Source organism: Apium graveolens, chromosome 4, assembly GCF_009905375.1.
Source record: "Apium graveolens cultivar Ventura chromosome 4, ASM990537v1, whole genome shotgun sequence".
Classification (NCBI taxonomy): Eukaryota; Viridiplantae; Streptophyta; class Magnoliopsida; order Apiales; family Apiaceae; genus Apium; species Apium graveolens.
The window spans coordinates 53,583,953-53,656,041 of NC_133650.1; positions in this window are offsets into that span (position 1 = coordinate 53,583,953).

Here is a 72,089-nt window from a genome sequence, read left to right on the forward strand (position 1 = left end):
TGAATTTGGATTTATCCACCATATTTCTATTTGGCTTGGTTTCTCCAAACTTCTTTTTGAATTTGAGCTTGGAAAACCTTCTTGATAGAAAGACTAGATATTCATCTATATCTTTAATTTCATCCTGACTGAGATGATCTTCATGCTCATCCACTAGCCCTTTTCTTTTTCCTTCACAAACCCTAAAGTTTGGTGCAAATTTCATAACTTCAATCTTCATCTCTTTCACTCTCTCTTGTTCAGCCACCAGAGCTATAGATCCTCCCTTCTTCCTTCCTTTCTCTATCTGCTCATCTTGTTTCATCTCAAGCTCATAAGTTTTTAGAATGCCATACGGTCTCTCCAAAGTAAATTCCTTCTAATCTTGAGAATTTATGAGAGAAACACTCATAGGCTTCCACTCTCTTGGTAGAGATCTAAGGAATTTTAGGTTTGAATCTTTTGTTTGATAGACTATTCCATGCAGTTTTAGTGCATTTAGTAGTTTTTAAAATCTACTAAAGATGTCACTCAGAGATTCACTGTCTTCACAATAAAAGTGTTCGTACTGTTGGATTAGAAGTTGCATCTTGTTTTCCCTCACTTGTTCAGTTCCATCGCATATGATTTGAATTATATCCTAAATATCTTTGGCAGTTTTGAAGTTGATGACATTGTCAAACATATCTCCATCAAGACAATTGAACAAAATGTTCATAACCTTTTTGTCTTTGTGCACTTGCTCAATATCTTCATCTGTCCATTCTGATTATGGCTTTGGAATACTTTTGTTAGGTCCCAATTTGTTTGTAGAAGGGGGGGTTGAATGCAAACAATACCGTTTCGTCGAATAAAATGCGGAATAAAATTGTGAAACAAAATTCAAGTTAAATAAAACTTTTATTAAACTTGAAAGGTGTTACAACTACGGTATCGATTACAAGGGATTAATCTCAAATCAATTATTACAAATTTAGAATAAATTCGACATGAACTTTTTCTATTTTTGTAATTAAAAGATCAAATGCTAAAAAGCGATTTGAGATTAAGTTCTAGGGATTTTAATCCGCTAGATTGATATACAAGAACAAGATAAGTATTTCTAGTTGATTAGATTTAACATTACAATCTAGAAAATTATGATCTTGAATAAACAGAAGAAGGATGAAATATTTTCTCTTTTGTTCTGCTATGTTTTTCTTGTTCTGTATTAGCTGCTCTATTTCTTTTTCTGAATGAGTTCTTGTTGATATTGTCTTCTGCTTCTTTTAAACAATCACAGCCGAAGTTGTTGAACTGGTGTGACAATCTATTTGAGCTTGAATGACTTTCGGTGAGACAATCTGTTAGAGCTAGGAAGACAATTAAAATGAACTAGCAAGACTTTCGGTATGACTATTGATTGTCATACCGATTGTCATTGTAGTACAATTGAAATTGTTTTTCTGAATACTTAATTGATTTTAATCTAATTGAAAATTCTATTAAAACAATCAACTGAATTTGCAAGACATTCGGTATGACTATCAATTGTCATACCGATTGTCATACTAGTACAATCAGTTGTCTTTTCAGAATTATCACAGAATTTAATCAATTAATATTCTGAAAATCCTTGAAATTAATTCTAAATTAATTAATCAATTTAATTCAATTAATCAATAAATTAATCCTTGCAGAGTTAATTTATTTTATTAATTAAATTATATGACTTAATTAATTAATAGAGAATTAATACTAACTCTGAGCAGCATCCATTCTTCAGACAATCTTCGAGACTTATGAATCAATTCCGTCACTTCAATGCTGACACTCGATGTACTGTCTGGTTCATGAGTGACTAACTTTCGTGACGTTTCTTCATGTCTTAACTTAGTTGTTCTGATTGAATCCTTGTACTAAATGATACCTTGACGAGATCTCTGTCACTTGATTAAATCCACGATCTTGATTTATATCACTGAGGCATGATCAAATTCTTGAACTTCTTCCAGTGAATCTTCAAGTCTGCAGATGAACAATGTTTCTTTATCCTTTGACAGATGTTACTTTGTGAGATCTCTCTGATGCTTGATCCACTATTTACTTATTACATTCTTATTTGAGTTGAGTTAAATACTCGAATAAACGAGTAGGCTATGACATATGCCTTTCAATCTCCCCCTATTTGCTTGTTAGACAATAACAACAAATACCTAGAGGATAACTCAACTAACAAATAAGAAAAAGATATGAACAGTAATGTAAAGTAAATAGCAGAAAAGTTCTGGATTATATTTAACATTTTCCAGATTCCAAATGAAATTTACAAGTGAATACAAGATAGATGTTCCTCTAGCCTGAACATATAACTACATTAGACTATCTTGATTCATAACGCTCTAATCATATTACATTGAGTTTTGAGCTAATTGACTTTAGTTGTCTTCTCTTCTGACTTCACCTTCTTCTAAATCTTGAAGCAATTCCTTGTCAAAAACACGATCCTTTTCTGAAGTGAAGCTTGCAGGTCTGACTGGTTGAACTCCAACTGTCTTCAACTTATTCTTGAGTTGATTGTACCTTTTAACATTCTTCTCACAATAAGCTTGAATCAAGTCAGCAGCTTGAGTCTTCAACATGGATGAATATCCAGCTGTTCTCAAATGATGTTCCATCCAGACCAGATGCTTAGCTGAGTAGTCTTTAAGAGATTGTACATCTAGCTGACAAATTTGAAGACAATCAGACTTAAAGAATCTCACTTGATGAGGATTGTTGACCACTTGAGGACTAGCTTTGCTGGCAAACTCTTTAAGCCTTTCCCGAAGAACTTCATTCAACTCTGAGCTTCTTTTCACTTTGTTTAAAAGAACCCAAATCTCTGACAACGAACGATTCTCGAATAGATGAAGTGACACCTTGAATGATCCTTCACTCTGACAATATACAAAAATGCTCATCTCATTTAGGGATCTATCAAAAGCAGCTGTGATCCTTGAGATTTCAGTCTTGATAGCATTCATGTACATGTCATTGTTAGGATTTGATATTTCCAGCTTGTCCAGAAGATGTAAGAACTGCCTATCATTGTTAGTGCATAGCTGAGGCATATCGAGTACTCTCCTAGCTTCATCCCACTTTACACCCATCTTCAGTCTGACATCTCTTCTCCTTTCTTGAGCTTTAATGTCATGAAGACGTTGCTTTTGAAGAGTTTCTGTCCTTTGTATGTCTTTTCTCCTATCAATGATCTGTGAGACCTTCTTGAGTTCAGCTTCTTTTCTTTGCATTTCTGACTGTTCTTTCTGAAATTCTTTCTCAAACCTAGGATCCACTGAATCTTCTTCTTCCCAATCTTCAAAATCACTTTCTTCTTCAGCTTCAAATAACCCATCTTTATCTTCCTGAACTGGTTCAGTGGGGATGTCAAAAATATCGAAGTCATCCTGTTCTCCACTGTAGTAGGCATCATCAGCCTTTCCTTTATCTCCAGCAGAAGTATCTTTTTCTTTCCCTTTGGAACTACTCCCTTTCTTCTCCCCCTTAGTTGAGGGATCCTCTACAGACTTTCCTTTGAAACCTCCACCACTTCCAGAGCCTGATCCTCCACCAGACGGTCCTTCAAAATAAGCTCTTTGTTCTTCATTAGGGCAGTGAGAATTCTTGATCATGTAATATAAGTGCTTCATGCCTTCATTTAGATGTTCCATGCCCGTCTCGATCTTTAGAAATCTTGAGTTGTCTAGTGAATGATTCATCTCAACGAGGTCTTCAAGAGACGTCATCCTTGTATGTAGGGAGCAGAAGTTGGATATGTCATCAGCTGATAAGTTTGGAGTGTCCTGAATAGAATTGAGCTTTGGTATTACAGTAGTCTTTAAATCTGAGATGTCATTCCTTATGATTGCAAGCTGATTATCGACAGAGGTGGAAGAAGAAGACCGTTCAACCACTTGTGCTTTGAATGCTTGAGATTCAGCTTGACTTTTAGCAAGTTCTTCTTTCAGGGCAGCAATCTGAGCTAACAGGTTGACAGTATCAGTGTCTGTGTGTGCTCTCACCTGAAGTTCACTCGTGTTTGGTTCACTCATCTCACGTGCATGTGTTTCTCTCAATATGATTGCTCGTGAGGAGTCTTCCAATTGCTGTTCTTGTGTACCTGCATTAAAAATCACCCTAGCCTCTTCAAGAGAGGTCAGTGGTGGTGCAATGGGAATTCGCGAGTCCCGATCCTCAGTCAATGCTATAAAATCTTTTGGAATAGATGTCTGAATTGCTTCAGGGATAGATTGACCGAGTTGCCCTCCACTTTCTCCAAATAAATCTGCGAGTGGAGAATCCCATAAGGGAGCCAGAGTTGTTGGATCTGGGAGGGGAGAAAATGACTCTATTAAAGATGGCGGAGAGTCAGATTTTCCCTCTGAAGCATGTGAATGCTCTTCTGCCGTAACTATGGCAGGCACTGTAACCGACTCGACGTGCACTCCTCGCTGGGTGTCCTGAGTATTATCTGGGGAAGTGTATGGTTCCATTGTGAGTAATGGAATTGTGCTTGACTCAGTACCGGATGCCATGGCCCGATGGCGAATTTCAATAGATGCATCCTGTTGAGAGAATGCCTCTAGAAACTGTTCATTGGCCATTTCAAAGTCCATGTCCTGTTGGGAGGACAAGGATGGGCTTTCAGATGCCTCAGAATAGGTTTTTCTTTTCTTAGGAGGAGGCAGAGCTGAGGGTTCACTCAAATTTGACATTGTACTACTTCCTAATAATCTTCTGGGTAACATTTTTGACAGTGGGGGAGAGGGTGAGATAGAATGAGACTCTGTGTTTGGCTCTATAACCTGGGATTGAAGCTGTGGTTCTACAACTTCATGGTCAGCCCTATCAACCACTGAGGGTCTGTTAACAGAAGTAGGAAGAGAGTGAGAGTGAGGAGTTACTACCTGTAATGGAAGAGCCTGGGTGGCTTGTACCACTGGAGGTTGAGGTTGCTGTTCATGGCCGGGTAGATTAAAAATAGGTAATGGAATATAATTGGCCATGAAAGCAGATACAAGTACTGGTACTTGCATAAATTTGAAGGTTGTGTCTTGGCGAGTGTAAATCTTTTTGCTAACTGTTGGGGGTTCAGTTACAGCAGAGTTAGCAAAAAGTGATTTGTGTTCAGGGGTGAGTAGATGATCTGCTATGAGCATAAGAAAACGAGCATAGTAACATGATACCCTACGATTTGTAGAATGATCACGTAAAGCAGAAGTTAGACGTCTCAGGAGAATGGGAAAAAGTAGTTTGCCAAAATTGATCCTTTGATTGAAAACAACCGCAAGACCAATATACTGCAGGGTGGAAGTAATGTTATGAAAATTAGATTTTGTGCAGTTGGCAAACACTTTGGAAAGTGTATCGAAGAATATATCCCATTCAGACACCAAATTTGATTTAGAAAGTTTGGTTAAATTGATCACCCCCTGATAGTGAATGGCATAGAAAAAATTTGTGATATCATTTTCAGAGGGTAAATTACAGAAATTGTCTAGTGGAAAATTTAAAGCACGATTGACGACTGTTTCATCAACTACATACTGTGTGTTTGCGATGGTGAATGAAAAAGATTTTGAATCATCGGCCACAGTAGAAGTTGTGCAAATCAGTCTAAGAAGATCGATGTTTAAAATCACATTTGATTTAATAGCAGAGCTAACAATCGAATGATCATTTAAAAATCTAATCCACGGCTTAAATTTTTCAACATCACATTTTTCCGGATTAAAATAACCAACTTGATTATGCGCGACAATTTGGAAATTGAGAGCCATTTATTAAAGAAAAATAATAAGACACAAGCTTTTCAGAATTTTAAGAATAATATTAAGAAAATTCGAATTAATTAAATTAATTTAATAATTCGAATTAAATTAATTATAATCGAAAAATTTAGACCGAAATGTATCTCGTTAAAATTCTTAACTCACAAGCACAATTTTGATACACCAAAAGACACAAGTAAGAAATTAAAATAAAAAAAATTTGAAGGGGCAATAAGAAAATTTCAGCAGCACTTCTTTATGTATATACTTGTATGTATATATCACAAAGTGATGATTAAGTGTGCTGAGTAAAAACTCGAGCAAAGAAATGAATCAGATTTTTGGTTTTTGATTTGGTTTGTCTTGTTCGAGGAGAGAGAAGAGAGTAAAAGAGGAGAGAAAACTGTTAGAATTTTTAAGAAATGAACTGCTAGGTTGAAAGTGATTCAAAACAATACAGCAATACCCTTATATAACAGCTGGTATGACAATTCGGGATTGTCATACCGATTGTCATACCAGGCAAAAGAAGAAAAATAAAACAAATAAAAAGAGTATTAAAAATATAACTGGTATGACAATCTGATAGTCATACCGATTGTCATACCAGTACAAAATAATTCTGATATTAATTTTATTACTGGCATGACAATCAATAGTCCTACCGATTGTCTTGCCAGTTATAAAATTAATCTGATATTTTAAAATAAGCAATCATTATATACTAAAATGATTTTCAGCAAGACAATTTCAATTGTCTTGCCGATAGTCTTTCTAGTATTAATATAAAATAACTATTAACAAATTTATATTTACATAAATACTGAAATGATTTTCAGCAAGACAATTTTAATTGTCTTGCCGATAGTCTTTGCAGTATTAAAACAAAATGAATATGCAAGTAACAGACTACTATTAATGTACTGCAACTTTATTTCAAAATAGTAAAACTGAAATAAAAACTTATAATTTTTACAGAACCAAAGACAATATTTCAGAATTAATTATTTTAATTCCAAAAATAGATTTCTGTTGAATTTTAGCAAATAAAATTCATAGAAAAATATCTTTAGAAGAAATAAAATATTCTGAGATATTTTTTTAAATTAACAAGTAGGGAAAATAAAAATAGATAAGATAATATATATTACATAGAAATAAGCAAGAACAATGATAAAATGATAAAATAAATTTGCAAATGAATTTATCATTTATGAAAAATTCATTTGTAAATTCATTCAAGAACAGATTCCAGATATTAATTAATTTAATCACAAAAACTATTTAACATGCCCAATTTACCAACTAATCTGGTAAATGTGGATTCGTCAAGTGGTTTAGTGAAAATATCTGCTATTTGATCTTCTGTTGGAACAAAAAATAGTTCAACAGTACCATTCATGACGTGCTCTCTAATAAAATGATACCTTATGTCAATGTGCTTTGTCCTCGAGTGCTGCACAGGGTTGTTGGTGATGGCTATTGCACTTGTGTTGTCACATAAAATAGGAATCTTGTTCAATACAGAGCCATAGTCTCGTAGTTGGTTCCTAATCCACAAGATCTGAGCACAGCAGCTTCCAGCAACAATATATTCAGCCTCGGCCGTTGAGTTGGAAACTGTTTGCTGTTTCTTGCTGTACCATGAGACTAGCCTGCTTCCTAAGAATTGACAACTTCCTGAGGTGCTTTTCCTATCAACAACACTTCCTGCATAATCTGAATCTGTATATCCGACAAGGTTAAAACCAGATTCTTTAGGGTACCAAATACCTAGATTTGGTGTTCCCTTAAGATATCTTAAGATTCGTTTAACAGCAACGAGATGAATATCTCTAGGATCCGCTTGGAACCTTGCACATAGGCATGTAGCATACATAATATCTGGTCTACTTGCAGTAAGATAGAGTAACGAGCCAATCATACCTCTGTAGCTTGTGACATCTACCTTAATGGAGTTTTCACATGGTCCAAGCTTGACAGCTGTAGTTGATGGAGTCCTTGCTGATGCAGAATCCTCTAGATTGTACTTTTTGAGGAGTTCCTTGAGATACTTGGATTGACAAATAAATGTTCCATCTAACCTTTGATTTACTTGTAATCCAAGAAAGAACTTCAGCTCTCCCATCATGCTCATTTCAAACTTGCTGTGCATTAACTTAGCAAATCTCTTACAGAGATTATCATTAGTAGACCCAAATATTATATCATCCACATAGACTTGGACTAATATAGTATCATTCTTATGTTTCTTAGAAAAGAGAGTTTTGTCTATGACACCTCTAATAAAGCTATTTTCAATAAGAAATTCAGAGAGAGTGTCATACCATTTTCTTGGTGACTGTTTTAGCCCATAGATAGCCTTGAAAAGAAAGAAGACAAAATCCATATGATCTGGATCTTCAAAACCAGGAGGTTGCTCTACATATACCTCTTCATCCAACTTTCCATTCAGAAAGGCGCTCTTGACATCCATTTGATAAACTTTAAAGTTTGAAAATGCTGCGAATGCCAGAAATATCCTTATGGCCTCAAGTCTAGCCACTGGAGCATAGGTTTCATCATAATCAATACCTTCAGCTTGAGAATACCCTTTAGCTACCAGTCTTGCCTTGTTTCTTGTAACCACACCATCTTCATCTAGTTTATTCCTGAATACCCACCTTGTACCAACAGCTTTCTTGTGTACAGGCCTAGGTACCAGTTTCCAGACTTGTTGACTTTCAAACTGATTGAGTTCATCTTGCATAGCAATCACCCAATCTGGATCAGTTAGTGCTTCTTCAATTTTCTTAGGTTCTATCTCAGAAAGAAATCCTGAGAACAGACACTCATTTTGAGTAGCACGTCTAGTTCTGACTCCAACATCTGGATCACCAATAATCAACTCAAAAGGGTGAGCTTTATTCCAGACTGTCTGTCTTGGAAGATTTGATCTTGATGATTCGCCTTGAAATTCATTGTGATGTTGTGTCCTACTAGATGATCCTTCAGCATCTCCCCCTGAGTTGTTGCCATGTTGACTTGAAGATTCTCCGTCAGTAGCAGTGGTATCTCCATTGTTTCCAGAGTTTCCATCACTATTACCTTGAGTATTATCAGGATTAACAGGTTCTTCAACAGCAACAACCTCAGGTTCTTGACCAGGTTCTGATTCTGAATCTGACGTATCATCAAACTTCAGTTTCTCAGAAGGATCTTCAGTTTGGATACTAGGGAGTTTAGTGTCATCAAAAGTAACATTGACACTTTCAGTTACTTTGTGTTGATCAATGATATACACTCTATATGATCTTCTTCCATATCCAACAAAAATACCCTCATATGCCTTTGCCTCGAACTTACCACGACGATCATCTCCATCCTTGAGCACGAAGCATCTGGCACCAAATACATGAAAGTATTTGATAGAAGGTTTTTGTTCATTCAAAATCTCATAAGGAGTTTTCATGAAGTCTTTGTTGATTAGAGTTCGATTCTGAGTATAACATGCAGTATTGACAGCTTCAGCCCAAAAGTACATTGGAAGACCTGATTCATTTAACATCGTTCTTGCAGCTTCAATCAATGTACGATTCTTCCTTTCTACCACTCCATTTTGCTGAGGGGTTCTAGGAGCTGAAAATTGTCTGGTAATCCCTTTGTCTGTACAGAATCCATTTAGAAGTGCATTCTTGAATTCTGTTCCATTATCTGACCTTATTGCTCTAACAGGGACGTTAGAATCTAACTCAATCATCTTGATATGATCAATCACAACTTGTGGTGTTTCATCCTTAGAGTGAAGAAATAAAACCCACGTATACTTGGAATAGTCATCAACTATCACAAGACAGTAACACTTCTTTGACATAGAAAGGATATTAACTGGTCCAAATAAATCCATGTGCAATAATTGCAGAACACCAGTTATGGAAGATGTGTCAGTGCCTTTGTGACTTGCTTTCTTTGACTTTCCTTTCTGGCAAGCCTCACATAGTCCTTCTGGAGAGAATTCCAGCTGAGGCAGACCTCTTACCAATTCTCTTTTGACAAGAGAATTCATTGTCTTGAAATTGAGATGGGAAAGTCTCTTGTGCCATAGCCAACTTTCATTTGACGATGCTTTTGCATAGAAGCAATTGACTTCAAGATTGCTTCCAGAGTTCATGTCGGCCACGAACAGATTTCCTTTCCGTATTCCCATTAAAGAGGGTTTTTCACTTTTCTTGTGCAGAATCTGACACTTCAGCTTGTCGAATAAAACATTGTAGCCGTTGTCACAGAACTGACTAATACTAAGCAGATTGTGTTCAAGTCCTTGCACAAGATATACATTTTCAATGATAACATTTCCGGCTTGCAAACAGCCATATCCCTCCGTTAAACCTTTGCTGTTATCTCCAAAGGTAACCACTGGGCCAGCTTTCTCAACCACATTTGATAGCAGGGCTCTATCTCCGGTCATATGTCTTGACGATCCACTGTCAAGAATCCACACTACCGGTTGTACCTGTTTAATGCCCTGCAATACAAATGGATTAGAACTTCTTCGGAACCCAAGCTTGGCTGGGTCCGGCATACTTGTAAAATTGGCCTTTATCAGGCAAAACAACATTCTTAATTTCACTATTCTCAACATTCTCAATGACTGAACATTTGACCTTTAAAACAGCCTTTTCAGATTTATGTTTAGGCTTAGGCACAAATGTCTCCTTTCTAACTTTAGGAGGACTAGCAGTCTTAGACCTATCATGCTTTCTATTATTCACATGCTGACGAGGAGTAGTCTTATCATTAGAAGCATGCTTACCATTAAAATAAGCAAACAACAGATTAAAAGCACAAGACATACAATCAGGAACACCACATGCTTTATGAGAAGGATTAACAATAGGCAACTTATGCATGGTAGACATGGCATTTGTGCTATCCAACTCATGTGTGTCTGAGTTAGTCTCAGTTGCTTTCACAACCTTGACTGGAACTTTTGACACACTTGACTTGGAGACAGTTTTCCCATTAGCATTATCTTCAGCACGAATTTCTTCTTGAATAATAAAAGAGGTCTCATCAAATGGTTCAGCAATTGATTCCTTATAGAGGGGTTCATCAACACCCTTAAGCACATGTGGTACTTCCCTGCCTTTAGCACATACATGAGGAGGGGAGTTTATGCCTAATTTTCCAATAGCAGCATTGTAATCATAACCTATTCCATGTGTTTGATTAACAGCTTGCTTATTGTAAAACTCTTTGGACTTCGAACAAGAATTAAAGTAAGCTTTAACCTTAGCCTCAAGACCGGTGATCTTGTCTTTGAGAATAGTTTCGAGTTGTCTATAACAGTCAACTCTATTCTCTAGAAAAGATACTTGGTCTTTAAGTTTATCTTGATTAATGTGCACAAGTCTTAATTCATTGACCTCTTTCTCAAGGTCTTTGATTTGTTGATTTAACAATTCATTATCACGACGAGCACAATCTAAGTTACCTCTTAGATGATAAACCATTTCAGCATCAGAAAGTTTTACCTCTTTTCTTGACGATGAGGTGCTTGCATCACTAGCCATGAGAGCAAGATTCCCAACTTCTTCATCTTCACTGTCAGTATCATCCCAACTTCTTCCCTTTGCCAGGTACGCCCTTTCAGATTTACTCTTCTGATTAGAATCATAAGAGTTCTTCCTTGCCTGTTTTGGCTTTCTGCATTCTGTGGCAAAGTGTCCCAACTCATTACAGTTGAAGCATCGGATGGTGCTTCGATCAACCATCCCTGTTTTATACCCACCACTGCTGGTGTTAGAGGATGAAGATCCACCTTTCTGGAATCTGTTGTAGTTGGACTTGTACTTGAACTTGGGATTCCTTTTGAATCTGACATTTGAGAATCTCTTGACAATCAGGGCCATTGACTCATCCTCCAATTGCTCCAGTTCTTCCAAGGAATAATAATCATCTCCTGATTGATTGGTAGTAGGAGAATCAAATTCTGCTACTATAACATTGTCTTCAACCTTGGAAGACTGTACCATTCTGTCTGACTGTTGAGATTGTTGTTGATATAGTGGTTGTTGTTGTAGTTGTTCATCAGCTACCAGAGCAGTAGACGTGCTGACCACCCTTCCTTTCCCGTAAACCTCCTTCTGCTGAATCTGCTCCAACTCATAAGTCTTTAACACACCATAGAGCCTTTCCAAAGAAATCTCACTCAGATCTCTTGCTTCTCTTATGGCAGTGATTCTATGTTCAAGATGAGTTGGCAGTGTCAAAAGGAACTTTTTGTTGACCTCCCTGATGGAATAGTATTTACCATTAATATTCAGGTTATTGATCAATGCATTGTACCTCTCAAACACTTCAGTGATTCCTTCTCCTGGATTGGATTTAAAGTATTCATACTCAGAGGTTAGGATTTCTAGTTTGTTCTCCCTAACTTCCTCTGTGCCTTCATTAATAATCTCAATAGTTTCCCAGATATGTTTAGAATCTTTACAATTCATCACATGTCTGTTCATTAGGGGATTAAGGGAATCTACTAAGATTAATTGAAGGCTAGCATCCAGGGAAGCTTCTTCTATTTCAGCAGGAGAGAAGTCCTCAGGATCCTTCACATAAGTTCTCGCTTTGGTGATCACCACATCATTCTCTATTACCTCTGGTTCAATAACCATAGGAATCTTTGGACCCTTCTTCAACACTTGCAAATATTTGGGATTAGCAACCTGTAAAAACAGTAGCATCTTCTTCTTCCACATCACATAATTTTCTTTATCGAAAAGTGGAATTTTAACGGTTCCAACTTTTTGTGTAGTCATTATGAATTTTTGAGTGAATAAAAATTCAAGAAGTGAAAGAAACACAAAAGTCTAGGATCTTGATTTGTACGTTAATCAGAAGGCTCTGATACCAATTGTTAGGTCCCAATTTATTTGTAGAAGGGGGGGTTGAATGCAAACAATACCGTTTCGTCGAATAAAATGCGGAATAAAATTGTGAAACAAAATTCAAGTTAAATAAAACTTTTATTAAACTTGAAAGGTGTTACAACTACGGTATCGATTACAAGGGATTAATCTCAAATCAATTATTACAAATTTAGAATAAATTCGACATGAACTTTTTCTATTTTTGTAATTAAAAGATCAAATGCTAAAAAGCGATTTGAGATTAAGTTCTAGGGATTTTAATCCGCTAGATTGATATACAAGAACAAGATAAGTATTTCTAGTTGATTAGATTTAACATTACAATCTAGAAAATTATGATCTTGAATAAACAGAAGAAGGATGAAATATTTTCTCTTTTGTTCTGCTATGTTTTTCTTGTTCTGTATTAGCTGCTCTATTTCTTTTTCTGAATGAGTTCTTGTTGATATTGTCTTCTGCTTCTTTTAAACAATCACAGCCGAAGTTGTTGAACTGGTGTGACAATCTATTTGAGCTTGAATGACTTTCGGTGAGACAATCTGTTAGAGCTAGGAAGACAATTAAAATGAACTAGCAAGACTTTCGGTATGACTATTGATTGTCATACCGATTGTCATTGTAGTACAATTGAAATTGTTTTTCTGAATACTTAATTGATTTTAATCTAATTGAAAATTCTATTAAAACAATCAACTGAATTTGCAAGACATTCGGTATGACTATCAATTGTCATACCGATTGTCATACTAGTACAATCAGTTGTCTTTTCAGAATTATCACAGATTTTAATCAATTAATATTCTGAAAATCCTTGAAATTAATTCTAAATTAATTAATCAATTTAATTCAATTAATCAATAAATTAATCCTTGCAGAGTTAATTTATTTTATTAATTAAATTATATGACTTAATTAATTAATAGAGAATTAATACTAACTCTGAGCAGCATCCATTCTTCAGACAATCTTCGAGACTTATGAATCAATTCCGTCACTTCAATGCTGACACTCGATGTACTGTCTGGTTCATGAGTGACTAACTTTCGTGACGTTTCTTCATGTCTTGACTTGGTTGTTCTGATTGAATCCTTGTACTAAATGATACCTTGACGAGATCTCTGTCACTTGATTAAATCCACGATCTTGATTTATATCACTGAGGCATGATCAAATTCTTGAACTTCTTCCAGTGAATCTTCAAGTCTGCAGATGAACAATGTTTCTTTATCCTTTGACAGATGTTACTTTGTGAGATCTCTCTGATGCTTGATCCACTATTTACTTATTACATTCTTATTTGAGTTGAGTTAAATACTCGAATAAACGAGTAGGCTATGACATATGCCTTTCAACTTTGCTCATTGCCTACAGCTCCTTCAGTGTCTGTAGCAGATCTTCGAGGAACATGAGGGCCTTTCTCAATGCAATCTACATATCTTTCATCTTGAGAGAGAAGATGCAGGTGCATTTTCACCTTCTAATGGTGATAGTTGTCTTTATCCATGAACGTGATCTTCACTCCAACATCCTTCTTGCTCATGTTATCAATTATTTTGATCTTTAAACTCTTAGTGTGTCGAGCTTGCTCTGATACCAATTTTTATTCCCAAACAATCTAACAAGTAGAATTACAGAAGGGTGAGGTTGAATGTAATTCTTCGTTTCTTCAAATCTTTAAAACTTCTTACAAATATAAATATAAATGTGTATGAATATGCTAAGTGCGGATAAGAAATATTCAAGTATTCAAACAAAAAGTAAATAAACAAGGATGTTTAAAAACTTTCTTATGGATTGTTGTTTCCACCATATATATATATAAATGTAGAAGATCTCTGTGATGCAAAAAACACACAACTGCTTATAAAAGAATTTACAAAGACAGAACTAAGAATTCTTAACAGATTATGCCTTATCTATTTCTCAGTTTTTTCCATCGATATTTTTCTACTTGCTACTCTTGATTAATATATGACCAAGTTACATGTGAAAAAGACAAACTAATAAAACAAACATGTCTAAGTCTAATCACATGTTTCTTTATTTCTCCATCCAACATCTTCGTATTTCTTCAAGTTAGCATTGAAATGGAAATGCTTCTTGATCTTCATAATCCTGATTACAGGCTGCCAGATTCCTTTTGTGTATAATCCACCCATGTGACTGTCAAGTCACTATCAATTCCTATTTATATTTGTTATCCGTCGAGACTCTGTTGGATCATCCGTCGAGACGATGTTGAATCATCCGTCGAGGCTCTGTTTGATCATCTGTCGAATGTGACTTGGGTCATCCGGCCAAGCCTTGTAGAAATATCCGTTGAAAGTATTTCCATAGCAGTTAATTCAATTTCACTTATACAAAATTACAAGGCATCTAATATATACAATTATCCAACCTATTTTGCATATCATTCTTACAGTCAACATGACTTAGAATATCCTACAACTTCTAAATCTCTAAGACATTACTGTACAAAGGAATGTGCTACAAATACTTACTTAAACATAATCTACTCTTTCAACGGATGATAGAGAATATTATCCATTGAAAGCTACAAAATCACTCAATTAAATCTACTAAGGTATTTTGGCAAATTATCATCAAGCCTATAACATATTCCTAACATTAGATTTAAATATTGGTTCTTCAGTAGATATAACTAATTACAGATGTATGGTTGGCTCACTCCTATATTTGGCTGCTAGTAGACCTGATGTCATATATCTTATATGTCTCTGTGCAAGGTTCCAAGCTGATCTAAGGGAACCTCATCTATTAGTTGTGAAAAGAATTTTTAAATATTTTAAAGGCACCATGAATCTTGGATTATGGTATCCTAGAGATTTAGATTTTAATCCAATTGGATATTCATATGCTGATTTTGCAGGATGCAAAATAGACAGGAAACACACTTCTGGAAGCTTCCAATTTCTTGGTGGTAGATTGGTTTCTTCATATTACAAGAAATAAAAGTCAATTTCTACATTAACTGCAGAAGCTGAATATATTGCTACAGAAAGCTGTTGTGCTTAGATTCTATGGATGAAGAATCAGTTACTAGATTATGGGTTAGACTATTTTGCTATTCCTATATATTGTGATAATCAAAGTGCAATTAAAATGACAGGAAATCCAGTACAACATTCAATGACTAAACATATCAGCATCAGGTACCATTTCATATAGGAACATGTAGAAGAAGGTACAGTGGAATTGGTCTCTATTCCAACAGATCAGCAATTAGTAGATATATTCACCAAGCCTATCTGTGAAGCTACTTTCACAAGATTGGTGAATGATATCAGGACAATTCTTAAACTCTGATAATTAAGAAATAACTACAAATAGTTAGAGTCTGGTATCTTATCATTATGTGTCAATACTTGCTAGTTATTGATAATTATTTTTAAATTCTGATGCCATGCAAGCATGCAATTAAATTCATTCAGTATATGCATATTAAACTCTGATTATGTCTATAAGCTCTAATATTGGTCAAACCTATTTTGACTAATAGATCCTGACAGTAGTTGTTAAATTATGATATTGGTTAAACTAGTGTTGACTGATAAATTCTGATAGTCGTGATTAAATATTGATAATGGTCAAACTTTGATTGACTATTTTTTGAAGATATTCAAATATTGCATTAGTCAGTATTGTAATTACAAGTTTGAAGTTAGCTGCAAGTGGGTAATTTTTCATGGTTACAGATGTTTACACGTTGACGTGAGGATATGAAACACGTTCATTTAATGCAAAACTTTATTCTTGGGAACTGTGCATGCAGTAACACGCATTTACATGATTACTTTTACAGTTAATCGTATATTGCCACGTGTCCCATTAAACTAAATTGTGTCTAAATTAATGGAGTGATGTGTTATATAAAATCAATTTATTTGATTTCAGATAATACTTTACTTATTTCTATTATTTTCTCTCTTCTACCTTACCATTCTCAAGCCGTAAACTCTAAAACCCTAAATTCAATTCAAAATTTTTTCTTGAAAATTAACCATGACTTCACCTACCGCTTTTAAATTATTTGATTATGGTGGTGCAAAGTTTGTGACTAACAACTATTCTGCTATCTTGAAGAACAACAGTGTGAATGTTGATTTTCTTATTTTTCAGGACTTTCTAAGATCCAGTGAGATTGGGTTTGCTCTCACAGCTCCACCCACAATCTATGGTGACCATGTGCTTTCTATCTAGAAGACTAGAGTCTATGATGATTGAGGAGCTAATGGGTCTCCAATCCTTGTAATTGAATTTGATAATAAGACAAGGATTGTAACTCCTCAAACTGTAAGGAATGCATTGCAGTTGCCTACTCATACCTCCTATACTAGATTCATGGGAGATACTGAAATGAAGAGATTCTTCACTGAGATAGGCTATGACAAGGATTTAAAGAACCTTGGTCAATTAAAAAGGAATGGGCTCAGGAAGGAATGAAATTTCTTTTTCGACTGCATCACAAAGGCCTTTAACAACAAATCTTCTAATTTGATGCCATGCCCATCATGACACAACATATAGGGTACTCTCCAATTCATGGTTCACATTATGGTTATGGTAGAGTAATCTTGTCTTTTATAGGTGATAGGATAAATGCTGATAGAAATATAGTATATTACAGTTGATTTTCAATGTTTGTTTTCCTACTACCCCTATCCCCTCTAATCAAATATTTTCAGTGTTTAAATTGACAAAAAAGGCTTTTTCTGACTTAATTTCACAAGATGAAAAGCGGTTGAATTTAGATCCTTTGAGGTTACCACTAGGAACTTGCTCTTAGAAAGGCTCCCTGAAAATTATGGTTTACTTAACAGCCAAAGTGCTAAGCTGCAGGAAATGACCATTACAAACCCCCCTTAGCTCACCCAGCACAACAACCCACACACAAACCCAAACACAAACTCAACTATCATAAAAATCTTAAACAGAAGCCACCTCAGGAGTCTCCTAAAATACACTTATTGTAAAAAGATAGAAAGATTTGGCTACGAGATCTACAAATCCTGCTGTAGCTAAGTCAAAAGATGAAGCAACTCAAGTTCCTCATTCTTCTAAACCTTTAGAATTTGTCAAGAGGAAACTTGTACTTGCTGGATTAGAATCAGATTCATGTGAGGACAATGCTACCTTATCTTCCAGATTTCCAAACCTTTCATCTGGTTCTTCTTCAAGACCAGTTGTACTACCAACTGAAGAGGGCACAACTCCTAATGCTGGTACAAGCCCAATGCCAAAGAAAAAGACTGGTCAAAGCATATTACAATCAACATTTTCTCGATAATAAAAAGGAAATCACTGAGGAGACACAGAGTGCATCTAATCCAAATCCTAAGTTCTAGACAACTGCTGAGGAACCTATAGAACTATCTGATTCTCCAATAAGCAATATTGCAAGAGAGCAAGAGAAGTCTCTCATGAGCAAGTTGAAGCTAGTGTAAAGAGGCTGCAAGGGAAAGGTCTCTTCCCTGGATCAAGCACACAAGAACCTGTATCTCAAAAGGATATAACAACTATATCTTCTGATCCAATCCCGCAAGAACTTGCACCTAAAAGTGGTGCAACAGATATTGAAGGACAAGAGCCTCTGACTGAAAAGTCCATTCAACAATGGCATGATGAAGAGCCTGCTCATGAGTCTATTATTACAATAATGGAGAAGAGTACACAAGAACCTGGTTGTCAAAGTCATTCAGCAACTCCTGATTCTCCAGCTACATAAGAACCATTACAACAAAGTTGCAATAAAGGCTTTACTCCTGCCGCAATTACTCTAATTATAGATGCTGATGACATAATTCATCCATCTCTACTGTCTACTAATGTTTTATCAGTACCACCACTGAATGTCTGCAGAGAAGCTGTATCTTCAGATTTACAAGGTATAAATATTGTCTTTACTTTATCAACATTTATTCTAAATATTGATTTGGTATTTTCAACATTTATTTTTCATGTTATAAATCTTGTTGGCATGATTATTTCTAGACCTTATTCAAGGACTACCTCTAGTTGTATGACCACAGATCACCCTTCTTTAGCCACCTCTTATTTCTGTAGGACAGATTATCTGAGCTTTTCTGTGAGTTGTGTGAAAAGATTTAGAGAAAAAAAACAGAATTAAAGAGAGGCAGGATCTTTCCTGGAAAAAGGAGAGGTAGATGAGAAATAAAATTTAGTAATCCTTGTGAGGAAACTCTGACTATTAAAAGTCATGAGCTGTGTGGTGTGAGAAGTAGTGAGACTACGTTAAAAGAATATAGAGATTAAGTGATAATTATTATATTTTATAGGTGCACAAAGTAGACAAGAAAGAGCTGCAGAACAACAGTATGTTGACACTTTGATAAACTCTGATGTACCAACTCTTGCTAATTTCCCTGCAGGTCTAAGTATTGATACTTTCTTGAAGTCCATTCAATCTACTGTTCCACCACATATAGCAATCCCTGTTTTTACTGAAAAATAGTCCATACACTCTACTATTCCGTCACCTGAAGTAATCCATGTTGTTGCTGAAGATGTAGTAACACAACAGCCCATCCATAAAGTTTCATCCGTTACAGGGTCACCACAGCACTCTACAGGAACTGAAGTTCTGGAAGTAAATTTAGAATCTTTAGTTCATTTATCTACAATTCATGAAGATGTGGAGTTAACTGATGATGGTATTGAAGCTTCTGAAGCTGCTAGATCACACACTGATCCATTTGTAGGAGATGCTTTGATTTTAAGAAAGCATGCAAATTTGACCGAAATTGGAGACAATGTGATGCTTGAAGACTTACAAAAGATCATATCAGTGCAAATTGTTATTGATCTTATTGGAGAGAATATGATTTATTTTCTGGAGTCTGGGAGAAACTTAAGGTTGACTCAAGAACAGTTAAGAGACAAACCATGGTAGGAATTGGAACTTATTGTTATAATTCTCAAGGTAACTAATTCTGTAACTGCCATATGGTCTGCATTCATAAAGAACCTGATATAGTTAAAGCATAACGGAATGCCTTACAAATCTAACTTATAACACCCTCCAAATCCGGGGTATAGATTTGGGGCATTATTAACAACAATTACCAACTATACCTGCACAAGCGGAATATTAATATAATAATTACCCCGAACTATCACTACTCAGGATCTTTTAAGGGTTGAGTTTGGAAACAAGAATCATGCACTACACTTTATTACAAACCCAACTAAATAAAACCTGTCTCAAGAACTCTCTTTATTACAAAACTTTATTCTATCTACAGTTTCACTACGCAATCCTTTATTCAAACTACACAGAACTTTTATTCAACCCAACATTACTACTTATCCTGCTACACCTGATCTGGCAATTCAAAGCTCTCTTCGGGAATAGGAAGGAACACTCTTGGTATAAGAGGGTCCCGCTGCTTGACTCGCTTCTTGACTATGCGGGTCCTGATGGGTTTCATTCTCTACCTTAACTGTAAAACAATAGGAGTGACAATAAAAGAAATGAGCCAAAATTGCTCAACAAGCCTGCAACAATATATATATATATATTATAAAGAGAGAGAAATAAATGAACCAATAAGCTGCTGGTTTGAACAACCATCTGTATCTGTATATGATAATAATTTGCCAATGATGACGAGTGCCAAATGAACAAGACTGGAAACAAGAACCAACATATGCACTATAATCTGCTGATCAGTCAGAATATAGTGCGGATCTATACCCAACTGCATAGACCCAACCAACATAAGGAGTACTCAGGCAACTATGGCCTATTAATTAATGGTCTGGGAAAAACCCAGCCTTTATAGTAACCATCCAGTCCAAGGCTGAGCATCCGGAACAATCGGTATGCTATTGATATATCCCAATACCAGGATATACCAGAATATATGTAGGGTAAAAGAATTGAAATATAAACAGGGAATTCAATAAATTGGGTAAATCAAGAATTGAAATGAAACTGGAACAAGTAATAATAAATGGACAACAGTGCATATGAACAATGATTATCAAAGAGAATTGATATGATAGAAAAGAAATATAATTCAATATTCTGAATTTAGAATAGGGGAAAAACTTGCCTTGTGCGTACTTAACCTGGTTTAATTCACTGCCTTCTGACCCTAGCTTGCTCTGCCTTGTTAACACTGAACAAATCATGGAAATATAGGTGTTTAGATAACTTACTATATACGTGTATCTTGAATTGATATCACGCAACCTTATCAGTCTACCCATGCGTTTCTATCTGACTCGCATATATATACATATATTTACACAACACATTTATGCACATAATCACATATAACACGTAACACGTAAAGCACACAATTAATTTCTAGATTTATAATTATTTTTAGAATCAATTCTGGGCTTATACCTGCATTACTAGTCTTATCTGATTTTATTATAATTTTTCGGGATTTATTCAGCTCAATTATATCCCTACTAGGACCTACGAACTATCAGTTATCACCAAACCACTTTTTTTTCAGAATAAATTATAACTTACAACTATTTTTATTGGATTCGTCTCATTTTTCTGAGTCTAGGGGTCTTCGTTTCACTTAAATCGGACTAACGGTTGAATTGTTATGAATTAAACACTGATAATTCAATTTATTATTCAATATAGATAATTATTACAACCTTTTAAATCCTAAAATAATTTTTAACTAATTATTTAATAAAAATCAAATGCAAAAATAATTTTTTTATAATTTTTGGAGTTAAAACGAAGAAGTTACGATTTATTGAAAATTATGTGATTAATTATTGAAATAATTAATCACTTAATAAATAAATAACTAATAAATAATTAATAGATAATTATTTACTAATTTAAAATAATTAATCCCTAATTATTAGGATTAATCACAATTTATTACAAATATTTACAACTCATCGTTATTTATTTGATTAGATCGATTATTTACAAATAATCAATCAACTTAATTAACCGATACGTTATTTATCGAATAACTACGAATTACTCAAATTATAAACCAACTCAACGATTAATCACTCGTATAAATACGAGCTACACACTATTCTCGAATATTGCCGAACTAATATATTATTATTGGAATTTAAACGATTCGTTAATCAATTAATTATCAGTATTTAATTATATGATACGAACAATTACTGTAATATTATTCGAATAACTAACGCTCGAATAATAATTCTCATTATCGAATCACTACTCGTAATATTAACTAATTATCAAATTATTAATCAGTTTAATCCTTATTTATTAATTAATTACCTAATTATTAATTAATTACCTAATTATTAATTAATTAGATAACTAATAAATAATTAGATAAATAATTAAATAATTAAATAATTAAATTAGAATTTATAAATTAATAAAATAATTTAGAAATTAATAATACTATTTTTCAGAATTTAAAACTAATTTTTATTTACTTTTTAGAATTACTAAAAACTGATTTTAATATACTAAAATATAAATAATTAATTAATTAACTAAAAACACAAAAATATCAACAGGGTTTGGGTTATTAGGATTAAACCCGGGTCGAAACCGGGTTAGAAACCGGGTCGTCCCCAACCCAATCGGGTCGGGAAGAACAGCCGGCCGTTGCCCAGATTCCGGCCCGGCGGAAACTTCCGACGAAGCAAAAACGGCAATCAATCGGCCTCATTTCTTCTGCTGCTTCGTTCCCTTTCGTTCCCAGGCCTCCCCTGTCATGTTCCTCCTTCGTTTTATCCGTCCCCGCCGCCTAAACCACCGATAACAGCGGCGGCGGCGCCGCTTTTCCGGCGAGACAAAACCCGAAGCCAAACTCGACAAAACCGGTGTCAATCGACTCCAAAATCGACGATCTAAACATCTATACTAACATAATCATCAAACAATTACCAGAACTTCAAACCCGAATTCGAGAAATTAATCCGAAAATTACGAAACACAAATTAATACCTCGGTTGATGATTTTGACGTGATAATCTGATAGAACAGACTTTGGGCTTCAAATCGGTTACTCACACTTCAATTTCTGTCACCGGAATCACCTTCAAAAGTCCGATTGATTCTGCTGCTGTTCTTCACAAAACCCTAACCCTAATCCCCTTTCTTTTTCTTTTTATTTTTTTTTCTTCTGATTTTTAATTATAATTAACTGATTTAATTAATAGTAATTCAGGTATTTATATTTATGAAAATAATACCCCTAAGTAAAATTAAGGGTCTAATTACACTCCTAATAAAAATATTTGGCCCCAATTTTTATAATTTTTGGGTATTAATAATGAATTTTTAAATATCCAATAAATACAAAATAAATACTAAAAATTCCCAAAAATTGTGAAAAATACAAAAATACAAAGAAAAATGATATATGATAATTTCATAATCATATAAAAATAAAAATGTGATTTTTGTGGGGTTTTTGGTACCCGAAGGGGTCCGGAAAAAGTCGTTTTTCGCGAAAAAGGTCAATTGGTAAAACGTCTAGGGGTTCAGAATAGCGATACGGTATAGGGCATTTTTGGCAAAATAGGGCCAATGATTTTGTTTGAAATACGGGCTTTTAAAACATAGTTTTGAGCTGTACAGGTTTTGATATAATATATATAACTGACGATAGAACGCTCAATAAATATCCAAAACACGTTTGGATCAAAACAACCAACATATAACACATAGCAGTTAGGGTTCAACGACTTAACACATTTAATCACATAATAATACTCATAATTATTATTATTATAATATAATACAAGCGTAATTCCTCGGTCGTTACATTCTCCCCCCCTTAACAAGATTCTGTCCTCAGAATCTAATTATGCAAATAACTGAGGATAATTTTCTAGCATTTCACTTTCAAGCTCCCAGGTTGATTCTTCAACCACTGGGTTTCTCCATAAAACTCTCACTAATGACACAGACTTATTTCTTAATACCCTTTCTTGCCTATCTAGAATTCTTATTGGTTGTTCTACATATGACAAATCTGCCTGAAGTTCTACTGGTTCATACTCTATTACGTGCCTTGTATCAGGATTATACTTCTTAAGCATAAATACATGAAATACGTTGTGAATGTGCTGCATATGGGGTGGTAGAGCTAATTCGTACGCAACCTTCCCAATTTTCTTCAAAATCTCAAATGGTCCAACGTATCGTGGCTTCAATTTCCCTTTATTGCCAAATCTGGTCAATCCTTTCCATGGCGATATTTTGAGCAATACGTGTTCTCCTTCCTGATAGTCCATATCCTTCCTGTCTTGGTTTGCATATCTGCTTTGTCTGTTTTGTGCGGCCTCGATTCGTTTTCGAATAAGATTAATCTTTTCTTTTGTCTGCTGAATTAATTCTGGACCCAAAATCTTGCGTTCTCCAACTTCATCCCAATGCACGGGTGATCTGCATTTCCTCCCATATAATGCTTCATACGGTGGCATTCCAATACTGGCGTGATAGCTATTATTATAAGAAAATTCCACTAGGGATAAATGTTCATCCCAACTGCCTTCAAAATTGATCGCACAAACTCGTAGCATGTCTTCAATCGTTTGAATTGTCCTTTCACTTTGGCCGTCAGTTTGCGGATGATAAGCTGTACTCATATTCAACTTCGTTCCTAGACATTCTTGGAATTGTCTCCAAAATCTTGAATTGAAACGAGGATCTCGATCCGATACAATTGATACTGGTACTCCATGACGCATCACAATTTCTTTGAGATACATGTGCACTAATTTGTCGAGCGAAAATCTTTCATTAATTGGTAGAAAATGTGCCGACTTCGTAAGTCTGTCAATGATTACCCATATCGCATCATGATTTGCCCTAGTCCTCGGTAGTCCTACCACAAAATCCATCGCTAGATGTTCCCATTTCCATTCTGGAATGTCTAATGGTTGCAATAACCCACTCGGATGTTGGTGTTCTGCTTTAACTCGCTGGCATGTGTAGCATTTACTCACCCATTCTGCTATCTCCTTCTTCATATTCGGCCACCAAAAGTTTTCCTTCAAATCGCGATACATTTTCGTGCTTCCTGGATGAATGGAATACTTCGAATTGTGCGCATCTCGCATAATTTCTTCTTTTAATTCTGCCACGTTAGGGATCCAGATTCTTGACGCAAAACGTAAAATTCCTTCATTATCTTTCTGAGTTGTAATCTCTTCTCCTGTTAAGTTGTCGTCTTGACTCATCACTTCTTCTTGACAACGGCGAATCTTTTCCAGCAATTCTGGTTGGAAAGTCATAGCGTAGATAGTTTCTGCAGATTCATTGGGAATACGAATTTCGATTTCCAATTTTTCGAATTCCCTGGCCAATTCTTCGCATGAAGTCAACCGATTCAATCTTTCTTTTCTGCTTAGCGCATCTGCTACAACATTTGCTTTTCCTGGATGATAATTGATTGTAACATCGTAATCTTTAATCAATTCCAGCCATCACCGTTGTTGCATGTTTAGTTCCTTTTGCGTGAAGATATACTTCAGACTTTTATGATCCATGTAGATTTCATATTTCTCACCGTACAGATAATGTCTCCACAGCTTCAATGCAAATACAATTGCTGCCAATTCCAGATCATGCGTAGGATATTTCTGTTCATGAGGTTTAAGTTGTCTCGACGCATATGCAATGACGTTACCATGTTGCATCAACACACATCCTAAACCACGATATGAAGCGTCACTGTAGATAACAAAATTTCCTTGCTCGTCTGGCAATACTAATACTGGTGCCGTCACCAACCGATTCTTCAACTCTTGAAAACTTTCTTCACACTTACTATTCCATTCGAACTTTTCACTTTGTCGAGTTAACTTGGTCAGCGGTGTAGCTATCTTCGCAAAATCTTTGACAAATCTTCGATAATATCCTGCCAAACCTAAGAAACTTCGAACCTCTGTCGGCGTCTTTGGTCTTTCCCAATTCAACACAGCTTCAATCTTTGCTGGATCAACTTGAATGCCTTCTCTGCTGATGATGTGCCCTAAAAACTGCACTTCTTTCAACCAAAATTCGTATTTGCAAAATTTTGCATAAAGCTGCTCCTTCCGTAATATTTCGAATGTCGTTCTTAAATGCGCTGCATGCTCTTCTTCCGTCTTTGAATAGATCAAAATGTCATCAATAAATATAATGATAAACTTATCCAAATACTTCTTGAATATTCGATTCATCAAATCCATAAACGTTGCAGGTGCATTCGTCAATCCAAAAGCCATTACAAGAAATTCATAGTGTTCGTACCTTGTTCTAAACGTTGTCTTTGGAATATCTTCGGCCTTGATCTTTAACTGATGATAGCCTGATCGTAAGTCAATTTTCGAAAACCATGCTGCTCCTTTTAATTGATCAAATAAATCATCAATGCGAGGTAAAGGATATTTATTCTTGATAGTTAACTTGTTCAGCTCATGATAATTAATACACAGTCGCATACTACCATCCTTCTTTTTCACGAACAATACTGGCGCACCCCATGGGGATACACTTGGCCTTATAATTCCTTTGTCAAGAAGTTCTTGCAACTGCTTTGCTAATTCCCTCATTTCAACAGGTGCCATTCGATATGGAGCTTTCGAAATTGGTTCAGTCCCTGGCGTCAAGTCAATAGTGAATTCGATTTCTCGATCTGGTGGAAGTCCTGGTAATTCGTCCGGAAAAACATCAAGAAATTCACAAACTACAGGAATATCTTCAATCTTCAAATTTCCCTTATCAACATCCCGTACATAGGCTAAATAAGCTTGACATCCTTGACGTAGCAATCTTCTCGTCTGTATTATTGATAGGAATTTCTGCTTTTGCTTCTCACCTTTAAATATTACCGTTTCATTTTTTTCAGTTTGCAATTTCACTCTCTTATTCGCACAGTCAATTTAAGCATTATTACTAGACAGCCAATCCATTCCTAAAATAATATCAAACTCCCCTAACCTAAAAGGTATCAAATCAACTGAAAAATGACATCTCCCTATCTCAATATCACAGCTCGGACATACTCGATCTACTGCAACCTGATCATTATTCGCTAATTTTATAACTAACACTTCATCCAACCACTGAATCTCACAATCTATCTTAGAGATAAAGGCTTCAGAAATAAAAGATCTAGTAGCTCCTGAATCAATCAATACTAAAGCATTTATGGAATTTACAGGGAGTGTACCTGCAACCACATTCGGACTCTGTACCGCTTCCTTCATTGACATGTTGAAAGTTCTTGCTTTGGGCTGATTTTGCTGTGGTAGTGGAGGTGGAGGTAATGCTAAAATTCTTGGAATACTGGCAGCCATTGCAATTCCTCTACAGTCTTTGGCGATATGTCCTTTTCTCCCACATTGGAAACAAGTAACTTCTGCTTTTCCCAATGGACATTCTCCAGAATAGTGTCCCCTTTGCTTGCACTTGAAACACGTAACATTTAGCTTGTTGCAAACTCCTGTATGCTTTCTACCACACGTTCTGCAATCAGGTATAGGCGGTCGAATAAGCCTTTGCTGAGTTGGGGCAGGTAGTCGATTACCCATCCTCTGGTTGTTTTGTTCTGGTCTCCTAAAGTTTACTTTTCCTCGAGCTTGAAATCCCGGCCTTTTGTTGAAACGATTCTGAAAATTCCCTGGTCCTTTCTCTTTCTGAGCTGCTTCGCTTTCTCCTTCAATAATCATAGCCTTCTGAACAACAGCCGTATAAGTTGTCAATTCAAACACAGCTACCCTGCTACGAATCCATGGTTTTAGTCCTTGCTGAAATCTCTTGGCCCGCTTCTCGTCCGTATCCACCTGCTCTGGAACAAACCTTGCCAATTCAGTAAACTTAGTCTCATAATCCGCAACCGATAAGTTGTCTTGTTTCAGCTCCAGGAACTTGATCTCCATCTGGTTCTTCATAAAACGAGGAAAATATTTCTCCAAGAAAAGATCAGTGAATCTGTTCCAGGTCACCACACCTTCTTCCAAAGCTTTCTTTGATTCCCACCAGTAATTAGCTTCGCCTTTTAGAAAATAGCTAACGAAATCTGTCTTCTGCTCTTCCTCAACCTTTACCAACGAAAAAGCCTTTTCCATCTCTTTCAGCCAAGCTCTCGCTTTTGTAGGATCTGTGGAACCCATAAATTCCGGTGGCTTCACCGACTGAAATTGCTTGAAAGTAGTCGTAGGTGCTGCTGGTGGTATTTGATGTCCTGGATGAGCGGCTTGCTGTAACATCTGTTGCTGGAACTGCTGTTGCTGCTGCTGCATTTGTTGTTGCATCATCAACATCTGCTGTTGCATGAGATTAAACATCTGATCCATCTGTTTATTATTGTTTTGGCCCTCGGTGTTTCCATTCGATGAGTCGGGCTGCGCTTTTCTCTTAGGTGCCATTTTTCTGGTAAATAAATAATGGATCTTATTTAATAACAGTATATTAAACATATATTAAAACAGTCGATTCGAGAAAATAAAATAACTTATTAAATAACTGAATAGATAAAACAGTATGATATGTTTAAATTTTTTTTTTTTTTTTTTTTTACAACATGATCATGAATAAAACTACATTTGTAAATATGCAATGGTACTGAAATAAATGTAAATGCTTAAATGACTGGAAATAAAATAAAGAAAACGTGCAAAAGATTATCTCATATATATATATATAGGTAGAACACCAGCTACAGGTGTCAGTGCTTGATACAAAAACCTATGATATAACAGTCGTACTGCTACTACTATCAGTCAGAGTCAGTAGCTACACTCATACAATACTATACTGCCTCTATCTACAAAATATACATAATACAGCACTCATCGATCTGCTAATCTCAAAATCCTGGTGGTACAAGGCTCAACTCCTCCTGCACTGCCTCTAGCACTGCCTCGGTAAGTCCCAATGCTCTGCGATATGCTGTCTCCGCACTAAGATCCTGTTGTCTCAAATCAGTAAGCTGCTGAAAACTAACCCGGTGAATATGATGTAGTCTCTTTCTCAGTATATAATCCGGTCGTAATGCTCTGACAGGACCATCCGTCTGTGTCTCATACAATCCAAGGATCTCTCTACACTGGTTCTGCCATCTAATCCTCTCCTCCCTCTCTGCCTGAAAGCGCTGGTAAGTCACGGTATGATGCTCATGAAGATCAGTGCTGGAACCTCGAGAAGGTAATGGTCCATCTACCACGATCTCATCCATAAACTCTGGCTGAGGAAACTGATAAACTCCTGGAACAGGTGCATAAATAGCTAATGGGGCAGGAAATAAGACAGGCTGCTCCATAGGCGCATACACAGGCGGCTCTGACTCTGGCTCCATCGGTGGCATCTCTGGAATCTCGACTGGTGGCATAGGAATCTGAGGCTCTAAATCCTCCCACTGCGGAAGATCAACCATATCAGGAATATCAAACATCGGAAACTCTAATGGTGGAATATCTGGTATTTATGGCTCAACTTATGGAAAATAATCTGCAAAACCTGGTACCTCCGGGGGAAGTGGTATCTCTGGTGCTGGCTCAGGTGGCAATGGAGGTAAGATCTGCTCTGACACTGGGGCTACTACCTGTGCATCCACTGGATCTGTCTCGGTCCTCTCCGTAGATGATGATAAAGAAGCCATCTAATATACATAAAAATAATAACACAAAACAATCAAATCACAATCCTATAACTCATAACTTCTAATCACATAGACAAACAATCCTAACACTCTTACTCTCATCCTATCTTATTTTCCTATCTTATCTTGACCCTAACATTCTTGTTTTCCAAGGTCAATCCTAAGCTCTGATGCCAACTATAACACCCTCCAAATCCGGGGTATAGATTTGGGGCATTATTAACAACAATTACCAACTATACCTGCACAAGCGGAATATTAATATAATAATTACCCCGAACTATCACTACTCAGGATCTTTTAAGGGTTGAGTTTGGAAACAAGAATCATGCACTACACTTTATTACAAACCCAACTAAATAAAACCTGTCTCAAGAACTCTCTTTATTACAAAACTTTATTCTATCTACAGTTTCACTACGCAATCCTTTATTCAAACTACACAGAACTTTTATTCAACCCAACATTACTACTTATCCTGCTACACCTGATCTGGCAATTCAAAGCTCTCTTCGGGAATAGGAAGGAACACTCTTGGTATAAGAGGGTCCCGCTGCTTGACTCGCTTCTTGACTATGCGGGTCCTGATGGGTTTCATTCTCTACCTTAACTGTAAAACAATAGGAGTGACAATAAAAGAAATGAGCCAAAATTGCTCAACAAGCCTGCAACAATATATATATATATTATAAAGAGAGAGAAATAAATGAACCAATAAGCTGCTAGTTTGAACAACCATCTGTATCTGTATATGATAATAATTTGCCAATGATGGCGAGTGCCAAATGAACAAGACTGGAAACAAGAACCAACATATGCACTATAATCTGCTGATCAGTCAGAATATAGTGCGGATCTATACCCAACTGCATAGACCCAACCAACATAAGGAGTACTCAGGCAACTATGGCCTATTAATTAATGGTCTGGGAAAAACCCAGCCTTTATAGTAACCATCCAGTCCAAGGCTGAGCATCCGGAACAATCGGTATGCTATTGATATATCCCAACACCAGGATATACCAGAATATATGTAGGGTAAAAGAATTGAAATATGAACAGGGAATTCAATAAATTGGGTAAATCAAGAATTGAAATGAAACTGGAACAAGTAATAATAAATGGACAATAGTGCATATGAATAATGATTATCAAAGAGAATTGATATGATAGAAAAGAAATATAATTCAATATTCTGAATTTAGAATAGGGGAAAAACTTGCCTTGTGCGTACTTAACCTGGTTTAATTCACTGCCTTCTGACCCTAGCTTGCTCTGCCTTGTTAACACTGAACAAATCATGGAAATATAGGTGTTTAGATAACTTACTATATACATGTATCTTGAATTGATATCACGCAACCTTATCAGTCTACCCATACGTTTCTATCTGACTCGCATATATATACATATATTTACACAACACATTTATGCACATAATCATATATAACACGTAACACGTAAAGCACACAATTAATTTCTAGATTTATAATTATTTTTAGAATCAATTCTGGGCTTATACCTGCATTACTAGTCTTATCTGATTTTATTATAATTTTTCGGGATTTATTCAGCTCAATTATATCCCTACTAGGACCTACGAACTATCAGTTATCACCAAACCATTTTTTTTCAGAATAAATTATAACTTACAACTATTTTTATTGGATTCGTCTCATTTTTCTGAGTCTAGGGGTCTTCGTTTCACTTAAATCGGACTAACGGTTGAATTGTTATGAATTAAACACTGATAATTCAATTTATTATTCAATATAGATAATTATTACAACCTTTTAAATCATAAAATAATTTTTAAATAATTATTTAATAAAAATCAAAGTCAAAAATAATTTTTTTATAATTTTTGGAGTTAAAACGAAGAAGTTACGATTTATTGAAAATTATGTGATTAATTATTGAAATAATTAATCACTTAATAAATAAATAACTAATAAATAATTAATAGATAATTATTTACTAATTTAAAATAATTAATCCCTAATTATTAGGATTAATCACAATTTATTACAAATATTTACAACTCATCGTTATTTATTTGATTAGATCATTTATTTACAAATAATCAATCAACTTAATTAACCGATACGCTATTTATCGAATAAGTACGAATTACTCAAATTATAAACCAACTCAACGATTAATCACTCGTATAAATACGAGCTACACACTATTCTCGAATATTACCGAACTAATATATTATTATTGGAATTTAAACGATTCGTTAATCAATTAATTATCAGTATTTAATTAAATGATACGAACAATTACTGTAATATTATTCGAATAACTAACGCTCGAATAATAATTCTCATTATCGAATCACTACTCGTAATATTAACTAATTATCAAATTATTAATCAGTTTAATCCTTATTTATTAATTAATTACCTAATTATTAATTAATTACCTAATTATTAATTAATTAGATAACTAATAAATAATTAGATAAATAATTAAATAATTAAATTAGAATTTATAAATTAATAAAATAATTTAGAAATTAATAATACTATTTTTCAGAATTTAAAACTAATTTTTATTTACTTTTTAGAATTACTAAAAACTGATTTTAATATACTAAAATATAAATAATTAATTAATTAACTAAAAACACAAAAACATCAACAAGGTTTGGGTTATTAGGATTAAACCCGGGTCGAAACCGGGTTAGAAACCGGGTCGTCCCCAACCCAATCGGGTCGGGAAGAACAGCCGGCCGTTGCCCAGATTCCGGCCCGGCGGAAACTTCCGACGAAGCAAAAACGGCAATCAATCGGCCTCGTTTCTTCTGCTGCTTCGTTCCCTTTCGTTCCCAGGCCTCCCCTGTCGTGTTCCTCCTTCGTTTTATCCGTCCCCGCCGCCTAAACCACCGATAACAGCGGCGGTGGCGCCGCTTTTCCGGCGAGACAAAACCCGAAGCCAAACTCGACAAAACCGGTGTCAATCGACTCCAAAATCGACGATCTAAACATCTATACTAACATAATCATCAAACAATTACCAGAACTTCAAACCCGAATTCGAGAAATTAATTCGAAAATTACGAAACACAAATTAATACCTCGGTTGATGATTTTGACGTGATAATCTGATAGAACAGACTTTGGGCTTCAAATCGGTTACTCACACTTCAATTTCTGTCACCGGAATCACCTTCAAAAGTCCGATTGATTCTGCTGCTGTTCTTCACAAAACCCTAACCCTAATCCCCTTTCTTTTTCTTTTTATTTTTTTTTCTTCTGATTTTTAATTATAATTAACTGATTTAATTAATAGTAATTCAGGTATTTATATTTATGAAAATAATACCCCTAATTAAAATTAAGGGTCTAATTACACTCCTAATAAAAATATTTGGCCCCAATTTTTATAATTTTTGGGTATTAATAATGAATTTTTTAATATCCAATAAATACAAAATAAATACTAAAAATTCCCAAAAATTGTGAAAAATACAAAAATACAAAGAAAAATGATATATGATAATTTCATAATCATATAAAAATAAAAATGTGATTTTTGTGGGGTTTTTGGTACCCGAAGGGGTCCGGAAAAAGTCGTTTTTCGCGAAAAAGGTCAATTGGTAAAACGTCTAGGGGTTCAGAATAGCGATACGGTATAGGGCATTTTTGGCAAAATAGGGCCAATGATTTTGTTTGAAATACGGGCTTTTAAAACATAGTTTTGAGCTGTACAGGTTTTGATATAATATATATAACTGACGATAGAACGCTCAATAAATATCCAAAACACGTTTGGATCAAAACAACCAACATATAACACATAGCAGTTAGGGTTCAACGACTTAACACATTTAATCATATAATAATACTCATAATTATTATTATTATAATATAATACAAGCGTAATTCCTCGGTCGTTACATAACTACATTCCAAAGTACATTGATCAAACTTAATATGCTGTTGATATGCCTATTGGAGGAGCCAAGATAGAAATGAGTCTAGGGACTAAAGTTTTAACCTTTAATCCTGATGGAAAGAAAATTGGATTTTTGAAGCTAGATGATCTATCTCTTGGAAATTCAAAGTTACATAATTTCAGGGATGCCATCTATCAAAATGATGAATCAACAGATGAACTGAAAGAACATAAACAAATGCAATGGTATTTGGATGTAATGGAAGAATATCTGCTAATGAAGTTTCTTAAAGATTTTCTAGACTGTGTTAGAGTTCAGAATGAAGAGTAAAGTCTGATATTCACTGAAGTAAGAAAGAATATGTTTACTTAATTTCTGCATTTACATAGTTTTGACATCATCAATTGGAACTTGTACATATTTTCATAGTGCACAAGTTGGGGGAGATTGTTAGATATAATTGATGATATATGGAAAAAAACTATCAGAAATTCGTATCAGGACTTATATCAGTATTTACTAAAGACTGATGTCATCAGTACTTATATCAGTACTTGATGATCATGAAATGATGTCATCAGGATTTGTCACCTCAGTAGATATTCGAGGAGGAAAAGAAAAGCAGGAATTCAAGGCGGTGAAGGACTTTATCTCAGAAGCAATCATACAAAGATATGTTTCCTTATTACAATATAATAGGATTCCTTATTGATTCTGTAACTGTACTCTATATAAAGCACAAATTAGGTTCATGCTATAAGCATTGCGAATATTGTTATATCATTCGCATAACCTAGCAGCTCTCAAGGATATTTGTTCATCCTTTTGAGAGAGTACGCTCAGTTTTTATCTATTAATATAAAAACTGTTGATTTTGTTAAAACTTTGTCGAATTATTTGGATAAACTGTATTCACCCCCCAATACAGTTGATTACAGACCTAACATATTTCAATATAATTTAAATCAGAAGACTGATATGACATGAATTGTCTACAATCATAATTCAAATCAATCAAAAATAATATTCAAACTTAATACTATAAGACTTAACCACAACATATATATATGACATTGTCATCATGAAAATCAAGATAGTAGCACTAAGTACTGGATTATTGATAAATTTACAAGTCCTTTAAATATTGAATATTTAATACTTGTGAACTTATATTAAGAATTCCTTATAGATAGGATTTCTAGCTAATATGTAATGAATGGTAACCCAAAATTATAAACCAGTCTTCAAAGATTAACTTTAACAAGTGATTTAATAAATGTTTCTGTAAGTGACTCTTTGACTAAAAGACATGCTCTTGAAGAAATGATACATGGTGTGAAGGTGTATTGTCATAGAGTGTTCCACAGAGTTGTTGGAGTTGAAGTGGTTTCTTATCATAATAATAAATCAATCTTCTTCCACGAAGTTGACAGCTTCCCGAGATACTTCTCCCGTCACCTAAGTGATGGAATTTACGGATGAGCGGAAGCGTGAAATAACATTTATTCCGTAAAAACCATATACCGCACATATAGAAAAACGTATAAAAGGGAAAAACTGAGGAATCGGAATCATACCTCGTGAATCGAAGCTTTATAAAGTTGGAGTGCTAGCAGTTGCTCCTCAGTGTGTGAAGCACTCTACCGGTATCCACCAAGAACGATCCTCTTCGATGAACCTTTTATAAAACCGAGATTTATAAAATGGAGTTTTTGGGAGAGAGAGAGAGAGGAAGAAGATGGAGGCTAGGGTTTTCACAAAACCAAAAATTATGTGTATAGAATGAGCCATCTCATTCTATTTATAAGGCTCTCCTAGGGTTTTATAATATATCTTTATATATATTAACCCCCACATTTTATCTTCATAAAATGCTTTAATAATAATTAAAACTATTTTAATCATTATTTCTTTTCTTAACTATTTAGAAAATAATTCTCTCTCTCATTATTTCATCAAAGAAAATATTCTTTTATGGTGTGACCCTGTAGGTTCAATATTATGCCGGTAGTAGAAATAAATAATAATAAACTTTTATTAATTATTTACATGAATACTAAAATTCACTAAATATAATTAACTGATTAATTATATTTATTCTACATTGTGAGTGATGCTTCTCAACATATCATGACTATCCGGATAATATGAATTCACTGCTTAGAATATCAAGAACCTGTCAGTGACTAGTTACCGTACAATGAATTCCTTCTACCCTTATAATATCCCGAATAAATACAAGGCATGGATCTCGTGTCAAGCCTATCAAATTTAATCATATGGTTTCTTATTCATAATGCAAAGTTCATATTAATGCAAATTAGAAACTCCTTTCTAATTTCATACACTCTGGCCAGAGATTCCAGAACTCGCATACTAAGAATAACATAGGATATTCTCTTCCTATACTGGAAGGGGTAGATCCTCTATTAACATTAACTATCTCTATACACAAATCCCTATGCCTAGAATAGACCTAATGGATGTCCTTGAGACTATGGACTAAACCAAAGCACAGTTCATTATATATAAGATACCTTTAACGATCTCAAGTCTAAGGACACTTGTACAACTATCACTCAGTGAATAACTATTGACACGTGAGTAATCTCCATTAGTTGTTCAACTTATTGAGTCATGTTCAGTGAACTTATTCCCTAATAAGCACCTACATACTAGCTATAGTGTCACCACATCAATGCCTATGAGAACAGATATCCTCCTGAAGGGAGCAAGCATAGTATGTACCAATCTTTGCGGATTATTAATTACCAGTTAGTAATCCTATGACCAGGAACTATTTAAGTTTAGAGTTATCATCTTTTAGGTCTCACTATTATGATCTCATCATAATCCATAAAAAGCTTTACTCTAAACTATGGTATATCTTATTTAAACACTTAAATAGATAGAGCCCGTAATAAAAACAAAACAAGTCTTTTATTAATATCAATGAAATCAAAACAGATTACATAAAAGTTATTCCTAAATCCTCATACGTGATTGGACTTAGGACATATCTCTTTCACTAAGTTGACAGCTTCAGAGATGCTTCTCCTTTCTTTCTTACAACCTGCGTAATCTATATCTATATAGCGAAAAATGCTAAGTACAATATCTTTAGGGTACTTTACTCTAAGAGTTGGTAGTCCCGTAAGATATTTAATAATCTTGTTAATAGCTATAAGATTGGATTCTCTAGGTTCTACTTAGAACCTTGCACTTTGGCATCTTGAGAACATTACATGTTGTCTATTAGTATTTGAGTAAAAGCATGAGCTTGTCATACCTCTATAGATTGTCATCATACCAGAGCTACACTGATCAAGCTTTAGTGGTTTTTTCATTCTTTTTGTTTACTTGTGCTCCTAAAAGAATTATTCTTTTGGATATATTGTAGTAATTCCATATTAGTATTGCAACCTTCCCAACACGATCCTCCATACCTACTCTGTAATTACTTAGCAAATTATCTTGCACAAGTTTTTGTTAGTAGACTAACATATAACATTATCAGTATATCACTGTACATATATAACATTATGTTTGTGCCTAGTGATAAGAGAGTTATTAATATGACGACTCTACTAGTTCATATTTAACTGCAACTTCAGTTAGAGTGCCATACCATGTCCTTGCCAATTTTTTGAGTAGTTTACTAGTTCATATCAACCTGAAGTGAGCTTGTGAAGAAGAGATATACATAGTCCAATAGATCTACAACTGAAATTCCATGAACTGTTGTACATTGACTTCCTCTTTTGACTCCCCAACCAGGAGTGCACTTCTTCACATTCACTAGAGTCCAATTCCAAGTTTGAATATGTATCAGGTGCCTGATATGTCGTAATATCCTCAAGTCTCGTCATTGGTGCGTTCGGCTAGATACTGCTTCCTGATAATAACCTAGCATTCAATTTGTCCTTGTCCCTCGTAATAATGCCATGTCATCCAGTTTGACTTCTGGTTATCCTTTTACCACTTACAATATTGTCATTTGGTTTGGATAACTACTTCCCTACAATCTGCTTTCTGACTGATTGAGTTCATTTTACTTTGCAATCTCCCAATCAATCCGGATCTATCAAAGCTTCCGTAACTTTTTTAATTTTCTCTTTAGATAAAAACTAGATAAATAATCATTCATACTCAGTAGCCCTGCTAATCATTACTCCACCATCTGGATCACTTAAGAACTAGAATCTGGGAATAATATTGACATCAAACCCTTTGTCTCAGCAAATATGTTCTTGTTGTGTCTTCTTGATTTACAATGAGGTGTTTTGTCTAATTAGTTGATCCTTCTATTGCTCCCCCTAAGCTGTTGCTGGGATTTCCTGAAATTCCTTATCCTTGTTGACTTGCTTCATTGAAGTAATGAGTTGTGTATTACACTGCCATTCCATTGCTTGGATATGAATCATCAATACCATTAATTTCTCCTTTAACAACTTGTAGAATGGAGTTGTTGAATTATGCATTTAGAGATTCGGTCATCTTCTATTTATCAACAACAAATGCCCTGTAGGTTGTGGACTCCAGTGAGTAGCCATGGAAAATATCCTAACTAGTCTTAGCTGCAAATGCCAAGATCTTCAAACAACTGAAACATTCCATTGTTTGCTTCTGTAGAAAATTCTCTCCAAACACTTTTAGGTTGTCCAATATTTGCTTCTGTTGGCCATTAACTCATTAGTGGTCTTCATGTATACATCCTGATCAAGGCCTGATCTTACTTATAGCAAACTATATTGATTGCTACAACCATTTGGTAATTAGAAAGTCTTGATTTGCTTGACATTGTCTTTGTTGAATTAATCAAGTTCTTGTTCTTCCCCTGTACCACTCCATTCTGACACGGAGTTCCTAGTGCTGAATATTGTCTCAAAATATTCTTATTGTTGCAAATAATAATCAGAACTGCTTCTTGAATTCATTCCCATTATCTGACCATAAGATCATTTCTGTTACAGTTGCTTCCATCTTGATCTTCTTTGATATGATCAATCACCATTTGTGATGTCATGTCTTGAGAACGCACAAAGAACAACTTTGTGTTAAGAGTAGTCATCAATCATCACTAAGGTATATCTTTACATTGATGTGATATTATCTTTGACTTCTCTTTCAGACATGCCTCACATTTTTCATTCTTTTGAATTCCAGATGAGATAGTCCTCTCATTAATCCCTTTTTACAAGAGAGTTTCTTGTATTGATGTTCAAGAGTGAGAGCTTGTAATGCCATAAGTGTTATTCCCAAACAATCTAACAATAGAATTACAGAAGGGGGGTTGAATATAATTCTTGGATTCTTTTCAAAAATAAGAAAACTCTTTTACCAAAATATATCTGTGTTTGAATATGCAAGTGTGTGGAAATGAAATATATATGTATTTAAGACATAAAGTAATTAAACACAAGAATTTAAAAACTTTCTGGTAGATTGATCTTTCCACGAGAGATATATTGATTGAGAACTCTGTGATGCAAGAATGAACACAGCTGCTTACAAGTAAGATTATAAAGTAAGAACAGAGAAATTCTTAACAGATTTTGCCTTGTCTATTTCTCAGTTCTATTCATTGGTTATTATCTACTTGGTACTCATGGTTTATATATCACCAAGTTACATATGAAAAAGACAAATATATATAAAAAAATGTCTAAGTCTAATCACATATATCTTAAGCATGGAAATAAAAATGCTTCTTTGTTCTCAAAACCCTTCTAATAGGTTGCCACATTCCTTTTGTTTACAATGAACCCATGTGACTGTCAAGTCACTATTAACTCCTATTTGAATTTGTTATCTGTCAAGACTTTATAGATTATCCGTTGAATCTCTATTGGATCATCCGTTGAGAGTAACTTGGGTCATCCGTCGAAGCCTTGTAGAATCATCCGTTAAAAGTATTTCCATAACTAGTTAATTAATTTCATTTATACAAAATTACAAGGCATCTAATATTTATAATTAGCCAACCTATTTTGCATATCATTCTAGTAGCCAACATGACTTATAATATCCTACAACCTCTAATTTTCTAAGACATTACCTTATACAGGAATGTGTTACAAAAACTTATTTAAACGTAAGCTACTCTTTCAACGGATGACAAAGTAAGATTATCCATTGAAAACTATACATACACTTAATTAAATCTACTAAGGTGTTTTGGTAAAATATCATCAATCCTACAACATATTCCTAACAATCTCTCCCAATTAAGTCTATTAGAATAGTAGGCATAAATTTAGGAGGACTTGATGATAACAAAACACCTTATACAAAATGATCATTCAATAGTAGATAAAAAATGATAAGTGCTGCAAATTTTATTGAAAATTGAGAAGAAAGTTCACAGAAATCTCACAATCTTGTTCAAGATGCTCCTCTAAACTGAGAAAATTAATTCTTTTTCCTTGAGTGTCTAGTCTTCTTTCACAGCTTCTCATTGTTCTCTTCTATCAGGTGCTAGAGTTGTCTGTTGAACTTATATTTGTCTTCATTAGATAGATTCAGCATCTCCTGCATTTCCTTGAGAATCTCATTATTTGATATTTTCAGTTGGTCTTCTAATTTGAAAAATATTTCGGTATTTCTTTCATTCTTGAACTCCATCAACCAATATGGTCCCAACTTCACTTTACCTTTAGTATAAGGAATAGTTAAGATTCTTGGTAGTGCACTTGGGTCTCTCCAGCTTTGTCTTATTTGTAGAATTTTGTTGAGTATCTCTGTTTTAGCCACCTTGGTGAATCCAAAATCCTTCTTGATTGCCGCAAAAATTCTTTAACTAAGACATTTTAGCCTTCATTAAGAATCCTATGAAGGGGCCATATAAATTCCTTTCCCCCTGTACCTGAACACCAATATTTCTGGAAGTCTGTTGTGTGCATTAATTGCTCTCACTTCATCTAGCTCATCTAGGTAAAGATTGATGTCTGAGAATTATTTTATGTCACAAATAAAGAGTTGATCTCCTTTGTTGACTGTTGGCTTGGGTTTGGATAAGATTTTGGATTAGAATGGGACAGACTTGACTGGCTTTCTTTATGTATTCTTTCTTCTTTTTAAAGTGGTTGGAATTGGGATGTTCAGCTCAGGAATTGTTAAGCTTTCCCAATATATTGGTTCATCCTTGGGAATGATTGGCTCATCATAAAAGATCACACCAGGATGGACCTTTATTTCAACTTGCTCCATTGTAGGCATATTTGGTTGATTTGGGATAGTAGACTGAGTTGGCTTTGGTTCTTCCATTTCTTCTTGAAATATCAGCTTCCTTTTGGCTCTCTCCTTTATATACCCTCTTTCTGATTTCTTTGGTTCTTGCTTTGGTTCCTCATTCTTCTAAGTTTCAGTTATAGTAGCAGGCTTCTCAGTTTCTGACTTGGTAGCAGGCTTTTCACCTTATTTCTTTGCTTCTAAATCAGCCTGCTTTTTCTGAGATTTGAGCCTCAATCTCTCTTTTCTTTTAGCTTCTCCAAATTGGGGATGTCCAACCATCACACAAATTAGTTTTCCATGCCTGTAGATCTTTGCTATCCTTTTCTTCAAAACCGAGTCTCTTGTATCTTTGTGATTTTACAATAGAGTGACCAAGCAGCTTCTTTTCTTCAGGTTTGGGGGTTGAATAGACTAGGTCCATTGGATTTTTGCTTGATTGTTTTGACGAATGTTTTTTAGGCTAAAAGTCACAATGGTGTGTTGATGTCTTCTAGATGAGGTTTGACCTCTTTCCATATTTCCCAACTTCATTTTCTCTATTGGAAGTAGTCTCAATTGAGTGGAGTTCTAATATTCTACATAGATTTGTCTTGTTTGGAAATTGGACCAAATTTCTTCTCAATTCTTTCATCAAGTTTCTTCATTTGCTCTTTTAGCTTGAGTTCAGCTGCTGCTATGTTGATTAAATCAATGTTGTCCATCACTGGTGGCTTAGAGAAGGTAATGGACAGAACTATTACCTTACTGACTTGAACATGCACATCCTTCTCCCCCTTTTTGTTATCATCAAGTAAGGCATGGATTGAAGTTTGAGCATCCGCCAATTTTTGAAGAAAGAGTGTCTGATGTATTTGATTGGCAAGCACTTTGGTAATTGAATTCTCCACTGCTGTCAATCTTGAATCCAATGTTTCAATCTTTTTACCTAAGTCAAAGTCCTTCCTAATTTTTTGATGAATGCCTTTCATTGTTGACTTAGGAAGTTTGTACTCTATTCTGTCATTGAACTCCATTTTGACTTGCTCAATAGTGCTCTTGATTTCATCCACATCTTGAATTTGTTTGAGAGATTGAATTTTATGTAGTTTCAAAGATTCAAGATGGGCTTGTAGAAGATATTTGGTATTGGCATTAGTGGTGGCTTGGATGGCTAATTGAGTCTGATGGATAAGCTTGAATAGTGTGGATTTAAAATGATGATCACTGCAATCTTTTGGATCCTTTGTGTAATAACCCCAATTTTTGGACTTTTTGTAACCCTTATGAATAGTGATTTTGCTGATTATGTTGACTAAGAAAACCTTTCATGCCACACTATGTAGCAGTTCTTTTATTGATATTCTGAGATCTTATTAGTACTCTAGATGGTATATAAGTATATGTAAAGATCGTCAGAATCCAAATTCGAACACTTTTATTTTTCCCAAAAATCCACCAGGTACCGAAAGAATTGCGTATAAGGTAACATGATTAGAAGGATTTAAATTCAAGGATTATAAGAGAGGATCATAAAAAGAATATAAAATATTGAGAAAGGTTTAAGGGAACCCAAGTAATATGTTGGGACTGATGTAGTAAGTTTTGGATGAAGGTTGGTTGTAATGTTGGTTGTGAGTTGGTTTGTGATTGATTTGAAGTAGTTAAAACTTGGTAATCGCGTAAACATAGCCGTCGTAATGCCCATTTTTATACAACTGCTTGTTCTTAGTGTTCGGGACAGAGAGCTAACTGTTGAATCTGTGACTTTGCCATGTTTAGCTAGATTATGTCATAAGCTTCGTTCTGATATGTGGTTTGCTTGAATCCGATGTGCGGTTTAGGAGAAAAGACCATATTAAGTAACGGCGTTTTGCGAACGAACCATTTCCCCTCGCCTTACTTTGAAACCTTGGTTAAGGCCCTTAAATGACTAATTGGAGTATGAATCAATTATATAAAGTGGATTAGGCTGTTGGTAGGGTACTCACGAAAGAATTGCCTTAAAATTCTTAATGGTTAATTTATTAAAAATGGTGGAGCCGAGGGTACTCGAGCGACTTATGTGAATCGTTGAGTGTGTAAGCGACCGTTAGGGTTTGAGTGAGTTTTGACTAGTTTCTTAAGCGACCATGGTCTAATTCCGGATTATATTGTTGTTCATAGGTTATCGGACCCACTCTAAGCTTAAGTCTATCCCGGAACACTCAGGCAAGTTTTCTACCCGTATAACTGTTGTTGTGATGTAAATATGTATATGCGTTATCTTGTGATAAGTGCATATTTTTATTAGCAAATCTTGCGATATATTGGAGCATGTTGATATGATATATATATATATATATATGCATGCCTCTTTTATAATCTTGATATTCTATTATCAATTCAAATGCTTATAAACTGCATAATACCTATGCTAGAGATAACCAATAGTTGTGTATACCCTTAGTATAGGGGACCCAAAGGTGAACATTTTTCTAAACCGGGAGTCGATGTTCCCGAATATTATTATATATATATTTATATATATATAGATATAGTTTTTAAAACTATTAATTGAATAAGGTTTATTCGATAACTTTATTTTATTTAATGACTATTATTTTGAATAATAATTCGAGGACTTATGACTCCGCCTATTTTATTAAATAATATTCTTTATTTTATTAAAGAATAATGTTTCGATATTTCAAACTTATTTTCGATTATTCAAATAAAGATCGTACTTTCGTATAAGTATATCTTTGGTTATTTATTATTCATTTCAAGTATGAGTTTTTAAAACTTCTACTTCAATTATTTTTATAAAGATTATCCTTAGGGGAATATTATTTAAATAATAATATTCAGATATTTTCTAATTTATCGGGACTGATTTATTTTATTAAATGAACATTACTCTAAACATTCTTTAAAATGTTTTCGAGTCTTCAAAACGATTTTGAAAGTTAGAGCGGATCCCAAAAATCTAAGGGACTTGAATACTCGCTCAAAAAATCTAAGGGATCCGGCTCTGTGGTGTATTTTATATTCACAACGAGGTTGCTGTTTTGAGAAAGCAATTTGATTACTTGCCCAACGTTCGGGAAGTAAGTCCATCTAATTGAGTCGGCATAAGCGACAGGCCGGGGTACGGTCTATGAAGGTGTAAGAGGCTGGGTGACAGTCCATCCACGCGTGAGTGGCCAGGTAACGGTCTAGCGCGAGGTCTCAATGCGGCCAGGGTGATGACCGGCGAGGAATTCATCCATCTACAGTAGAAAAGGTTACTTTTTGGTATCTTTGCCTAATCAACAAGATATCGGGTTTATGCCAAAATTCTCTTCATTCCAAATTCATTGGATATTACAACTCTGTTTATACTTTTCATGACAGAGGTTTTCAAGGAATGTATGAGATATATATATAGGTGTATATATATATCAGGACTTAATGAAGTATCTCGTAACTTCATTTCTTTTGAATGATATTTCAAAAATTGAATTTATTCAAGTCTTATCTTGTAGCCTGATCTATGTGATGAACTTTTGAAACTAATTATAACTTGAACGGTGGTAGTTCAAGTAATATTCGGAAAAGATATAAGTATATTGAAGTATCTTGTAACTTCATCTTTTAAACTTATATCTAGTAAATGATTATCTTACGCATGACAAAGACTTTCAGAAAGACGTTGAGACAAGGTTAGATATATGAGATCACCTTGCAATGATATTTTTATACAGTTATAAACTGGAACTCGGTGTATATTATGCATGGAAGAGGACTTCCAAGATTTTGAAAAAGTATATATACATATATACTGAATATTTTGCGACTTGGTCGCGTTAAGATATCAAACTTGGTTCATATCTGCTTGACCAAGACTTTCATGATTATTATGATGAGAATGCTCATATATTGTTAATCATTATACATATTATTTTGGTGGGCTTGTTGCTCACCCTTGCTTTCTTCTTTAATCACACAACAACAGATAGACAAAATGAACAGGACTAAGCTCCCAATTCGCAAGCGGATAGGAAATGTTCCACAGTTTCCTGTAGGCGTTGATGACGCTGTAGCTGAGGTAGGAACTACTAATAGGCTAGGTTTTCAACTGTTGATGTATCAGACTTATGTATATTTATGAATTGTAATAATGGCAAAGAATATGTAAATTTATTCAGAAACTCTTTTGAGGTGAAATGACTTATAATTGTGGAATAATATGACTCGTGTTATTTTGGTATTCATCTCTGAGACTATAACTTATGGTGTGTGTGTATATTGTGGGGTCACAGTACGCAGTAGTTGATTGTTTATTAAGAATTATGTGTTATTAAGGGAAATGGAACTCGTGATAACCCGGATCCCCGACCTCGGATTTGGGGGTGTTACAGAAATGGTATCAGAGCTAAGCGTTATAAACCTCAGAGAGCGACGATATAATAATAAACTCACAAAGATAATAAGAACTCTTGCCAAGTTCATGGTCGAACTACTTAATGTAGCACTGACAGTTAAAACCCTTATGGGAACCCTTATAAGTATCATGATAGTAACATAGTTCGTTATCGTATAGGACAGTGGGGCACCGAACCCTGAGGTTCAGGAGCATCAGCATAAGGATGTTTTATTACATGTTGGAGATCAGATTATGAATCCGATAGAGTACCCTAACGAGGGACTGGATGAGATTCATACTGAGAATGTTGCGGTCGAGGATGTTATCCCAGAAGGGATTGCTGTTGAGGAGGATCCTGACGAGAATGAGGAGAGGACCGCTGAGGAATTAATGACCGTAGTCAGGCAACTACCAGAGCTAGGATGGTCGCGAGGGTGGTACTAGAGGATGAAGAGTTACCAAGTGCACAAAGGATAGTGAGGGTAGAAGGAGTGGGACCTTCCACATCACCAATTATACCAGTAGCAGACCCTCTCCCACATGTTCTTGTAGACGTTCATGAGGTTCCACCAATTCCTGTTCCCTCCCCTGTACATAGCCCAGCACCTACTGAGGAAATGCCACCTTTATCTCCTGCACCATTGTCACCTGATACCGTGCTTGGTTATCCATTTGAATCTCCTGGGTATGCACTACCTTCATCCCATGGAATGCTAGATGCTACCGTTCAGGCTTCTCTTATCACTGATTATCATATGACTTTGGGTGGCCTGTCTGAGGCCCGTAATGTTAGGAGTGATCTGTTGGATCGACTTACTGCACCAAGGATTGGGGGCGGGGTACTTCCGGCAGGATTAGCTTATAGCATGGAAATGATTGAGGCCACCACCCGAATTATAGCTAGAGGCCATCTTGAGGGTCAGATTGATCCAGATCTACTTGCGACTATCTTATACCTCATCACCGCTTTAATGGTGCAGGTTAGGGATGTGACGGCCTCAACCTCGGGGTCAGGAGTTGACGTCATCAACAACAACCATAGGATAAACAATCCAATAATATGATATAACTACGACCCCTTTACCAAGATCTTTGCCAGGTTTAAGTATGATTTAGGTTACAACTAACACAAACCAATTTACAACAATCATCCTGACGCAGCTGACTTAACACAGCAACTCAACATACCATTTTTGGTCCAACACATCCACCTCAGAGGAGTCTGACACGAAAAGAACTTGAGTTTTGCCCTGAATACCGCGCAAGAATCTCCTAGGCATCTGCAATACATATGTAAAATATTCTGCAATGGTGAGCAATCAATTACTCAGCAGTACCATTATATGAATAACAAGAAAAATAGTTTATAATAAAGCAGTGATAGAACAGAATTCATAGCTCGTTAGAAAACAAGTAAACATTCATAAACTGGATATTCAAAACTAACATGCTCTGTAAAACAATTACATCAGTAGTGTGTCGTATATAAATACCAAATTTCAATTCTTTTAGCATGCTATTTTCATTTTCAAACCTTTCGTTCCATTACAGGAACCATAAAACCATTTGTCCCATTACAGGGACCCAAATTCATTTGTTCCATTACTGGAACCACCAAATCATATGTCTCAAACATGTTGATTGTTAAACAATTTTCAAAACTGAATCAATCAAATCTATTGGACATTTAACGGGTGAAGATAGCTTATCAGTCTACCCTCACCGGACAGCGACTAGCGGCCGTCCAGAAATAGAATGTGTTCCGGAACTTGGGAAAAGACTAGCTAGGTCTTTCCCCCACGCTGGACTAATCGGTTAAATAGAATGCCCAATCCAATTAGCCACTTACGCAACCACATGCTGGGCCGTTACCGAATAACGGGCCTCTTACGCAACTCCAATAGATCAACTGAATTCCCTTTTTGCCTTTTTCCAAAATTCCACGACATAGGTGGATCAAAACATTCCACGACATAGGTGGATTAAAACATTCTCTTTATCTAGTTTCCAAAATCACTGTCACCTATCTTTTTTTTAAACCATTCTATCACAACACGCTATTCAAAATTCTTTTCATTTAAATCACGTTTAGAGATAGGTGTTTTCAGAAGTTACTTTTCTCCCAAAACAATTTAAAACATCATTTCAAATACGGGGGATACATAACTTAAAACATTTATGTTCCATTACGAAAGTAAAACATTTAGCTTTTCATATACACTGTACCATAAAAGAATGGTCAGGGGTACTTGCCTTGCAGAGCTTTACCACTATTACTGATTGACTCTGATCCGATTCGGACGCTCAGGCTTTATCGTCTAATCACCAAATCACCTTGGATTCGACTTCAATACTCAGGTTCCTTGGTTTAAACCCTACTGAGCTCGTCGACTGTCCACTAGGTTATCTTTAGTTTGATATCACTTCTGGAGTCCTTCAACTAGAACCTACAGAGCCGAGATACCCTACGTTAGACGTCTAGGTATGCTTGACATATCCTCGACACCAATTCTACCTAACGATATTCAAACCTGACTCGTACTTGTAATTATATACATTATTATAATACAATAACACATCCAACAGTCAGGGTTCACATTCTCGAGAAATCGGTTTGGTGTTCATTTCAGAGAATACGTATACTCGTCATTTTTCGAAATTAGGGTTACTCGATTTTGACAGAACATTCATCACAACATACAATCGGGTTTCGCACAAGATATATGTATATACCTATTTATACTTGTTCGACGTTCCGATAATTACAGGGTACGTCCCGTATTTTCGAATTTAATTTCCAAAAATTCGGGCAGCACCTCCTCTGTTTATCGGCCTACCCGTCGAACAACTCGACATCTCAATAATCAATAAACCAACAATCTAATCATTACAGTGTCACCATCCACAATTACAGCTCATAATCCGAATCAAATTCATAACCCAAACACCAATAAAATTTTTAAGATAATTAAATATGTTTCAATTCGAATATTAATATACGAACTAAATTATTTATTTATTTATTTACATCTTATATTTCTATTCGTATTTCATTTTTATTTATTTGTAGGACTCAGAACAACGTCATCACCGTCCACCGTCGGCTCGCCGAGGCTCATCGCCGACGACAGTAAAATTCGCGGGTACCCGTTACTTCGGGTTTCCGACGCGAATTCTTCCGATTAAATAAAATTTCCCGTATGAAGATTATATCACGAATATTAATCAAAATTACTCTTGTAGAAAATAAAATAATTAAATAATTAAAAGAATCACAAATCAACTACATGTAATCACACACGCCAATACCACCATACAAACAGAAGCAGGGAAACAGCCGGAAAAATATAAGCGGAACAATAGAACAGCCACCGGAAGGAGGCACAACAGAGAAAACCACACACAACACACAATTGAACACTGTATACATACATATATTGCACATACATGCACAACAGATATACACATATAAGGAGCAATCACGGAACCAACCAAGTCGGACAGAAACCAAGCGGCGGCTCACCGGAATTAAGAACAACGGAGAACACAGTGACGGGAAGGTGGAGAAATTGAAGAGGAGAAGCAGAGAAGGAGAAGAAAAGAAAATGGAGAGAGAGGAAGAGAGATTTACAGAGATATTCAAGAGAGGGCAGAGAGATGAATCGAGAGAAAGAGGGAGACAACAGGGGTGAGGCTGGTGTGTGTGTTTTATGTATTTATTTATTTGTTCCTCCACAAAACCAGCAACTGACACGTATCAAATAATCTGCCACACCTCTGTTTTGTTAGCCACGTAGTAAAAAGGATTGGTACAGCCTTCTTGAAGCCCGATTCTGACCCGCGTTTTGTAATTTAACGACCCAATTTGCGGGTAAATAAAATTAGAAAAATTTCCAAAATATTATAAATTTCTCGAAAAATTTGAAAACTAATAAAATAAAATTTTCATAACTTTTAAAATATTTTTGAAGTGTAACTCGTATCCGCATTTCACAATTAACGAACCGAGCTCCGCCTAAAACAAATTCAGAAAATCACGAAAATAGTCCTAAAATATTACAAATATCTCGAAATTTATAAAAACATAAATTTCGTAATTTTAAAATAATTTCTGAAATACAATTTATACCCGCTCTGATCAATTAAACGAATCAATGCGCGGGTGAAACTAACTCCGAAAGTTCCCAAAATAATTTTGAAATTCTCAGAATAATACGAACTTAATAAAATATAAGTTTCATAATTTTTGAAGATTTCCATAATTAAATATGGATTTTACCATTAAACGCACTCAGAAAATCATTTAAAAATAAATAATTAATAAAATATTGATTTCTCAATTTTATAAAGTCCTAAAAATAATTATTGAAATTATAAAGTCATAAAAACAATTTTAGAGACAATCCAAGTATTTATGGAAATAAAACTGCAATAATACCATTTTTAACAACGACATAAAATCATACAATTCATTAATCAACCACGCAATTCAATTCCATACACCAGTAATCACATACACATAGTGACAGAGTAATAACCCACTGACTGAACCCAATATTTTATTTAATTATTTATTCCATAATTACACATTTAAATAATAATAAAAATATACGGGTCGTTATATCCTTCCCTCCTTAAAAAGATTCTGTCCTCAGAATCTGACTTAACTAAATAAGTGAGGATTTTTGTCAAGCAATCCCGACTCTAACTTTCAGGTAGACTCTTTGCCTCAAGGATTTATTCAAGGCATACTCACCATAGACATAAATTCATTACTAAGGACTCACTATTAATGATCTAGGATTTGGATCGATTATTTCACGCAGAACAAATTTGGATGAGAGCCCGTTGGCTCCTAATCAATGGCTTGATTCAAATCAGAAACATATCTCTTTAACACTGACACTTATAACATATTATATATATATACTGCGACTGCGGCGGTGATACCAACTTATAGACAAGTTTACCTATATTTCTTTATACCTCGAATGGTTCAATACAATTAGGACTTTACTTTTCCCTTCTATTCAAACTTAACCAATCTCTTCCAATGTAAAACTTTTGCCTACACCACGATCCTCATTCTATATATTCATATTCTTTCGATGCAAATCCGCTTTCTTTCTTTGACTATCCCGAGTTGTTTCAACTCTTTTCTGAGTCAACACCACCATACTCTGGATGTACTGAATTTAGTTCAGGATTTAACACTATCTTTATTCCCACTTTATCTCAATAGAGTGAGGACCCACGCTTATGTCCATACAACACTTCGCAAAGTAGCATTCTCTTACTAACATGATAGGAAAACTCAATCTATGGTAGGTTATTACCACAGTTCCCTTTTTAGACCCATCATATATACTCTCCACATACCTTATATTATCTGAATCACCTTCTTACTTCGACCCTTTATCTAAGGATGATAGGCAATACTCATTTTCAACTTAGTTCCAAACATTCGAACATCTCTTACTTAGTCTCATCCGCCAAGGTTACAAAGTAATCTCATATATTCACTTCTTATCACCTTTAGGTATTTGAGCTCCAACTTTTACTCTTTCCAATTCTTCTATTAATTCCTCAGTAATCTTAATCATATTCATTTCTTCTCCTATATTCAAGATATCGGTTCCTAAATGGACCTTGCTTGGTTAGCAGTTACTCAAACAACCAGCTCCTGACCAGAACTTCATACTTTTAAGGTTTAATATACAATTGCTACTGTTCAACCCTTTACGGCATTTCTTTAAGTTTCCAACTTGGCCTTCCTTAGCTCTTAGATGGGCAAGGATGTTATTAATAAATACAATTATACCATGCTATTACTCCTGATACACCATATTCCATAATTCCTTATAGATAACTGATACACTCGTTACTACGCCCATTATCACCAAAACTTACAACGCTCATAACTCATTCTAATTGCAATCTTTAGTATGTCCTCAGGCTTACCTTTAGCTGACAATAGTCTGATCTTAGGTCTTCCTTCAAGAACCAACACGTTCCTTTCATAAATAATCAATTCTATGCAGGGTTACTTATTCATATTCGTCAACTTTTTCCAACTTCTGATAATCATCACGTAACTTCATACATCCACTCTTTTTTTCCTATAAATCACATCAGTGCACAACACGGAATGCACCTTATTTCATTATTCTTTCATCCCACAATTCTGAAGTTTCCTTCTTAATATCCCTTATATACACTAGTTACGCCTTATCTTCTTTCTTATGTCCTTGAATACTTATTCCAATATTAGCTTCCGTAGAGATTATCATTTTCTTCTTCAGGTAATCAATTATTTCCCTGGTTCCTTATCAGGGTCCAGAGCAGCTAAACTTTTAATCATATTACAAGTCTTAGTCTTGGTTGTTTTAGGACGTCAAACCTTTTGATACACTACCTCCAATGCTATCTCGGGAAGTACTTCTACAATTCTTGGCAACATGCCCTACCTTGCCACAGTTGTAACAGACGACTCTTGGATTTTCCACCTTACATTCTGACGCATAATGTCCCTTCTGACTACACCTAAAACATTCAGTATTTGCCTTACACCTTCCACCATGCCTCTTACCACATTGCTTACACTCCGATATAGTTGATTTAACCGAATTGGCCTGATTAGAGCTGGCTGAGGTGTTACTAATTCTATTTAAAGAAATACTTTTCTCTCTAAATTCCTTATTCTTACTCCTTCCAAACTTTTTATGAAACTTCTGACTGGATCCTTCTGGACCTAATGCTTCTTCCATATCATCACTCTTTCGCTTCTTATCTTCTTTTTCTCTAGCGGCTAACTTCTGATCAAATTCAATTACTAAGGCTGCTTGAACTACGGAAGGATACGTCTTGAGTTGCAATGCCACCACTCCACTACGAATTTCAGGCTTTAATCCTTGTTGAAACCTCCTTGCCTTCTGAGCTTCAGAGCACACGTAATCTGGTACAAATCTAGCCAACTCTGTGAACTTAGCCCTATACTCAGCTACACTTCTGTCACCTTGCTTCAGTTCTAGAAACTCAATTTCCATTTGGTTCCTTACACAGTCAGGAAAATACTTTTCCAAAAATAACTCAGTAAACCTAGCCCATGGAACAGGGCCTTCTCCTTCTAACTTTTGGTTGACTCCCACCAGTAATTTGCTTCATTTTTCATGAAATAGCTTGCATAATCAGTCTTAAGATTCTCATTTACTTGAACAAGATTAAAAGCTTTCTCCATCTCTTTTAACCATGCTCCAGCAGCTACTGGATTAGATTCACCTTTAAACTCAGGAGGGTTAACATTCTGAAAGGATTTGAAACTAGCACTTTGGTTCACCCCTTGCTGTTGCTGCTGCAATAGTAGTTGCTGCTGCTGAACCTGTTGGATTAACTGTAACTGTTGTTGCTGCTGCTGGCGCAACAAGTCTAGAATTTCATTTATAGCTGGACCCTCCGCAAAACTACTACTGTTTCCTTTAGATTGGGTAGCTTTCTTGGGTGGCATCTTCCTGAAATATATAAATGAGTTTATTCAATAACAAAAATATTTGACAAAAGGTATCACCATTTAAACGGTGCACCTAAATCAGGAAAATGCTGCCCAATCACAGTACCCATGCCTTTAATATCGGGGTCCATTTACAAAAGAAATTTAGATTAGCAGCATTAGCAACAATAGTAGTAACAGAATCAACAACAGTTCAAGAAATCTAAAATATAAGGAAACTAAATGTCGTAGCACAGTTCCTCAATATAACAACAACTAACCAACTTCCCATCACTACTCAAGTACAACATCTAAATTTCTCCAACATACCACAAAAGTTGGCTGAATATATTAGTCACACACTATGTAGAACAAGCCAATAAATCGAGTCAAGCTTAAGGGACACTGACCCTACTAAGCACCATCGTTCTGAGGCTATAATTCCATTATTAGGTCCTGAATTCTCACGATTACCATTATTCTTAAATGATATACTGATATAGGACTTTCGTTCTTCTTAATAGTCGCTTTTACTTGCTTTTAATAACGAGAACCATCTAATCACATAAATTCATTTCCATAGAATATCCAAGGAAATTTTCGGCTCAAGGAAATCGACTAAGAAGAAACAGTGAGGAAGAAAATGTAGGTATGACTGAGAGCAACCATACAAGTACATAAGATGGCCAGTCTTAGTACCATACGGTCATAACACATAACTCGGTGGTGTCCCACCAGACCCTCTTTGTCACATAGACAAATGGTCAATTCATATGCATTGTTTGCCCCAATCCACCGAAATAGTCACCGAGGAAAGAAACAATACTCAGAAAAGAAGTTCATAAATAGAAAAGAAAGAATCTGATTCGTAAGGAGATCAACAGACCCTAAGTAGCTTACCTCGGGTTCACAACTTTCTCAGAAGAAAGATAAACAACTTATGGAATAAGAAACAATTACTCTGGAGATAAAATACATTTTAAGGAAGAAATAAAAGAGTTCAAAGATATCACCTCCCGTTCTAATCCACATTCACTACCAAACTTAGTCGTCATAATAGCCCCTGACTATTATCACGCTATCCGAACTCACCAAGGTCACACAATCAGTCCCGTAACATTCCTTGACATAGAAAATGCAGTATGTGGGAACAACGCTGGTGTCCCCTCAGCTAACACATCAAGGGTCTGATCAGAAGCTGACTTTTCTCAACCAGACTCGAATTCTCGAGAGGGAATCTAAAAATCTCTATCGAACATTACTAATAATACATATACGAAGGAGACGTACTCTAAACTAGGGCAGTTCCAGTCATTCCTCAATAAACGTCAGGGTTACGCTTCCGAAACCCTCGACTAAACTCATAGACTTGCTCCTCTGATTGAGTTGCTGGCTCTCACCTATATATATACCTTTCTGCACTCCTTTGACTCCGCTTCTAACCTAAATCAGGGACTCAAACATGTAGCTCTGATACCAACTGTGACGGCCTCAACCCCGGGGTCAGGAGTTGACGTCATCAACAACAACCATAGGATAAACAATCCAATAATAAGATATAACTACGACCCATTTACCAAGATCTTTGCCAGGTTTAAGTATGATTTAGGTTACAACAAACACAAACCAACTTACAACAATCATCCTGACGCAGCTGACTTAACACAACAACTCAACAGACCATTCTTGGTCCAACACATCCACCTCAGAGGAGTCTGACACGAAAAGAACTAGAATTCAGCCCTGACTACCGCGCAAGAATCTCCTAGGCATCTGCAATACATATGTAAAATATTCTGCAAGGGTGAGCAATCAATTGCTCAAAAGTACCATTATATGAATAACAAGAAAAATAGTTTATAATAAAGCAGTGATAGAACATAATTCATAGCTCGTTAGAAAACAAGTAAACATTCATAAACTGGATATCAAAACTAACATGCTCTGTAAAACAATAACATCAGTAGTGTGCCGTATATAAATATCAAAGTTCAATTCTTTTAACATGCTATTTTCATTTTCAAACCTTTCGTTCTATTACAGGAACCATAAAACCATTTATCCCGTTACGGGGACCCAAAATCATTTATTCCGTTACTGGAACCACCAAATCATCTGTCTCAAACATGTTGATTGTTAAACAATTTTCAAAACTGAATCAATCAAATCTATTGGACATTTAACGGGTGAAGATAGCTGATCAGTCTACCCTCACCGGACAGCGACTAGCGGCCGTCCAGAAATAGAATATGTTCCGGAACTTGGGAAAAGACCAGCTAGGTCTTTCCCCCATGTTGGACTAATCGGTTAAACAGAATGCCCAATCCAATTAGCCACTTACGCAACCACATGCTGGGTCGTTACCGAATAACGGGCCTCTTACGCAACTCCAATAGATCAACTGAATTCCCTTTTTGCCTTTTTCCAAAATTCCACGACATAGGTGGATCAAAACATTCCACGACATAGGTGGATTAAAACATTCTCTTTATCCAGTTTCCAAAATCACTGTCACCTATCTTTTTTTTTAAAACCATTCTATCACAGCACACAATTCAAAATTCTTTTCATTTAAATCACGTTTAGAGATAGGTGTTTTCAGAAGTTACTTTTCCCCCAAAACATAATTTAAAACATCATTTCAAATACGGGGGATACATAACTTAAAACGTTTCTGTTCCATTACGAAAGTAAAACATTTAGCTTTTCATATACACTGTACCATAAAAGAATGGTCAGGGGTACTTGCCTTGCACAGCTTTACCACTATTACTGATTGACTCTGATCCGATTCGGACGCTCAGGCTTTATCGTCTAATCACCAAATCACCTTGGATTCGACTTCAATACTCAGGTTCCTTGGTTAAAACCCTACTGAGCTCGTCGAATGTCTACTAGGTTATCTTTAGTTCGATATCACTTCTGGAGTCCTTCAACTAGAACCTACAGAGCCGAGATACCCTACATTAGACATCTAGGTATGCTTGACATATCCTCGACACCAATTCTACCCAACGATATTCAAACCTGACTCGTACTTGTAATTATATACATTATTATAATACAATAACACATCCAACAGTCAGGGTTAACATTCTCGAGAAATCGGTTTGGTGTTCATTTTCAGAGAATACGTATACTCGTCATTTTTCGAAATTAGGGTTACTCGATTTTGACAGAACATTCATCACAACATACAATCGGGTTTCGCACAAGATATATGTATATACCTATTTATACTTGTTCGACGTTCCGATAATTACAGGGTACGTCCCGTATTTTCGAATTTAATTTCCAAAAATTCGGGCAGCACCTCCTCTGTTTATCGGCCTACCCGTCGAACAACTCGACGTCTCAATAATCAATAAACCAACAATCTAATCATTACAGTGTCACCATCCACAATTACAGCTCATAATCCGAATCAAATTCATAACCCGAACACCAATAAAATTTCCAAGATAATTAAATATGTTTCAATTCGAATATTAATATACGAACTAAATTATTTATTTATTTATTTACATCTTATATTTCTATTCGTATTTCATTTTTATTTATTTGTAGGACTCAGAACAACGTCATCACCGTCCACCGTCGGCTCGCCGAGGCTCATCGCCGACGGCGGTAAAATTGGCGGGTAACCGTTACTTAGAGTTTCCGACGCGAATTCTACCGATTAAATAGAATTTCCCGTATGAAGATTATATCACGAATATTAATCAAAATTACTCCTGCAGAAAATAAAATAATTAAATAATTAAAAGAATCACAAATCAACTATGTGTAATCACACGCGCCAATACCACCATACAAACAGAAGCAGGGAAACAGCCGGAAAAATATAAGCGGAACAATAGAATAGCCACTGGAAGGAGGCACAACAGAGAAAACCACACACGACACACAATTGCACACTGTATACATACATATATTGCACATATACGCACAACACATATACACATATTAGTTGCAATCACGGAACCAACCAAGCCGGGCAGAAACCAAGCGGCGGCTCACCGGAATTAAGAACGGCGGTGAACACAGCGACGGGAAGGTGCAGAAATTCAAGAGGAGAAGCAGAGAAGGAGAAGAAAAGAAAATGGAGAGAGAGGAAGAGAGATTTACAGAGATATTCAAGAGAGGGCAGAGAGATGAATCGAGAGAGAGATAGAGGGAGATAACATGGGTGAGGCTGGTGTGTGTGTTTTATGTATTTATTTATTTGTTCCTCCACAAAACCAGCAACTGACACGTATCAAATAATCTGCCACACCTCTGTTTTGTTAGCCACGTAGTAAAAAGGATTGGTACAGCCTTCTTGAAGCCCGATTCTGACCCGCGTTTTGTAATTTAACGACCCAATTTGCGGGTAAATAAAATTAGAAAAATTTCCAAAATATTATAAATTTCTCGAAAAATTTGAAAACTAATAAAATAAAATTTTCATAACTTTTAAAATATTTTTGAAGTGTAACTCGTATCCGCATTTCACAATTAACGAACCGAGCTACACCTAAAACAAATTCAGAAAATCACGAAAATAGTCCTAAAATATTACAAATATCCCGGAGTTTATAAAAACATAAATTTCGTAATTTTAAAATAATTTCTGAAATGTAATTTATACTCGCTCTTATCAATTAAACGAATCGATGAGCGGGTGAAACTAACTCCGAAAGTTCCCAAAATAATTTTGAAATTCTCAGAATAATACGAACTTAATAAAATATAAGTTTCATAATTTTTGAAGATTTCCATAATTAAATATGGATTTTACCATTAAACACACTCATAAAATCATTTAAAATTAAATAATTAATGAAATATTGATTTCTCAATCTTATAAAGTCCTAAAAATAATTATTGAAATTATAAAGTCATAAAACAATTTTAGAGACAATCCAAGTATTTATGGAAATAAAACTGCAATAATACCATTTTTAACAACGACACAAAATCATACAATTCATTAATCAACCACGCTATTCAATTCCATACACCAGTAATCACATACACATAGTGACAGAGTAATAACCCACTGACTGAACCCACACAAATATTTTATTTAATTATTTATTCCATAATTACATATTTAAATAATAATAAAAATATACGGGTCGTTATAAGGGATGTCGTGCGTGCCCGCATTTCTTGATCCATAATAGTGTGTAGAGTCTGAGCAATCAGACAAGGATTTCATTCAGCACCGCTTTTGGAGGATTAGCCTAAGTTATGAGTGCTTAGTTTTTAATGACTAGATGATTATCTGTGGTAGTACTTTTGGGATAAAAGCGATCAGGCCAAATGATGTAATTCTCTTTCAGGTGTTTAGTTGTTGTACCCTTGAACAAATGGTTATGTATATATTCGTTCCTTTCAGTTCAGATCAGTTTGTTTGTTAATAAGTTCATATTTTTAATTGCACCATTAACACTTAAGAGTGTCATGAAGTTATAGAACTTGAGAATTTATAATTTACGATCATGTAAGGACTGAACGAGGGAAAGAATTAAGCAAAGTAAGTAAGACAAATATAAAGAGATTCTCAAAATTTTCCAAGCATTATGCCCCCATGAAGAATAAGATTTGGGGAAAACCCTGAATGTGATAATCAGGGAGGTCACAATTAAGATATAAGGAACCCAGAATATAATAAAGTGGAAAATGAGTATTTTAAAATATAAGATGATCTCGATTATGGGGAGCAGGAAGAAATATTTAGACTGAGAAAACAGAACTCGAGCAAGGAAGGGAGCACCAAGACAGTACTCCTATGAGGCAATTCATGGACCTTCCTAAACAAAAGTAATACTTTTACTCCCCAAACACCACCTTGGGGAAACAATGTGGTGTCAAATTATTTCAGGACCTTTGGGTCACTAAAGCTCTCAGAATTCCAAGGAACAGATTGACCCAGTCGAGGCAAGAGCCTGGCTAAAGGAAATAGAGGAATCATTGAGATTCTGAATGATTGACGAAGTGCAAAAGACTGTTTTTGTCACTTACCTTCCTAAGAGAGAGGCCACCCATTGGTGAAAGGCCAAGAAGGACACGGTACCAAAGGTTATAATAAACTGATTAAAATTCAGTCAATTGTTTCGAGAAAGTACTTCGTAAGTTTATAGAGATAGGGTGAAAGCTTTAGAGCCAGAACAAAAGTGGACAAGTATGATGAATTATGAATCTAAGTCATAAAGTTGTCAAGATTCATTTTGAGGACACGAATCCCAGAACGATGTGATGTTTGAAGTCAATGATTAGTGGGTTCATGAAATGGTTATAATAGAAATGAAAATAAAAGACTGAAAGGGGAAGGAGTATAAAGAAATATAAAGGCAATAGAGTTTGAGGAATGATAAGGGAGTTGGGTATGAGGAAACCCTAAAGACTCGTAGTAATAAAAATAGAAAAGTGTGTGATCATCAGGATGAGGGTGGTTCACCATGAGTTAAAGTTGATGGTTGAAGGCATAAATGATATATATATACTTTATCCCCTTTAAGTTGGGAGTATTTGAGGACACTTCGAGATAGATCGATGGGCTAATAAGAAAACACGGATGGACCGAGGAGACATGAAAGCAAGAAATTAGAAAATTGGATGAAGGAAGTGACCTTCAAGAATATGAGGTGTATATAACACCAGTGACTGGATACCCAAAGGGAGACTCCAGGTATAAAGGATATCCCAATATTGAGATGACTGTTGAGATAAATGACAGAGTTAAATGAGTAACTAGAACTAAACGTTCATGTTGAACACGACCAATATCTTCCAGAACATCCTTGTTATCGTTACCAAATTAGGAAAGAAAAGCGGATAACCGTTGTTATCTTTTGGAGGCCATATGGATTGACCTCAGTTTGAATAAGGATGCTATTGTGAGATTAGTTATAGACTATCAAGGTGAGAATGGTTGAATAAGATACCCTATCAGGGATAGATGACTCGATTTATCCATGAAAGGATGAAAGTACCTTTTTAAAGGTGGAGTTAAGGATATAACCTCGATAACTTGAGAAGAACCTAGGGGAATTCATAAGGTTGGCATTTCACCCTTAATAAGGACAGTATGAGTGTCGAAGTATGAATTGGAAAGAATTAAAGTAACAACAATCTTTAAAGATCAGTGGAGAAAGTTTTTCAGAACTATATAGATAATGGTTCTAGTATTAATAAATGGTATCTTGATATGCCCTGTACCTAGGGTGTACCTGATGAAGGATTTAAGGATAACCTTTGAGATCTTACAAGGAGAAAGGTAATATTCAAAGTTCTGAAGAATAGAAATTTTGATAAAGGAAATATGACATAATTATAATAATGCCAGGTGGGCACGTGATGAGCCATAAGAAAGTATGGATCGACCCAATGAAGGTCGAGATTGGTGAAAACAAGAAGGACCAAAGATAAGAAACGTCCTAAGTATGATCGAGAGTCAGTCGTGACAATGTTAACCTCTAAAGACCGAGGAAATAACTTATGGAAAAATGGTGATTTCTTTTCTCACCAGATTTTAAGGAAAATATCTTCACACAAGCAGTGATTGGAAATGAGGTAGAAAAATTAGTTGGAGATCGTTCAAAAGACATTGATTATAAGGAACTATTACTATCAGGAAAGGCCAATGAGGTGACCGACACTTTAAGTGTAAGAGAATAATTGTAGGTACTCGTGCCAAAGGAATATAGTAATGACTGAGTGAAACCATAAAGGTAATATTGTAGTATGGAATATTGACATTCCTTTTGATGACTGTGCAATACCCAACCGTAATAGTAGTTTGGTAAAGATTTAGTTCATAAAATTTCTGTGAGCGGGCTACCTATCTTAGAAGGTCCTATCTTGAGATTAGCCAGGACCATGTTGGGAAAGGACTAAATAAACTTTTGAACTTCATGTCTCCTAATAAAGACATATGATTAAGAATGGTATTAACCTCCTATCATTGCCTTTATTGAAACTCTTCTACAATTTTATCTACTTCATGTCATATGTATGTCAAGTTCAGGAGTATTCTTCATGAATCATGAATGATGATTATGTTACCTTAATGGAAGAATTCGATAAGGTAGGTGTGGACTGTATAGTTAGATATTAAGACTTCATGGAAAATGAATGATGAAAGTAGGTCAGCGATGGACCATAGTAATGCAACAATGATTCTACGGGTAATGAGCCGATTACAACCGTAAGAGTTGTATTAGAATGTATGTTGAGATTGAGTACCACTAATCGGGTCGTGGTGATGTATAAGTAATCATTGATAAACTAATTAAGACGATTATCTACCTATTGAATATTTATTCATTCTTAGTAATAAAGAGTAGTATTACCATACGAAGAAGGTTTCGGTATAGCAATGGATTCTAGTAACTATGATGTCTAGAATGAAATCCGAGATTTGATTTTCACTGTCAAGGGAGTTTCAACGGTGATTGTTTATATGCTCGAGCAAGAGCATGGGTCCATAGAATGATGGACGGAATAGTAAATATTCAGGCACGTGAATACGATGCTATAATACTTGATGTTGATATATATACGTCTATGTTTTGTTCTCCTATGACAAACCTCTATAGTTCAGGGGTAGATTCCAAGCCAGATATTTTGTGGCAGTATTTTTTTATATATATACAATTCTCTTCAATTCGTTCTTTTCTCTCCTTTTCATTTCATGTAAGCTGAGAAGAACAACCCTTCCAGAAGGGGCGGTATTGCCGAATGACTATCTATCTGTGTGATAGAAGCCTAGTAGGATACCATCTATTGTTTAATTGATTGTCAAGTACTAAAGGCTGGCCACCTTCTGTACTAAATATGCAATAGAACAAGTGTTCATGATCATAATAATCTCTCAATAAATTCCTTTACTTCTATATGATTGATCAAACTTTGGAAAATAGAAGAAGCCGAAAAAAGAGTAGTAAAAGTATGGTGGTATTCGGAATCGAAACGCATTCATGATACTAAGGTTAACACAATTATTAAAAGGTTATAAAACTCTAGCGAGTAAAGGTATATCTAGAATAGTATTTTGTACGGGAGATAGTAATGATTACGAGCTGGAAAAGAGTGGGTATTGAGAAGCAAAAGCTATAGTGCTAGAAGCTATGATGAGAGTCTGTGCAATAGACTTGAAATAATTTGGAATGATCATTTATCATGAATTGAGTTTTCTTACGACCATAGATCATATGTCATTATCGAGATGTCGCCTTATGAGATCCTTGAGGGAAGACAATGACGATCTCCCTTATGTTAGGATGAAGTTGTAGAGCGCAAGATGTTCGGACCAGCAGTAGTCCAAAGGACCAGGGATATAATAGATCTAATCAGAGGGCGGTTGGCAGTAGCCCAAGATGAACATAAGAGGTATGCTGATTTGACTCGAAAGGACAAAGAGTATAAAATAGGGGACCTAGTAATGTTAAAGGTATCCCTTGGAAATGATTGATGAGGTTCGGAAAGAAAGGAAAGCTAAGTCTACAATTTGTTGGACCCTTGGAGATATTAAGACATATTGGGAAGTTAGCATATGAGCTAGCCCTACCCCCGAGCCTGTAGCAAGTTCATAATGTGTTCCACATATCAATGTTAAGGAAGTGTAATCCGGATGCCAGACAAATAGGGGCATATGAGCGCATAGGCATGCAACCAAACGTAACTTATATAGATCAACCAGGAAGGGTTATAGATCGAAAAGGAACAAGTGCTTAGGAGAAGGGTTATTGTGCTAGTCAGGGTTTTGTGATAGAACCACAATGTCGGAAAATTGACTTGAGAGTTAGGAGGCACAATGCTAGAAAAGCATCCCTAACTATTTTCTATCTGATTCCGGGACGGAATCCTTATAAGGAGGGGAGACTGTAATAACCCCAATTTTTGGACTTTTTGTAACCCTTATGAATAGTGATTTTGCTGATTATGCTGATTAAAAAAACCTTTCATGCCACACTATGTAGCAGTTCTTTTATTGATATTATGAGATCTTATTAGTACTCTATATGGTATATAAGTGTATGTAAAGATCGTCAGAATCCAAATTCGAACACTTTGATTTTTCCCGAAAATCCACCAGATACCGAAAGAATTGAGTATAAGGTAACATGATTAAAAGGATTTAAATTCAAGGATTATAAGAGAGGATCATAAAAAGAATATAAAATATTGAGAAAGGTTTATGGGAACCCAAGTAATAAGATCCTGGATATGATCCCTCAAACGATTAGCAAGAACGAACGATATACGAGTCGTAAAACAATTAAACGACAAGTAATGCAAGAGAGATTAGTGCAAGGATTAAGGATGATAATCAAGCAACTAAGCAAGGATTAGCATGAAAGATGCTTCCACCACCAAGTGATGACAAGTGGCAAATGATGAAGTCACCAAGGTGATGTCATGCTTAGTCACACTCCACTCACTTTATTCAACCAATTAATCACCCAAATATCCCATTCACTTCCATTTTCCAACACAAACTCATTTATCAAAGTAAAAACCCTCCCAAGAACAAGTGCTCTCGGCTTCTTCATCCCAAAGAAGAGAAAAATTCCAAAAATCAAGATTCAAGCTTTGTTAAATTACAAGGTAATTATCCAAGGTTCCTTATGATTAGTTATGGCTATCCTAGAAGTTTAAGCCTCCAATTCTTCATGAATATCTTCCAATAAATCAATGAAGAAGATGATGAATAGTGTTTTCAAGATTACTAACTTTGTTTTCTTTGATTTTCCTTTAAGATCCAAGCATTCTTAAGCTATCTCAAGGCTTCTTAAGGCTTCCTAGCTACTCTGATCACTCCAAGGAAGGTATAACACCTCCAAACCCTAACTTTACTTTGAGTATTAGGATGGTTTTGATTGTTATAGTAAATGAGAAGCATGATGCTTGTGTGTTTAGAGTTTGGATTGTATTTGTAGTGATTTGGATGTTGAAATCTTGTTTATAGTTAATGAAACTTATGTATAGTTAGTAGTTCATGTTTGTGGTTAAATAAATTGGAAAATCTTGAGGTTTGGGACTGATGTAATAATTTTTGGATGAAGGTTGGTTGTAATGTTGGTTGTCAGTTGGTTTGTGATTGATTTGAAGTAGTTAAAACTTGGTAATCACGTAAACATAGCCGTCGTAATGCCTATTTTTATACAACTGCTTGTTCTTAGTGTTCGGGATGGAGAGCTAACTGTTGAATCTGTTACTTTTCCATGTTTAGCTATATTATGTCGTAAGCTTCGTTTTGATATGTGGTCGCTTGAATCCGATGTACGGTTTAGGAGAAACGACCATATTAAGTAACGGCATTTCGCGAACGAACCATTTCCCCTCGCCTTACTTTGAAACCTTGGTTAAGGTCCTTAAATGACTATTTGGAGTATGAAATAATTATGTAAGGTTAAAGGGTTAGTTGGTAGGGTATTCGCGAAAGCGTTGCCTTAAAATTTGTAACGGTTAATTTATTAAAAATGGTGGAGCCACGGGTACTCGAATGACCTATGTGAATCGTTGAGTGTGTAAGCGACCGTTAGGGTTTGAGTGAGTTTTGACTAGTTTCTTAAGCGACCGTGGTCTAATTTCGGATTATATTATTGTTCATAGGTTATCGGACCCACTCTAAGCTTAATTCTATCCCGGAACACTCAGGCAAGTTTTCTACCCATATAACTGTTGTTGTGATGTAAATATGTATATGCATTATCTTGTGATAAGTGCATAATTGTTATTAGCAAATCTTGCGATATATTGGAGCATGTTGATATGATATATATATATATGCATGCCTTTTTTGTAATCTTCATATTCTATTATCAATTCAAATGCTTATAAACTGAATAATACCTATACTAGAGATAAGCAGTAGTTGCGTATAACCCTTAGTATAGGGGACCCAAAGGTGAACATTTTTCTAAATCGGGAGTCGATATTTCCGAGTATATTATATATATATATATTTATGTATATATAAAGATAGTTTTCAAAACAATTAATCGAAAAAGGTTTATTCGATAACTTTATTTTATTTAATGAATATTTTTTGGAATATTCATTGGAGGACTTATGACTCCGCCTATTTTATTAAATAATATTCTTTATTTTATTAAAGAATAATGTTTCGATATTTCAAACTTATTTTCAATTATTTAAATAAAGATCGTACTTTCGTATAAGTATATCTTTGGTTTTTTATTATTCATTTCAAGTATGAGTTTTTAAAACTTCTACTTCAATTATTTTTATAAAGATTATCCTTAGGGGGATATTATTTATATAATAATATTCAGATATTTTCTAATTTATCGGGACTGATTTATTTTATTAAATCATCATTACACTAAACATTCTTTAAAATGTTTTCGAGTCTTCAAAATGATTTTGAAAGTTAGAGCGGATCCCAAAACTGGTTTTCAAAGTTTAAGCTCTTCCTTTTGAAGGGGACTTGAATACTCGCTCAAAAAATCTAAGGGATCCGGCTCTGTGGTGTATTTTATATTCGCAACGAGGTTGCTGTTTTGAGAAAACAATTTGATTACTTGCCCAACGTTCGGGAAGTAAGTCCATCTAATTGAGTCGGCATAAGCGACAGGTCGGGGTACGGTCTCTGAAGGTGTAAGAGGCTGGGTGACAGTCCATCCACGCGTGAGTGGCCGGGTAACGGTCTAGCGTGAGGTCCTAATGTGACCAGGGTGATGATCGGCGAGGAATTCATCCATCTACAGTAGAAAAGGTTACTTATTGGTATCTTTTCCTGATCAGCAAGATATCGGGTTTATGCCAAAATTCTCTTCTTTCCAAATTCATTGGATATTACAACCCTGTTTATACTTTTCATGACAGAGGTTTTCAGGGAATGTATGAGATATATATAGGTGTATATATATATCGGGACTTAATGAAGTATCTCGTAACTTCATTTCTTTTCAATGATTTTTCAAAGATTGAATTTATTCAAGTCTTATCTTGTTGCCTCATCTATGTGATGAACTTTTGAAACTAATTATAACTTGAATGGTGGTAGTTCAAGTAGTATTCGAAAAAGATATAAGTATATTGGAGTATCTTGTAACTTCATCTTTTAAACTTATATCTAGTAAATGATTATCTTACGCATGACAAAGACTTTCAGAAAGACGTTGAGACAAGGTTAGATATATGAGATCACCTTGCAATGATATTTTTATACAGTTATAAACTGGAACTCGGTGTATATTATGCGTATAAGAGGACTTCCAAGATTTTGAAAAAGTATATATACATATATACTGAATATGTTGCGACTTGGTCGCGTTAAGATATCAAACTTGGTTCATATCTGCTTGACCAAGACTTTCATGAGTATTATGATAAGAATGCTCATATATTGTTAATCATTATTCATATTATTTTGGTGGGCTTGTTGCTCACCCTTGCTTTCTTCTTTCATCACCCAACAACAAATAGACAAAATGAACAGGACTAAGCTCCCAATTCGCAAGCAGATAGGAAACGTTCCGCAGTTTCTTGTAGGCGTTGATGACGCTGTAGCTGAGGTAAGAACTACTAATAGGCCAGGTTTTCGACTGTTGATGTATCAGACTTATGTATATTTATGAATTGTAATAATGGCAAAGAATATGTAAATTTATTCAGAAACCTTTTTATGGTGAAATGACTTATAATTGTGGAATAAAATGACTCATGTTATTTTGGTATTCATCTCTGAGACTATAACTTATGGTGTGTGTGTATATTGTGGGGTCACAGTACGCAGTAGTTGATTGTTTATTAAGAATTATGTGTTATTAAGGGAAATGGAACTCATGAAAACCCGGATCCCCGACCTCGGATTTGGGGGTGTTACACTTTGCCTTAGCATAGAAGTTGTAGTGTGCACCAAATTTAAAATCTTTTCAGCATCCTCAATTCCCTGTTCAGCTAGGGTCTGATATTCTGGAACAAGGTGAGTAAATACCTCAACATTAAAAGAGAGAGAATCTAGAACAACTTAATATTCTTGCTGAAATAGTTTTTCTTTATCTGCATCATTGATACGCATTAACTCACTAGCAATGGGATCTTCCCATTCTTCTGTACCTGCTTTTCTCTCATTTTTCTCTCTATTTTTGCATCAAGGGCTCCCATTGGATACCCACCCTCACACCCTCACCTTCAGCATCTAAGGTGGAACTCCTCTCACACTTTTTCCATGATGGAAGAAATAGCATGCATATGTTCACTCTTTTCCTCTCCTTTTGCCTGAGAGCAACTCATCCTCTCACTCAAGTCACTCCCTTCCCTCAATCCTAAGAGTGATTGAATAACCACTAAGTCATCTACACTAATTACAAGTTTAAAAATTTCAGGCTGTGTAGAGACTTACAACGGATGAGAGACATCCATTGAAATAGCAATTGTGAATATCGATGGATGACTGCTGTTAGGCACATCCGTCGAAGGACAATCACTCGTCGACAGATGAGGAATATCCGTCGAGAAGGTATAAATGACAGAGTTAGGAGGAAACTACAGTTGAATCTGTGGTGATTGATTTGAGATTATGCACAGATTTCTCAGTAATTTCAGAAAGAAAGGGCAAGTGAGCCAACAAATCATCAATAAGATGATGCTCACTTGCTTTAGATTTTGGCTCCTCCATGATTTTCAAAGATGGATAATCAAGAATTGATATATTTATCATATCCACATCCAGTGAGTTTGTGGAAGAAATGTGTGTGTGAGGTGTTTCAATTGTGAGGGAATTTGGATGTGACTCCACATTTATTGGAGCCACATCAACCTGAGTTTGAGATGGTGCAGTAACTGAGTCTTTGACTGCAGTTGGCACTGTGTGTGCATCCTGTGACTCCGCCAAAGGTTTCAACTTCTTCTTTCTAACATAGGTTTGAGTTGGTCTATGGTGTCCCTACCCCTTTTGTTTTGTGCACCTGGAGATGAGCTATTTTCAATAGCTACATCCTTTTGGGATGATGCAACTAGCAATGTGCTACTTTTCTTATTAATCACCACAACCTGTTGGGAGACTGTTGTGTGGCTAGGATTGGATTCACTAACCTCTCTCACCTTATTCTTAGGGCTTCTTTGATTTTCACCCCGTCCCTCACCTTTCTCACTACCCTTTACACTCCCCTCATATGCTTTGGTAGTTTTTTAAAACTATTTTCTTTTGAGGGGAACTAGAGTGTGGTTTCTTTAATTTGGATTTTGAAATTTTAGGTTTTGTGGATTGGGTAGGCATCTGTTTGGTCACAGTCACAGATGCCATAGCCACAGTTGAATGTAAAGAAACTGGAGGTTGGGAAAGAGTTGTGACAGAAACAGTTACCTCACTTACCTGAGGTGCCTCCATGACTGGAGGATAGTTGAGAGGCACTTTAATGTGAAGATTTTTCCTGTTCAAAGCAACAAGTACCCTATTTTCTTGGACCCAACAATCAAGCTTATTTGTTGGGATCTCAATCAAGAGTTCCTTAGAAACATGCCTAGCATAGTATATGTTCTTTGACCTCTTCTTAATATCTCCTAATTTATACCCTAATTCTATCATGACAGAGTTACTAAAGTTAAAGTACTTTTCATTCAAAATCATATATAACATGTTAATCATGGAATAAGTAACTGCATCAAAGTTGCTAATTTTACCAGAAAATGCTTTTATAAAAGAAGCACAGAGAAGGCTCTAATTTTTTATAAGGCCCATTCTCCTAACCTAACCTAGTTTGGAAGGGTTGAGAGAATAGCCCATAGACATAAGAATGGTGCTCACATCTGTGTCTGTGTGTGGAACAATAGTGTCATTTTCAGGCAAATGAAAGCAAGCTTTAATTTCATCACAGTTAATATAATAATCATTACCTTTAAGAGAGCAGGCATTGGTCTTATCTTTGGAGTTTTACACAGCCGTAGTCCATATCTGCTTCTTAACTTCACAATAGATTACTGGAAACTCAAGCATAGCATAGCTTATTTTACAGTTGCAAATGAAGTCCATCATCTTGTGATAGTCCTTAGAAGCAGCGATGTTCTTGTCCACCATTGCCCCAAAGTTGTTCTTCTCATAAACAAATTCAGACTGAGACATAATCTTGACTACAGGTGCCATTCTTGTGATTGAAAGCAGTTACAGAGAAAGAGGGTTTTTGTAGATGAAGAGAGTAAAAATTGCTTTGAGAAAGATAAAAATAAAATGAAAAATGAAAGGGGGCTTTTATACTTTCTCAGAAATAAACAAGTAAAAATTAAAAAGTACAATAAAGTACCCAATGAAAATTTCCAAAAATATCCGTTTAAAAATAAAATAAACTATAGAAATTCTAAAGATTATCCATCGACATATACATACATACTGTAAGTAAATTCGACGGATAAGGTATATAATTAACGACTATGATTAAAGCAATTCAATGGATATAGATTAAACAAATATCCGTCTAGATATAAAGTACCTAGAAAAATATTTAATGTTCAACAGATAATGAAATTCAATGGATATACACTTCCAACGGATAATGAACATCCGTCGAGATATAAATTTTGACTTAGCCAAAATTTCATCTCTTTAGGAAAAATAAAATTTGTTTTTGGCTGCATTATAAATTGCTTGGACTTCAAAATAACTTAGGAATAATTAAGCATACCTAACTCACTTACCAACCTAGTGAAAGTTGACTCATCAAGTGGCTTGGTAAAGATGTCTACAAGTTGCTGCTCACTTGGAACAAAATGAAGTTCCACAGTACAACTCATGACATGTTCTAGAATGAAATGGTACTTGATGTCAATATGCTTTGTCCTTGAATGCTGTACAGGATTTTCAGTAATGGAAATGGCACTTTTGTTGTCACAGAAAATTGGAATGTTGTCCACATGTAGACCATAATCCAATAGTTGATTCTTCATCCATAAAATTTGTGCACAACAGTGACTAGCAGCAATATATTCAGCCTCGGCTGTGGAAGTAGAAACTGAGTTTTGTTTCTTACTAAATCAGGACACTAGTTTGTTTCCTAGAAATTGACAGGTTCCTGTTGTATTTTTTCTATTTACTCTACAACTTGCATAATCTGATTTGAATAACCAATTAGATCAAAGCCATAATCTATAGGATACCAAATGCCAAGTATTGGTGTTCCTTTGAGGTATCTGAAAATTCTCTTAATAATTATTAAATGAGATTCTCTAGGATCAACTTGAAATCTAGCACAAAGACAAGTAGCAAACATTATATCTGGCCTACTGGTTCTTAAATATTAAAGTGAAACTGCCATGCCTATATAATTTGAAATATCCATAGACTTTTCAGTTGTGTTTATTTCAAGTTTAGTGGCAGTGGCCATAGAAGTTTTTACAGATGTGTAATCCATTAAGTCAAACTTCTTTAAAAGATCATGAATGTATTTGGTATGACTAATGAATATTCCATCACTAACTTGCTTAACTTGGAGACCAAGAAAGTAAGTTAGTTCTCCCATCATGCTCATTTCATAATTAGTTTAGCAAACTTTTTACAAAGTTTTTCATCTGTAGAGCCAAATATAATATCATCTACATAAATTTGAATAAGTATATTAAAGATATTAACAATTCTAAAGAAAAGAGATTTGTCAAAAGTACCTCTTGTGAAATGATATTCTAAAAGGTACTTTGACAAAGTGTCATACCAGGCTCTAGGTGCTTGCTTCAATCCATAGAGTGCTTTCAAAAGATAGTAAACATATTCTGGAAAGTTGGGTTCTTCAAAACCAGGAGGCTGAATGACATAGACTTCATCCTTTAAATCTCCATTTAGAAAGGCATTCTTTACATCCATTTGATAGACTTTAAAATTGGCATGGGCTGCATAGGCTACAAAAATTCTGATAGCTTCATGTCTTACAACAAGAGCAAAAGTTTCATCAAAATCTATCCCTTCCTGTTGATAATAGCCTATAGCAACCAATATGGTTTTATTTTTTATGACTATGCCATTCTCATCCATCTTGTATCTGAATACCCACTTGGTATCAATAGGATTCTTTCCTTTCGGTTTGGGTACCAGCTTCTAAACTCCATTCCTTTCAAATTGGTTTAGCTCTTCTTGCATAGCTAAAACCCAATCAAGATCCAACAAAGCTTCTTCTACCTTCTTTGGCTCTTCATGTGACAGGAAGCTTCAATATAGACATTCATCTTGAGTTGCTTTCCTTGTTTGCACTCTTGAAGATGTATCACCAATAATTAATTCAAATGGGTGATCTCTAGCCCATTTCCAGTGTTGTGGTATATTAGCTCTAGATGAAGAGGCCTCAAATTTTTCTTGATGTGTGACTGAGTCTTGATTAAAAGAAACTCCCCCTGAGTTTGTGGATCTTTGACTTGAGGTTGGGGTCCTTTCTGTTTGTGATCTAAAATGACTTTCAACTCCTATTAACGGCTCAACGAATGTTGAATTTTGCATTTCGTCGGATGATACAGTTTGTTTGTCAATGGATGATACACTTTATCTTTCGATGGATGTAGATTTCTGGGCTTCATTTATTGCTGATTTTTTTGCATTTTTCTTAGAAATTGTTTCTTGATCACTTTCATCTTCACTATCATCACAGTTTATCTCAACATTATCAAATTTGAGGCTTTCATAAAAACCTTCATCTTATAGTCCTTCAATCTTCTTATCATCAAACACAACATGCATAAATTTCATAACAACGTTGGTTCTAAGATTGTAGACTCTATATGCTTTTCCAACAGCATATCGAACAAAGATACCTTCATCAGCTTTGGCATCAAACTTTCCATGTTGCTCAGTTTGATTCCTTAAAATGTAGAATTTGCATCCTAAGACATAAAGAAAGTTCATTGTTGGTTTCTTGTTCTTGAACAATTGATAGGGCGTCATGCATTTTTCTTGATTGAACAAAAAAATATTCTAAGTGTAGCATGCAGTATTTACAGCTTCTGCCCAAAAGTAAGTTGGTAACTTTGATTCTTCTAGCATTGTTCTTGTAGCTTCAATAAGAGATCTATTCTTTCTTTCCATTAATCCATTTTGTTGTGGAGTCCTTGCTGCTGAAAATTCATGCATGATCCCATTTTCTTCACAAAACATCCTCATTGTAGAATTCTTGAACTCAGTTCCATTATCACTCCTTATCCTTCTAACTTTGAAATCAGGATGATTGTTGACTTGCCTTATATGATTGATAATGATTTCACTGGCTTCATCTTTAGATTTGAGGAAGTATGCCCAAGCAAACTTTGAGAAATCATCCACAATCACTAGACAATATCTTTTCTTTGAGATTGACAACACATTGACTGGTCCAAACAAATCCATGTGTAATAGTTCCAGTGGTTCTTCAATTGTAGAATCAAGCTTCTTCTTGAATGATGCCTTGATTTATTTTCCCTTTTGAAAGGCATCACAAAATCTATCTTTTGAGAACTCAACTTGAGGAATGCCTCTTACTAGGTATTTCCTGACTAGTTCATTCATAGTCTTGAAGTTCAGATGGGACAACTTCTCTTACCATAGCCAACTTTCGTCTTGACTTGATTTTCTGAAAAGACAAGTAATAGAATTTGCATTAGATGAAGTCATCTAGATACACATTTCTTTTTCTTACTCCTGTGAGAACCACTTTGTTGTTCTTATTGTTTGTAACAACACAGGCTTCTGAATTGAAGGTTACAGAGTTGCCCTTATCACATATCTGGCCGATACTCAAAAGATTATGTTTGAGTCCATCCACTAGAGAAACTTCTTCAATGATGTCATTCTCCCTATAAATCAAGCCATATCCCAGAGTATAACCTTTATTGTCATCTCCAAA